This window comes from Coenobita brevimanus, chromosome 95 (genome assembly GCF_032717465.1).
Source record: "Coenobita brevimanus isolate Jiangsu-jjx chromosome 95, ASM3271746v2, whole genome shotgun sequence".
Classification (NCBI taxonomy): Eukaryota; Metazoa; Arthropoda; class Malacostraca; order Decapoda; family Coenobitidae; genus Coenobita; species Coenobita brevimanus.
In genome coordinates this window covers 27994386-28055906 of record NC_137048.1, presented here as the reverse complement: position 1 = coordinate 28055906, position 61521 = coordinate 27994386, and the positions used below count along the sequence as shown (strand labels likewise).

Here is a 61521-nt window from a genome sequence, read left to right as displayed (position 1 = left end):
ACACTGTATACATATACATACATCTAGACATAATGAGTTAATGGATCATTATGTGCACATGACATACATATGTAACAAGTTAATGGATCATTATGTGCACATGTCATACATACTTATGTAACAAGTTAATGGATCATTATTTGCACATGATCATTATGTGCACATTTATCATTGTGTACATGAATATGTGCACCACACACACACACACACACACACACACACACACACACACACACAGTGTCCATCCAAAAGGATCCAAGCTGTGCTTCTGTATGTCACAGTGGGGTTCACAATATTGTTATGTAGTGACTTTTTTTTTTTTTTTTTTCCCCACTGTGCCTTATAACTTGTTTCAGTGAACTGACAACCTTTTTACCATGCTATACGTGTTCAAGCGCTTTCCTCCCAAACTTCCATCCTTACTCGTCACACCACTCAGGTGCTTAGATGCACACTCATTCTCCCTATCCTCACCAGCCAGTCTTACTATGTATGCTGCAACTTAATTACTCTCACACAAAGACCATAACTGTACTCTTGTCTCTGTTCCCTTTATTATTCTGCTTCATACATACACTCCCAAACCCAATTTCTCTCACACAAAGACCATAACTTTACACTTGTTTCTGTTCCCTTTCATATTCCGATTCTTATATACACCTAAATCCAATTTCTCTTATACAAAGACCATTGCTTTACTCTTATCGCCATTCACATTTATATTCCGTTTCTTACATACACTGCCAAACCCATTTGCCAAGTCCCTGCAGTTCATTCTCATCCTCACCTAATTCAGTACAGTATGATCTGCAAACAACCGTACAGGAAGTTTCCACACCGTTCCCTTTTGCCTTAGACACACTAACATCCACTACCTTACCTATTGCTCTTTAATAACCCCATCCTTATGCAATTTGAACAACCACAGAGATATGACACATAGAGACTAAAGTTTTTGTCCTTGTGCAGATTTATTTCCCATACTTCATTGGCAGAATTAGATAACACTTGCTTAACATCCTTTCCATAGAATTTCTTCATGACAAGCTCCATATTTCAGTATTGTTTCAACTCAGCATTTACGAAGGAAAGATGGTAATTTAATGCCCAGTTAAATTGAACAGAACATAGATAAATAGCTGCTAAAGTCAAAATACCTGCGTTCCCCATAAATAGCTGCCAAAGTCAAACTACTTGCGTTCCCCACCCCAACAGACTGAGACGTTCCCACAACACACCTGATTTATATGGGCAGCCCTGTTTATCGGTTCAGCAAATTGTGGGTTACTGTTGCTGTGGTCCCAGGTGTCAGAAGTAGTGCTGTAACCAAACCACATCTCTGAACTGATATTCTGTACAGTATCGTCAATTTCAGCATGTATGTTGATACAGTATTTGATCCCTAAGTAAGCATAACAATTTCAGTTGTTTTGTAGCTCGTTAGTGTGTGGACATTATCACTGATTTTTATACATGAATAGCTTGTTGAATGATGTGTTGCCAATTAGCGGCTAATCGATGGTGTAAGGATAATGGTGCTTAGCTTGTATTTCCTTTTTCATTGAATTTCAGTATTTAGTTTCTGCACCATTCAATGTGATTCTTGGGAATAGGTAAGATGAACCTGGGACCACAACAACAGATGTTAATAAAACTAAGGAAATCGCAGCCCAGAAGCTCCTAAATGTATATGTCCTATTCAAGACTTACTGGTAAATCCCACAGTACTTTTATTTTTATAACAAGCAAGAAATATAGGTGTTTTGTTCATTGAATCCTACCTGAAATATTTGTATCTGTTACATTTTTATGCCAATTCTCTTGTAATGATTATATTATGCATATTATAGCCATGTCCTAGTGATGTACTGCACAGTCTGCCACAAAAAAAAAATATATAAAAAAACAGTAGTCCTTGTGGAAGATTTTAATATGCAGCAGGTCAGTTCTGGAATGGCCCTCCTCACTTTCTACTGTATTTCCCTATGTCTGTGACCTCCAGTCTTTTTAATGCTATGTTTGCAGGAATCACAATATTGATGCATCGATATTGGTTCTTTTGTTTTATTGTTATTGCAGTCTTCCAGGCTTTGGTTCATTGATCACTGCATTCAAGGAAAAGATTGCCTTGAATGGCACCAAGAAATGAAAGAATACTGTATTGAGCATCCATAGTTAATGTCCCTTCATTTATGTCAAAGATTATGAGCAACTTGAGTTTGCTTCCCTTCGATTATATCCGAGATTAACAAGCATCGAGTTGCTTCCCTTCATTTATGTCAGATATTGACAAACGTTCTGAGCTGTCTCCATGTATGTCAGATTGACGAGCATCTTGTGTCTCTTGACTTATGGGAAACATTAATGAACATCCTGAGTTGCCTCCATTTATAAAAACATTTTTTAATATGGCTTGTGTTTTTTTATTAATACTTTTTTTCTGTGGCCAACTGTACATTTTTCTGCATAGTGGTATGGGTAGGTTCGTTTTATGCATATTTGTTTCTGTTGATTAAACTAGTCAGTTTATTTTGACCTGACAGAGATTCATAACCTCTTTTAGCTTGGTTCCTTGGGTCCCAGTCCTTGGCCCTACTAATTTTGCTTGGTCATTTTTCTTCTCTTCTCTTCTTTTATTTTCTTTCTTCTCACCTTCCTAAGGTGTGAGAGCCGTGCTGATGGGATGTAAGGCTGTCTCTTCTGTGTCAGTCGCTAACGGCCTCGGGGAACCATGGGTACGGTAGCCCTTGTATTTTTCGCCCTTACTCCTGACCGGGCTCTCAGGAGTGGACCAGTTTAATTCCTGTTATTTACAATTAGGCTCACCATGGCCAATAATGATACATTAATAAATTCACAAGGAGCAACGGGAGATGCTCCTTCAAAACCTTCTCCTGGACAGGCGGATCCCCTATTCCCTACTTTTCCGCCTCTTTCCTCTTCCTATCCTTCTGTTTCTTCTTCTCCCCCCCCCCTCTCCTTCCTCCCCCCCTCTTTCCAAACCCACCCTCAATAACATCAATTTTTGGTCGCCAGACGTGGCCCAAGTTCTTCAACATCCAGCCGACAACAAATGACCTCACTCTCCATCTCTCTCTCCTTCGACAGATAGGTTCCGACATAACATTTACATCACGACCAAATGGAGACCGCCTTTTGACTGTCCAGACTGCTGCGCAGGCTGAGAAGGTGATGTCGCTTACTGATCTTTCTGGTCATCCCATTGCAGCAGTACCAGATACCCACCTAAACTCCAGCACGGGAACTGTTCTAATCCCTTCATATATATCTATAGGAGATCGCAGTTTCTCAGAATGCTCCACAGATATACAAGCCATCTTGTCAGCCCAACACCTAGCAGTACTGTCCGTTCAGTGTTACACGCTTCCACCTCAGGGGCGCCGGAAATACTCCTCCAACATTGCTAAGATCAGTTTTAAGGGCCGCGATCTTCCCACTTTTGTCATTATTGGTGGCACACGACTCAGTGTCAAAGAAGACATACCTCGTCCACGACAGTGCTCTTCATGTTGGTGCTATGGACATCTTGCCAAATACTGTAGATCAGAATCAATATGCCCTACCTGCGCCCAACCCGGCCACACCTTCTCAGCCTGCACAGCAAAGACCCAGGTCTGCCCGAACTGCCAAGGCTCTCATGCTGCCTCGTCCCGGAACTGCCTGGTGTATACCTTCGAATCCGAAGTCTCCAGGATTCGCTGGAAAGAAGGTCTTTCCCTCCGTGCAGCTCGTCAACGTGCCCGTGATCTAGGATTCTTTACCAATACTACATATGCTCGAGTGGCCCGTCCTGTCCCCACTACCTCCCCCATTTCCCAGTCCCACCACTCTACCACCATTACAACCTCTAACTCCTTTTCTGCCGTCACCTCCCAATCTTACACACTTACTCCCTTGGTATCACCAGTCTCCTGCTCCCCTACTGTCCCAACCTCTTTTCCAGTCTCTATTCATACCTCCTCCTCATCTTCTTCTCCGACTGTCAGTGTTGTCTCCTTCCCCCCTGTCTCTGTTCTTCCCTCTTCCACCTCCCCTTCTCTCTCTTCTTGTTCCACTTCACACTCTCAAACCCCTCTGGTTACTCTTTCCAACTCTTTCTCTGTTCTAGACTCTTCCACTCCAATTTCCTCCCTATCGCCTCTATTGTCTACTCCTATCACTTCTCCTCAACACCCTTCCTGTTCTGCTGCTACCCCTCGCCCTCTTCGTCTCTCCACCAACAATTACTCCCTCTGCCACAGCGTGATGCCCGCCGCCCGCCTCCCTCTGGCAAACGTGGACTTCCTCCCACCACTTCAGATGCCAAGGGTTTCACAAAACCCACACATTCCCCCCCAACCCGTAAAATGCGTACCTCCCACCCCTTGCCCTCCACGATAACTACTCCATCAAAGATCCCTATCTCGACTTCACGAACAAGTCCCAACTCTATCCCAACCCCACAAACTACTCCACAACCTGTATCAACTCCATTGCCGACACCACAGATGACACTCCCAGCAAGTGTCGAGAGTGAAACCCTCACAGACATCATGGAGTTTCTGGCAACTCCATTGCAGGAACCCATGAGTCCACAAAAAATAATCCATACAGCCGAACCATTCTGTTCCTTCTGATCTCCCTCCCACTCCCACAGCTCCTTCCCCTTCTGCCCCCCTTCCTTCTTATTCTAATCCCTCTCCTCTATCCCTTCCGATGCCACCAGGCTATACTGACCGTCCCGCTCATCCACCTCCTCCACGTTCTGCTCCTATTCCAACTATCGAACCAACCCGGTGATATATAAATACCAGTCCGCTATAAATTCGTTTTTATTATATTTTATCCATTGTAAAAAAATTTTCTTAAGCTTTCACTTCCCTTGGTTTTACTTTTTTAGTTTTTTAAATTTTAACATGTCTATTTTACAATGGAATCTTAGAAGTTTTACGGCCCATCGTAATGACCTTCGTTATCTTCTCGCAGTTCATCGTCCTACATTAGTCTGCATACAAGAACCCCGTTTGTCTGCCCCCCCAGTACCCATACCTGACTATAGTTTCTTATTTTCTCCTGCTTCTCTTCCTGTTTCCGCCATTTTAGTTCATCACACAGTTCCGCTAGAACGTCTATCCATTCACACTACGGTTCTGTGTCATTTTGTTCGTGTCTTCCTCGAACGATGGATTACGGTGGTGTCCATATATTTTACTCCCTCCCAACCTATCGATCTCCCTGCCTTATCTCTTTTATTAACACAATTACCCACCCCAATTTTATTGTTAGATTTTAACTGTAGACTTTGCTTTATGGGGCGACACCATTACCAGTTCGAGTGGCCGCCAACTTGAGACTTTTATTTTTAATAATGATTTATCCCTTCTAAATACAGGAACTTCAGCACATATTGACGACAAAACTCGTACTTTTTCCTGTCTGGATCTCTCCTTGTGCTCCTCTTCTATTTCTATACATTTCCATTGGTCCGTTCTTTCGGACACTGTATATAGTGATCACTTTCCTATAAGGCTTACTTTTACTACATATTGCCCCATACTCAGGCCCCCTCGATGGAGTTTTCCGAAAGCTGACTGGCCGTTATTTACTTCTTTAACTGTGCCTTCTATACACTCTTCTTCCTTACCCACTGTTTTAGATATACTCACCTATTTTAATGTGTTAGTTCTAAATGCAGCTTTGACAGCGATTCCTAGGTCGTCCCGTCCTTTTACTTTGAAGTGTGTACCTTGGTGGGATTCAGACTGTACTGTAGCACTCCGCGTTAAACGTGCACGTTGGAAGTTTCCTACAAACGCAACACTCCGGATGAACAGAGTGCATTTCTGCTGTTTAAAAAGGCCCGAGCGGTTCTTCGTAAGACTGTTAAACAGGCTAGACGTCGCAGCTGGAAATTATACGTTTCCACCATTACTGCCAATACACCCATTGCATCCGTCTGGAAACGTATACGCAAAATAGCAGGTAAACATCTTCCCATGCCCTCCCCTGTCCTACATTTGGATGGGGAGTCAGTTGCAGATGCGCATCTAGTTGCTAACGGCTTCGGTCTTCATTTTAGTAATGTTAGTAGCGGTTCTCATCTCTCACCTGAATTCCATACCCTTAAAACTGCTGCTGAATGTACGCCAGTTGTCTTCAAGCTGTCGTCTAGTCAGTCATATAACGCGCCATTCACGCTCCATGAATTGTCCTCTGCCCTTCGTCTTTGTAAGAACACTTGTGAGGGTCCTGATGGCATACACTATAATATGCTCCGTCACCTTTCCCCCCAGGCCATGGCCTTATTATTAACTATAATCGTATCTGGACAGAGGGTATTTTTCCTCCCTCTTTTCGTAGTGCCACCATCCTTCCATTTCTTAAACCGGGAAAGCAAGGCCATGCCCCTCAAGATTATCGCCCCATTGCTCTTACCAGCTGTCTTTGCAAATTATTCGAGCATATGATAAATCATCGTCTTATGTGGCTCCTAGAATCCAAGCAACTTTTGTCATCTTCACAGTTTGGTTTTCGAAAAGCTCGCGGCACCTTAACTCCCCTCCTAAATCTAGAGACTTATATCCGTTCAGCCTTTGCCACTCGACAATCTGTTATCGCAGTATTCTTCGACCTTGAGAAGGCTTATGACAGCCTGGCGCTACCATATTTTACGCACAGTTCGTTCTTGTGGTATTGATGGTAACCTTGGTGTCTTCTTAAAGAATTTTCTATCAGCTCGTTTCTTTAGAGTCCGTGTCCAGCATACTTATTAGGACTCATTTCCACAATACGAAGGTGTTCCCCAAGGCAGCACTACTCTGTTTTTATTGACAATTAATGGGATTGTTTCTTGTCTCCCAGTTGGCGTCCACTCTTCTTTATATGTTGATGATTTTACAATATATGCCTCAAATTCTGACATCTGTGCCCTTGGTGCTCTTATTCAACGTGCGGTTTCTGCTGCCTCAGAATGGGCCACTTCTCATGGCTTTCGGTTCTCTTCTCTTAAGTCTCATGCTATTACCTTTGCTCGTTCTCATCATATTCCTCAACCACCTCATTTTCTTTATGGCTTTCCTCTCCCATACAAAACCTCCACTTCCTTTCTTGGCCTTCTTTTCGACTCCTGTCTTACTTGGAAAGATCATATTGCCTTCTTGAAAACCTCAGCCTTGCAACGCCTCCGTCTCTTACAAACTTTGTCTCATGTGTCATGGGGTGCTGATCGAACTACTCTCCTTCACCTCCATATTGTTCTTGTTCTCTCCAAACTTGATTATGGTTGCCAAGTTTATTCTTCTGCTTCAGACACCGTCCTCCAACAACTTGATTCTGTACATCATCACGGTTTGCGTCTGGCTCTTGGTGCTTTTAAGTCATCCCCAGTTGAGAGTCTGTATACTGAATCAGGAGTTCCATCACTCTTCCGCCGTCGTGCTCTTCTTTCTCTTCCTACCTATGCTAAGTTGCACTGTTGTCCTCATACCCCTTCTCTACTTCCTCCCAGTCCTGCCTCAGGCATATTTTCCACTCCTAGGACCAAGCCACCATTTGCAGTTCGAGCCCGTACTCCTCTCGCGCTCCTCTCTTACTGTTAGTAATGTTTTTCCTTTCCACACATGTCTCCTCCGTGGCTACTTCCGCGACCCCACATTTGTTCTTCCATTTTCCCTAATTCCAAGTCCAATTCTCCTCCATTCATTCTCCGTTCTCAGTTTTCAGACCATCTCTCCCAACATTCCTCTGCAGTCCCTATATACACTGATGGTTCAAAAACTCCTGCTGGCGTTGGATTCGCGATACTCTTTCCTGACACTTTTTATCATTTTAGCCTTCCTACCTATGCAAGTGTTCTAACAGCAGAGTTATATGCCCTCGTGTTTGCGTTACGGTATATTTGTCGTGCCTCCTCCTCCTCATTTGTGATATTCTCTGATTCATATAGTGCTCTATCCCTTCTTCAGTCACCTTCAGCTTCTCACCCTCTAGTTCTTTGTATCTTGGAATGGTTGTTCCGTATCTCCTCTCGTCGTAAAAGAGTCCAGTTCTGTTGGGTCCTGGGACGTGGGCGTCGCGGGCAATGAACGTGCTGATCAGTTGGCTCGTATGGCAGTTACCAGGGATGTCTCTCCTTCCTTCCTCATTTCAGTCTCTGACCTTCCTGCTCTGTCATCCTTCCTTCAGCACCGGTGGCTGTCTTGTTGGGACTCTATCACTAATAACAAACTACGTGTTGTTAAACCGTTTATTTCTCCTTGGTCGACCCCTTGCCACCGTAATAGGAGGTGGGAGACGGCTTTAGCTCGCCTTAGAATTGATCATACTCGACTTACCCACTCTTATTTGATGTCTGGTGGTCGCCCTCCCTCTTGTACTCGTAGCAGTACCATTCTCTCTCTACGCCATATTTTCCTTGATTGTCCACTCTACAGTACACACTACAGCGACATGTTGCATTTCCATTTTTGTCTCGCCTCCAACGTCCCCCCCTTCTTGCAGACTTTCTCCGAGTCATCGTACTTCCATAATATCATGTCCTTCCTTACCTCTGTTGGTCTTCTTTCCGACATCTAATTCCGTTCCTCATTTCAATAGCCCCATCTGTGATATGATATACTCCTTCCATTGACCCATTTCTTCCGGCCCACCTAACGTACACAACTTGTAGCCGATGATCCGGCTTTGTGCTGGATTTTGGCACTAGGTTCCTATTGTTCTTCTTCTTTCTGCATAGATTTGTGTTATAAAAAATTATTTTTTTTTTTTTTTGTCAAAAAAAGCCATAATCATATGGATAACTCATTTGTAAAAAAAAACAAAAGGAAATGTTTGAGATACATTTTGGACAGGCTGTACAAAGAGTTTGTTCTTATCTCTGAATTACAACGTTGTGAGTGTATTATTATTTCCTTGTGTACCGCCCCACCACTCCTTACCTCCACTTAACTTGCATCCCACCTTCATTATTTCCTCTCCCTACCTCCTCCTCCTTCCTTTTTCCACCCATCCTCCCCTCTTTTCTCTAGCCTCATTCCTCTTCTATCCATTCTCCTCCTACTTCACTCCATCTACCTCTTTCTCCCTCCTCCTTTCTCTTTTTTCCACCTACCCTCCCTCTTCACCCTACCTTCCTCATTCTCTTGCCTCGTTGCTGTCCTCTCCATCTACCTATTCCCTCGTGCTACTTTCTCCCTCTTTACTCCATACTCTCTGTACATTCCTATTGCTTCCCTTTCTGTTTCTTTTTCCTCCTACTTCCTTCCTAACCCTCTCTCCTCCTTCCACATTTCGATTACCCTCCCTCTTCCTCCGTTCTCCCTCCACCTACCTCCTCCTCTGTCTTTACCATCTGTTTCTATGTCGCCTTGTTCTGCCTCTTCGTCCTCCCTCCCACCTTTTCTCCTCCTCCCTGGTCATCCTCTCCTCCTGCTCCATCCTCTTTTTCCTCCTTCTCTTCCTACCCCCTCATCCCCTATCCCACACCCATACCCTTATCCCATACCCATACCCACACCCCACCCTACCCCCTGTCCGACACCCATATCCTCACCCACCCCCTATCCCACACCCATACACTCACTATCTCGCACCTTCACCCTCAGCCAATATCACACATCCTGAACCTGTAGCCAACACAACCTTTGTTCCACACCTACACCCTCAACCCCTTTCCCACACTTACTCTCTCAACCCCTCCCATACCTACACCATCACCTATCTCATGTCCATGACCTTATGCTTTAGCCCACACGCACACCTTCACTCATTATTCCACTCATCCTCCCCCCCCCCACTTATCCTACAACCTCATACCCTATCCATCACTTACCTTCGCCAGTACGCAATCCCACACCCTCACAAACTATTGCACACCCATACCTGCATCCCGTATCTCACACGCCCCCCCCCCCTCTCTCTCTCTCTCACACACACACACACACACACACACACACACACACACACACATATATATATATATATATATATATATATATATTACCAACAACCCCAAACCCATATCCTCTATCCCACACCATACTTCTGTACCCTACACCTAGCATCACTACCCCAGAACCGTATCCACAGCCACTGTTTCATACCCACACTCCCTTCAGTTATCCCACAGTCACTCCCTGTTCCTCACCCCCATCCCCTAGTCCTATACCCACACCCTCACCCCACACTCGTGCCTTCTCCACCCATACACCTTTAATCTCTACACTTACCCACTATCCCGCACACTCTCGCCCACTGTTCTAAACCTGCACCCACTATCCCCCACCCCCTGGTTTACACCCACCCCCTCATCCATATCCTGTACTCTCAGCCTTCTATCCCACACCCTCAGCCCTCCTGTCTTATATCCTCAGCCCCATATCTCACACCTACACCTATTCCTCTCCCCTCGCCCCATCCCACACCTACACTCATTCCTCTGCCCTTACCCCATCCCACACCCTCACCCTCACCCCTTATTCCACAACCTTTTCCCACATCCTACATCATGCCCTCACTCCCTATCCCACTCTGTCACCACCTGTCCCGTACTTTCCCACTTACCACTCCTTATACACCCTCATTCTCTCACCCCCCCCCCCCACAACTCTCACCCAGTCCCATAAGCCTTTCATCCCCTATCTCACCTCCCCATTGACCACTTTTCCTCTACCCTCACCCCCCATCCCACACTACCAATTATTCCATGACCACATCTTCACCTACTCCCAGAACCATACCCACACCCTTACCCAGTATCTAACACCCTCATGTTCAACCCCCTATCCTCCACCCACACCCATTTTCACCAATCCTTCACTGCCAGTTCCACACCACCAACTGTCCCACACCCTAAAGCCCTAATCTCACACCTTGGACCTCACCCCTTATCCCCCATCGACACCAACACCGTACCTAACCATTACTCATTCTTTCCCACATACACCTCTCATCCATTTCTCCCTCCTTCCTTGCTTTTACACCCAGTCCTCCTCTTCCACTCCTATCTATGAATACGTTCACTCCTCCCTACCTGTCTTTCCTGGACCTATAACCCCCCTCTCCTCACCCCCATCAGTACGCCCCTTCATCCTCACCTATACACCTCTTACCCCCACCTATACGTCCTCCTTCCCCCACCCACACCCTTTAAAAAAGGCTAACAAGGTGTCTTCAATAATGGTTGAGTATTTTACATGTCCCAAATTGTATTAGTAACCACTCTTCTTACACTTGTGACATAATTATAAATAGATTATCTGAATGCAGTAATTTGATTTTGCAGTTGCATGTCTAGATTCATAAGAGTTTATAAATAAGTCATAAAGATTCCGAAGTTGAAAAATGTGAATACACTACAGTATCTGTGAAACAAATACAACCATGTAATAAAATACTTAAAATTTCTTTGGGAAGTGAGGAAGCTCAGTGGTAGTGTGCTTAATTGCGAGGTCAAGAGTTCACTCCTGGCCCTAGTAGCTTCCTCACTGAGAGGGGTATCGCCCTCCCCGTTACCCTTGCAGGGCTGCTATCAAGGTCTAGCTCGATGGACTAATCCCTTTAGCAAAGTAATTTAGAATGTTTCACATTTTTCAACTTTGGCATCTTTATGAATATGACTATGTAAAAGGCATTGAGTAATTATAAATAAACGTTAATAAAGTACTGTATATTTTGATAAGGTATTTATGAACCTTCTATAGGACACCCCGTACATATTTAAGTCAAACTTACAGGGTGGAATGCATAAGGATGGTTCATTTTTTCCAATTTAAAAAAAAAAAAAAATCCATATTCATAAAGATTTTTAAGCCCGTATTTATAAAGATTCTTAAGTCTTTAAGAATCTTTTATAAATATGGCTTAAGTCATAAATATCAACTGGGGATATTTATGAAGATACTTAGGAACATTTATAAGTATGACTTAAGCCATATTTATAAAGATTAAGAATATATAAATATGGGCTTAAAAATCTTTATAAATACGAAATTTTTGATTGAAAAAAAAATACACCATTCTTGTGCATTCCACCCGGTAAATTCCACTTAAGTATGTTGGGGGTGTCATATAGAAGGTCCATAAATACAACCCTATCATAATATACAGTACTTTATTAACATTTATTTACAATTACAATGCCGTTTACAATTAGTCACATTCATAAAGATGCCTTAATTGAAAAATGTGAAACATTCTAAATTACTGTTAAAGGGATTAGTCCATCGAGCTAGACCTTCAGAGCTCATGCAGCGCTGCTTGGGTGACGGGAGGGCACTACCCCTCCCAGTTAGGCACCTAATAAGGCTCGCAATTAAGCACTTGACCACTGAGCTTCCTCACTCCCCAAAGACATTTTAAGTTTTTTATGATATAGTTGTACTCGTTTCACAGATATTGTATATTGACATTTTTCAACTTGGGAATCTTTGACAAAAATTCTTAAATCTACAGATTCAACTTAAAAATCAAATTACTGCATTCAGATTATATATAATTATGTCAAGTATAAGAAGATTGGTTGCTAATATAATTTGGGACATGTAGGAATACTCAACCTTTATTAAAGACATCTTGATAGCCTTTTCTAAAGGATGTGGGTGGGGGAAGAGGTGTATAGGTGAGGATGAAGAGGCGTACTAATGGGGGTGAGGGGAGGGGGGGTTATAGGTACAGAAAAGACAGGTGGGGAGGAGTGAATGTATTCAAAGATAGGGGGGGAAGAGGAGGACGGGGTGTAAAAGCAAGGACGAAGGGAGAAATGGGTGAGGGGTATATGTGGGAAAGAATGAGTAATGGTTAGGTACGGTGTGGGTGTCGATGGGGGATAAGGGGTGAGGTCCAAGGTGTGAGATTAGGGCTTTAGGGTGTGGGACAGTGGGTGGTGTGGGATTGGCAGTGAGGGATGGGTGAAAGGGGGTGTCGGTGGGGGATAGGGGGTTGAACATGAGTGCTGGATACTGGGTAAGGGTGTGGGTATGGTTCTGGAAGGTGAAGATGTGGTCATGGAATAATTGGTAGTGTGGGATAAGGGATAGGGGTGAGGGCAAAGGAAAAGTGGTAAATGGGGAGGTGAGAGATAGGGGATGAAGGGCATATGGGACTGGGTGAGAGATGTGGGGGGGCGGGTAGGGAATGAGGGTGTATAATGGGTCGTATGTGGTAAAGTATGGGACAGTTGGTGACAGTGGGATAGAAAGAGAGGGTGTGATGTAGGATGTGGGAAGAGGTTGTTGAATAATGGGTAAGGGCAGAGGAATGAGTGCAGGTGTGGGATGGGGCAAGGGCAGAGGAATAGGTGAGTGTGGGATGGGGTGAGGGCAAAGGAATAGGTGTAGTTGTGGGACAGGGAATGTGGGTGTGGGATCAAAGGCCGAAGGTGTGAGATAAGGGGCTGAGGATGTGGGATAGAAGGCCGAGGGTATGGGATATGGATGAGGGTGTGGGATAGTGGGTGAGGGTGTAGGACAGTGGCCGAGAGTGCGGGATAGTGGTTGAGTGTACAGATTTAAAGGTTTATAGGTGTACAAGGCGCGAGTGTGGAATTGGGGTAAGGGTGTGTGTTCAGGATTGGGGGTGAGGAACAGGGAGTGACTGTGGGAACAAGGGAGAGTGGGGATGAAACAGTGGCGCGGGTACAGTTCTGGGGTAGTGATGTTAGATGTGGGATAGGGGATGATGGTTTGGGGTTGTTGGTAAGGTGTGTGTGTGTGTGTGTGTGTGAGAGAGAGATAGTGATACAAGATGCAGATATGGGTGCGAGATAGATTGTGAGGGTGTGGTACTGGTACTGTCGATGGTAAGTGATGGATAGGGTATTGAGGATGTAGGATGGGGGGGGGGAGGATAAGTGAAATAGTGAGTGAAGGTGTGGGTGTGGGCTAAAGTATAGGGTTATGGATATGAAATAGGTGAGGGATAGGAGATGATGGTGTAGGTATGGGAGGGGTTGAGAGAGTAAGTGTGGGGAAGGGGTTAAGGGTGTGCACTACAGGTTCAGGGTGTGGGATATTAGCTGAGAGTGAAGAAGCGAGATAGTGTATGGGTGTGAAGTGAGGGTATGCATGCGAATGTATGGGTATGGGTGTGAGATAGGGGGTGGGGTGAGGATATGGATGTGGGACGGGGTAGGGTGGGGTGTGGGATAGGGAATAAGGGGGGAGAAGGAAGAGGATGGAGCAGGAGAGGATGAGCAGACAGGAGGAGAAAAGGAGGGAGGGAGGACGAAGAGGCAGGACGAGGCGAGAGAGATACAGATGGTAGAGACAGAGAAAGGGGTAGGGGAAGGGAGGAGGAGGGAAAAAACAAAACAAATAGAAGCAACAGTAATGTAAAGAGAGTATGGAGGAAAGAGGGAGAATGTAGCAGGATGGAAGAGGTAAATAGAGAGAAGAGGTACGAGGCTAGAGAATGAGGATGGTAGGGAGAAAGGAGGAAGAATGAGGAAGGCCATCGTTACATTTCTGTTTTTACAACTGTTATCCATATGATTATGGCTTTTTTGACATCATAAAAATAATTTTTTGTAACAGATCTATGCAGAAAAATCTGGCTAAAAAATAAAAAAGTGCACTGCAACAATACTCTGTGAAACCATCAAATCACTTGGCTGACAATAATTTTTGGAAAGAGCGTACATTGATGCAAAACGTCAGGTAGTGGTATTGCTCCACGTTTTTATATTTCAGAAACTCTTACCTAATGTTCTGAGGGTATTATTTGCCTGTAAAAATCGCAATACTAGGTTTCAAAAGACCCTGCTTACCATGTCAATATTGATCATAATGATCTGCATCAATTCAAATGTATTTTAAGCTGATATTTTTAACAAATCTTATTAACATGAAGCATCTAGACAGATCAAGTAAATATGTTTTGCAGTAATGGAAGGTGTGAACCAAGAGTTCATTTAGACCAGTGTGGTACCCATACCCCCTCCCACCTACAAACTCTTATATCCTTTCCACCATCCTGTTTCCACAAATTCTCATCATATGACCACACCATCTAAGCACATTCTCGTCAACCATAGCAACTCGCTTCCTCACTGCACATTTAACGAATCACAGTATTTTTCAACCTAGGCAATCAATGCACTCTGAACACATTCTTCTAAGGCATAGGCAGTGTGGGGGTGAGGAAGGAAAGCAGGAAGGTTGTGAGACAGGAAGGTGCATGGGGATATGAAAGGTAGCAGGGAGATGAGGTAGGTACCAGGAAGGAAGTGTGGGAGGAATAGGCGAGGCATGTAAGGAGGGTGAGGAGGTAAGCATGAGACATGAAACGGTGGAGATGAGACAGGTAGGTAGATAAGAATGAGGCAGGGAGAGGGTGAGGCAGGTAGGCAGATAAGCATGAGGCAGGGAGGGGGCAAGACAGGATGGCAAGGAGGGGATGAGGCAAGATGGCAGAAGGGAGTGAGCAGGAAGGCATGGGGGGTTGAGGCAGGATGACAGGGGGGGGATGAGGCAGGATGGCAGGGAGGGTTGAGGCAGAATGGTAGGAAAGGGGTGAGGCAGGACAGTAGGAAGGGGGTGAGGCAGGACGATAGGAAGGGGGTGAGGCAGGATGGTGGGAAGGGAAGTGAAGCAGGGTAGTATGTGGGGGAAGGGGGTGAGGCAGGTGAACAGGATGGGGGAGTGGCAGGTAAGCAGAAAGAGGCACAGGAAGGGGAGGAGGGCAGGTAAGAAGAGAGGGGATAAGGTAGGTAAGAAGGGAGGGGGTGAGGCAGGTAGGGAAAGAGGAGTAAGAAAAGGAGAAAGAACTGAAAGGAGGAATAGAAGAAGGCATGGAAGGAAGGTGTTAGGCAGGAAGGGGGGTCAGACAGGCACATATGAAGGGAGGGAGGAAAGCAGGGGAGGCAGGAATCTGAGAAGGGAGGGGTGAGGCATGAAGGCAAAGAGAAGGAAAGGCAGCTAGACAGGGAGGGGGCGAGACAGCCAGAATAGATTGGAAGGAAGAAGTGGGGCAGGCAAGGCGGGAGGAGGTGAGGCAAGAAGGCAAGCAGGGAGAGGGTGGGGGCAGGCAAGGAAGGGGAACAACATGGTAGGGGCAAAGGATCAGGATAATACTGCACTAACAACGTGAACACCAGCAACAAAATGATCATCATCATGACCTCTGTCTCCCACCTAAGAATGGCATGATGCAGAGTCTAGAAAGTAAGAAAACACAAAACATGTTAGAGGGTGCACTAATCAACAGTATAACCAGTGAAATGACCCAATCAGTCAGTTGTCATGCATGCCTCTGGTATCAATCACCATTCATGCCTCTGGAATCCTGACAACACATGCCTAACCAACTGCACATTTTTTGCATTGATTTGCTTTATATTACCTACGAGATAATAAATCCAATGCCTATTGTGAAAAAAAAGGGAGGGGGGTACAAACCCTTGTCACGTCCTTTTCCATACACACTTCATCTAACGATCTCTAACCCCTATCAATTATAGAATCAACCTTCCGTAACTTGTAACTTGCTTTATTATACACAGAATGACCACATACATCCACCTTTATGGCATACCATGCCTCCTGCCATCTTCAATTCATGCCGAACTTTGTATGATCCATCAGTCTTACACCTTGTAAAAAAATAAATAAAAAAAAAGGCACGCGAGTTCTTCAAATTCTCCACCTAGATATATGGTCAAATTGAGTGTGACATCAAATACATCAATCCACAATTTCCTAACTCAAGTCCAGACAGGAGGTTAAAATTACAAGAAAGACATCCACTATGAAGTTTCTGAGATATGACTTCAGACATGAATGCACTAAGTCCAGAAAGGATGCCAAAATCAAGTGAAAAATGTCCGATACGAGGTCATTATAAGGAATATCAAAATTCTGACTAACCGGGGCAATATCCCTGGGTAATGGGCTTTCCGTGTGTACAATATAAAAAAAAATTCATCCAGTAGTTTTTGACTCCGGATGCACACATACACAGACGGACAGACAGACACGAGCAGTTTTAAGGTTTCTCTTATGAGTCATACAACCGAGGTGGGGAAAAAGTCCCAGCTGTGGAGCCAGAGATGAGGCACAAGAAAAATTTTCATACACTGTCTAGATGGCTTCCATAAAGGTGTTATTCATCCTGCCAATCATAATATTAAAGAGTACAGTATTGCTGCTGAAATATTAACCCTAAACTCAGGTACGTATTACACTGCATGTTTAAGCTGTTCACGGTCGATTTCCTCAGCAAAACTCTAACCTTCTCTTCTGGGAAACTAATCTGGTACTACCGACAAGATAGGCCAACTGTAGATAATGTCCACATTATTACCTTTAAGCATACATTTATGAAGTAATGCTCAAAATACAAAAGACCCTCGATTCAACATACCTCAATTAACCTGATATCATAGTTAATGGAAACTATGATGCCACTAAACCTCTGCTGGCTAAAATGAACGATGTCCGTTAAATGCAGCACAATGGGTCACAATGCATGTACTTCCTACCTTTTTACTCCAACGAGGATGTGAAATAAACTGCAACAGGGAGAAATTAAGGGCAAAGTTAATACTGTATAACAAGTGTATAGCTTTCACTTTTAGTACTAGAATATGCTTTGTGCTTCAAATTCCACCTCAGAGGAGAAGCACTGGATATAATGAAATTTTAAATCAGATTTACCCCAATTAGTCTGTTATAGGGAGGGTTTATGTTCAAAAGTGAAATGGGTAACCTGTTCATAAAACTTTCCTTCTGATGCTAAACTGGAAATACTACATTTCCACACAGTTATGTGTATCACCATTTGTACATCACTGACTGAACTAATTTTTACATTTCCTGAGGTTGCTTTCTATGTAGTAATATCAATACGGCATCATTTATGGTACAACACTGCACAATTCCTATTTAATGAATATTAAATATGTCCATGGTGGCAGCCTCAGACATACAGCAGGATCAGGACGGGATGAATTGTCTCCCAGCACTGAATGGCTCCAGCTGCAGAGTTCAACCCACCTTTGAGGAGAGGCTTCTGACAGTTTTGTATGATATTGTTTGAAACTATTACTGTATATTGTATGAAACTGTATGACCACGATGTGACTGTACAAAATGCAGCATCAGTGACATATACCTTTTTCATTACCCTATTTATTTACATTTTCTCCATACAACCAACAACACCATCCATGCACAACACACCCTTCATTTTTACTGCCTGTAGATTTCCTTACTTCATATCTTTCACAAATCACATTATTTCTTCTTCTATCCTTACTACAAACTTCACACACACATTCCTCTCTTACCCCATTTCCACATCTCTCACTTCCAAATTTCTGCTCATGCCAACCTAAATAATTATAACAATACTACTACTGTAATAATAATTTTCCTGTACACCAGGAAACATTTACTATGCTGGGTGGTAACCATATAACCAAATTATGGTGCATGCTGGTTTAGAGATTAATTAAGGTGCTCCAATCGGATTCAGCCGATGAAGGTGTATATCCAAGGAATGGTTGAGGTTTATTGCTCAAGCAATGCCACTCAGGGATGAGTGAGGCTGGTCACTCATCTTAAATGTCAGGACCAACTTACCTAGACCCGGGCTCCTACGCTACTCATGGAGCAACATAGGACTGGATGATGGATGGATAATAATAATAAAAATAATCCATCCATGCATCATCCAATCTTATGCCGCTCCATGAGGAGTGTAGGAGCCCAAGGCTAGGCAAGTTGGTTCTGACATCATCATAATTATAATAATAATAATAACAATAATGAGGGAGGAGGTTGGTGACTTGAAAGTGCAAAGGGAAGCCAGAGAAGATTTATAAAAGGGGTATTACTCAGAACACTAAGTAAAGTAGTTTACAAATTTCCCTTATTGTTTTCATTGTAGTACAGTCAACCAAAAAATTATCACACACCTGGGGATCGATGGTTGTGAAAATATATAGAATTTTGCAGACACACATGAATATATTAACACACTGCCTCAAAAAACATACCAACTAAATTGAGACGACTTGAGTGATTTCGAGTCATAATAATGACCAAGGACCATACTTCCACTTATAATTACAGGGTGCCCCATATATCTCAATGCATTGTCCATGTTTGTGAATGATATGTGCAGTAAGATGGCCGATACGTTTTTTTTTGATTGACTGTACTTACAAATGTACAGTATCAACATGAGACAGAAGAGTATTGATGTCCTTCGTCTGGAACATTAGGTGTTTACTCCATAATTTCCTTTTTCAAGTCTTCTCCTCTACTGTCTTCGGCCTGCAGCTCCAAGCCCGCCATTTACATCTGAAGTTTACCCTGTTAGGGAGGTCAGGAAGTGGTGAATACTTACTAGCACACTTGAACTTACATGAAAATTATGAAATACTGTAACAAACATTATCTCTTTAAGATTTCATTTTCAGCATCTAAACCACAACATTAACATGTTTTGTTCCACCTACTTTAAATGTACTCAGGGATTTTGATATCTGGCAAAACATATGGCCATTTTCAAGGTGGCACAGGAAGCTTTGAAGCACTTTATAGGCCTTGACAATATCCCAAATCAATTCATAATGCACCCAACTATAAACAAAAACAAGCCTTCAACACAACCCCTTTAGTCTGATGACAATTTACATTTCATTCTTGCTATTACCAGATTTTAATCAGCTTAGGGCAGACCTCTACTAGTGCAGAGACTAATGGAGGCTAACTCCTCCACCTTTGAAAGTCCCCTTATAAGGTGAATAAGACTGTCTGGTAGAAGCAACAATAATAAAGTATAAAAAACATCACCAGACTGAAAAGTTTAACCCTACATAATGGTAGCTGGCAGTCCTAAATGCTCTATTCTAGTTCGAAGTTGCCATACTACCCTCGAAAGAACCAGCAGAGGCTAGTATTTTAAGTAGCATGAAATGCTTCTTGGCATCTTTGACTTGGTGAATCTTTCTGCATTTTAAATCATAACATTATTGTGTATATCATTTTAATATTGACATGCAGCAGGAGAGGGACACCATGTGGTGACACTGAAAGATCAGGTTGGCTCCAGTGCCTGCTTACTAACATCCCTCTATTCCTCTTATTAACCAAAAAGGAGACAGGTTAACTCCAGGAAAAAGGTATTTTCTACCTGTAGTTCACTGTGTTCACATTAAGCTAATCCTGGGGCTGCAATGAAGCTACTACTACTAGTGACCTCTCCAATTATGCGGGTTCCATTTGCCATTTTCACCACTTACGCAGAGATAAACCCAACCCTGATTCCTGTTACGCGGAAAAGAAGCTGGTTTGTATAGTAAAATCCCAGAAATCAGCCCGTCCAAAACATGCCCTATCAGATACTGACAGTTGAAAGTCCCACTCGGTGACATGTCAACATAAGCGCCGAGCACGGCCGCTAGGAAGGTGCATTCTGCATCCTCTTCCTACTCACTCTCTTCCCCTCTGTAGAGGGAGAGACATCCCTCAGCCTTCGGTACACCCCTCTCTGACACCCAAGCATTGCTCCATCCTGTTAGGGTAACTGATCCCCACTTATTTACCACTCTGTACACCCTAATTAACCCTTTTTTTTATGCCCAGTGATGTTCCTAGAGCTTATATGTTTACTATAAGAAATTTTAGATATTACCTGGAGGAGAGTCAAATATTTTCAAGGACAAACGAGGGACTATGGGAAAATCTTGGATTTCACCATACCAATTAGCCTTACAACACGGGTTTCTACGGTACCATTTGTGACTATTTCCATGAAAAATTCAGTTATACATTAGCTGCCTAACTGAAGGGATCACTGTACTACTGTGTCTGACCACCTCTCTTCCTGCTTCTTCTATTCCTTCCTGTCAATCTTTATTACTCTTCTTGCCACTTCACATGGTTCTACATCGAGTGACAAACCTAATATTTTCCTGCAACTCAGGACACCATTTACAATGCTGGGTGGTAACCATATAACCAGATAATGGTATGATGTTGAGCCTGCTACGATGCCTCTACTAACTGGGTGGAGAGTTGGTGACTATATGCTATAACCAGATAATGGTATGATGTGGAGCCTGCTAAGATGCCTCTGCTAACTGGATGGAGAGATGCAAATGCAGTGTCCATCCAGAAACTAAACCTCCATACTTTTCCCCAGCCTCACTGTTGCGGGGCATTGTCAACTGCAGATCAGTTCACTGCATGGTATGACCATGGAGGGGCAGCTACTTCCCTATGGTGGTGGTAGTAGTAGTAGTAGTAGTTGTTCCCTAGGCAGTCTGGCCAAACAGTTCCGAGTCCCTTAGGAAGGCCATGGCCGAGACCGGGTTTTCCCACAGAGCTCTCAAAGAGTGTATGTTGTGTTGTTGGCGTAGATTATTGTGTGCAATGCAGTCTTCCATAATGTGCTTAATAGTATGGGGTGCTGTGTTGCATCCTGGACAGGCATCAGCGACAGAGTCATCCAGCCTCTTCTGGTAACTTAAGAGGGCTGGATGGTGCACATATCTCAGCCTGGTTGATGGGTCTGCTCTGCCAGACAGACCAGAGTTGATCAAATACAACTACTACTACCACTACTAGCTATCAACTTTAAATGGTGTAACACGCAGAATAAAGCACTAAGGAGGAGACATCCTCAAATCTCCAAAGCCACTTAGAGTATGACCCTAACCTTCAACCACATCAATCCTACTTCATATCCACTCATAAACCTTCTGTCCTGTATACTCAAGCTGATGTAGAAATGTTTTGTAAGATGTAAATGTAAATGAGGCATGTTAGAGACTGTCTTCTATCGATTCTATTATCATAGCTTAATATACATAGAAGGCATTGGGTTGAAAATGGCAGACCATCGAGACAGGTTCTGCTCACCCTTCTTATACCCTGGGATGGGCCTGGTACGGTACCTGTTCATCTACTATTTCCTGCCACGTCTAAGTACTCCTTTCTGCTCCAAGTGAAATGTCAGCTATACAAGAGTACAAAAACTCAGGAATGCAATAGGTGAGCAGGGCTAAATATCAAATATGCACTGCTAATACAAACACCACCAATGCATATTAGATATCTTACCAGTACTTTAACTTTCAACCAAAAATGACTGCCATACAGAAAACCATCACTGGGTGGAAAAAATTTTATATTAAATATTTTAGTGTTATATTTCACTTATTTCCCAGTTAACTGGTCTCATCAATGCAGTAATTTTTGCTTACAAATTTTAACTCCCAAAATTAAGACACTGTACTTACAAGTAACCACCAATTACATTTTACTTAAAACTGCATGCTAATTACTTCAGGTTAAGTGATGGCTATTGTTACATATTTAAGCCTTCAAAATTACCATTACTATGTCAAAAATCTGGAAAGCATGTAATTCACCTTCAATTAATTCCTTCTTGTCATCACTACATTCTACTTATAACGCACTAGGAACAGTTAAATACGACTACCTGTGTCAATTCATGACAGCGAGATTGAAGTCTGTAACAAAGGCTTTAACTACTGTAAACAATATTCACACGGGACAAGGCAGTATTTTCATGCAAACTGATAAAACTGATTAAGATTCATGTCTGACATCTACTGAAACATTACTTTCTATTGTAATATTTCAGTTAAGCCCAGCAAACTCTAAAATCAGAAATTTCCAAGTACTGTACCTCCTACTTACTAGTATTTCTTCATGCAATACTGGGATCTTATATCCCTTGTCCTCACACAATGCATTATAATACTGAACTTGTGTGGACCTGTGATAAATTACTGTTAACCCTTAAACTGAAGCATTATGAAGGTAAGTTTTTAGCATGAAATTATGTAGTGAGCATTTGTGCCAATTTTTAGGTTTTTCTGCAGTAGTACATGGGAGTAAAATCCAGTTTTCAAAAAGGACTGCACCAATAATTACATCGGGTGGGAAAGGGAGAGGAAAGAGACCTCAAGTTGGGAGAGTGACCAACAAAAACCAGTTCCATTAATTAAAGTGATTTAGTCATCCACACAAAAGCAAAGAACTGAAGACTGATTGACTAAGTCACAGTTCCCAGGCTAATAGTACTATACACTGTTGTATTTCCATAGTTATACATTCAAAACTTGGTTTTCCGTTAATCCTTTAGGTCCAAGCATTTTGGATTTCAGAGGATGTATGGTACAGTCATTTATCAAAACTTAATTTCCTGTTAAGCCTTTAGATCCAAGCATTTTGGATTTCAGAGTATGTATTGTACAGCCATTTATCAAAACTTAATTTTCTGTTAATTCTTTAGACCTTTGCATTTCGGATATCAAAGTATGTACATCAGTCATTTATCAAAACTTAATTATCCACCAATCCCTAAGATCCAAGCATTTCGGATTTCTGAGTATATATTGTATTGTCATTTACTGCGAGTTTACCAATGTACATCCGAGTATCTTTGTGTGACAATACCTTGCCTTTTTTATGGGGGGGGGGGGGAAGCCATAATAGTGAAACTGAGAAGGCAAAGATGGACAAGCATCAAAATTATTACAACTGGAGTCAGAAGCCATATGTGGTGTACAGTGCGTCCTTGATAAATGACAACTCGAAGTATGAATTTTCAATGTTACAAATGCGATGAATACAGGGCAAATTCCACAATACGAAAGTATGTCTCGATGATACTAAAAGCGATACGAAAGGAAATACGAAAAATTCAAAATGGGCGCTCGCTTGCGGCGATGAAACAAACTAACCCCTCTCTGGTAAATTATTTTTTGCGCGCTTCTCAATTCGGTCCACAGTTTCAGATCAATTCGCCGTAAGGTCAGTTTGCTGTCACAACAATAACAAGACAATTTGCCATCAGGACTTTTTGCCATCAATTATTTACATATCAGTTTACTTAGCAAGTATATTAGTTTTCAAGTTACATGAGTTATAAAGGTGGTGGTGGTTTATTCTTTTTATAATAAATGTAAAATATGGCATCAAATAGTTGGTATTAACGGAAAAAATTATATATACCTGTACAGTATATTGAAACGTGAATCAGGTGACTTACGATGTTTCACTTCATCGTTTAACATGAGGCTACATATGAGATTGGCATTTATTTAAATGCCTAATACTCTCAAGTGAACGACTGACATACTCTAAAATTATACGAATAATCTTCATATTACATCTACATTCTCAGCTAATCAGCTAGTTATTATAGTATTAATCAATTAATATTAAGTATATTTATGGAATGACAGGGAATCGCCTTGGGAGCGAATTGTCCTGACGGGGAATCATCCATGTTTTGATGGCAGATTGTCCCGGGACCAAGTCCACATCACTCCTTGCAGCTTTGCTGTACTTGAGGATGCTTTCACAGCTCAACACTTTTTTGTACTGTTTAGACATGCCTCCCAAGAGTCCTGCATCATCTCCAGCACTGTGGAGACCGCTGCAAAAGAAGCAGCACCATACTCTAACTCTGGAGAGGAAATGGGAACTTATAAGATGCCACGAGGAGGGGAAGGGAGTCTCGGAGATTGGTGTGCTTTAGGCCCTGCAGCTTCCACCATTGGGACTGTGACCAAGAAAAAGATGTACAAGAAAATGGCCACCACGTTCTCTACATCTACAGGTATTACTTACTTTTACAGGTATTACTTCAAAATAGGAGGGGTAAAATTTAGGTGGGGGGTCCAAGGGGGTTCTGGGACGCATCCCCCCCACTTCTACGTATATTTTAATGGGGAAAATTGTTCCGATATACGAAATTTCAAATTACGAAAGTTTTTTTTGGTCCCTATCCCATTCATTTATCGAGGACTCATTGTACTGTATTACCTCTGTCTCATTTGACTAACAAGGAGCAATATCAAATTCACCCTCAATTAAATGACCATCTTCACTCACTCAGATGTATTAATACAGCCATGAGCAGGTTACAGAAGCAACCATATTTCTCGCCTTGGTGGCGACCACCATCCACACACTTGATGTAGCGCTGCCTACTTCTTCCTTAGCCTTCATCATTCTTTTTCTGTGCCTGCCCTCCTCTCTTCCTATTTCTCCCATCTATCCTGTCACTTCTTATTGCTTTTCTTTCCTTTACAGGTGGCTTTACATTGAGTGACAAGCCAAATAGATTCTTGTCAGCCATGAAACCATTTACAACGCTGGGTGGTAACCATACAACCAAACCATACGTGCTCCCTACGTGTCAAATGGGTTGGTGGAAGGTTAGTGCCCCTCCCCTTTAAACAAATAACTAAAAGTCAAATGGCCACCTCTAACGGGATTATGGCGTCTGGCAATAGACAGATATATAGAAGGCTTTCCATTATACACCTCGACTCTTCAAAGTGAAGAGTTTATGAAAGCTCTTAAAAACATCCATGTACAAAATAATTCCCATCAAGTTATCCATTTATTCAATTTAGGCATTTTTAGCAACGACATTAAGTAAAAAATTTAATGAGATTAAAAGACTGACTTTAGTAATCAACACATTTCGATCACACTAAAATAATTTAAGATGACTATATAAAAATTAAGATTTCAAAATCATTTTCCACATTGCAGTGGCATTTTAACAACTATTGTGAACATTGTTTTACTGGGAATTCTACTATGACTAGCTTTCAAAATTCAGCCAATTCTTCCAAAATATAGCATTCATGACCAAGGAGAGGCATGCATGCATGTTGAAGTCTGTACACTGTAAAAGATGCAAGATAAGAGGATTCCTAAAATCAATTATTGATCAATCAAATTTAACAAGTCCATTAAAAAGCAAGATTTAATTATTTACCAATGATAAGCACTGACTTTCCAAAAATCAAGCAATCCTTCATGAAACTGTCTCAAGGTGAAAAATATAGCACCCCGTCTGGGATACATGGCGTCTGGCAATGAATGAATGAAAATTCTGTACCACAGTATAAGCAATGTATTATTCAAATACAACTGCATAATCAAAGTATTTATTGGAAAAATTCAATTGTTAAAGCTCATAAAGAAAATATTACACGTACAGCCTGTCCTCTTATCTTTAAAAGTCCTACATCCTAAAAGACTCTTTTTGACTAGCATCAATTCATAGTACTGTACTACAGCCGAGCAAAGTTGAGATTTGGCTATTCTATGTTGCCAAATTGAAAAAACTTACGTATAACATCAACATTCTTGATGTAACTTGTTTTCGCCTTCACATATGGGCCAATCCTGAACCAAATTTGACATGGAAACTCAACACCTGAAAAAGAAGAAAAAAATTAGTTTCCAGGAAGGAGGGCTACAGTATGGAATTTCTATGGGTAGGAGGGTTACAAATGCTAAAAACTGTGGGAGAAGGGTTAGTCAAGTAGTAATCTCTTTGGATAGGACGGTTACAGTAAAAGAAACCGAACAATATGCTTTGGGGTGGGATGGTGATTACAGTTTAGACATGCACCTCGTGATTCCTGAGACTAGTTTATTCTTGCTGTCTCCATATTGTACTGTATCCAGCTATAAAAAAAAAAAAAAAAAAAAAAAAAAAAAAAAAAAAAAACATACTTGAATGGTTTTATATACACACTACTGTAAGTATCTGATATACGGTAGATGCCAAGGAGGTGTTGGAAGGTGACATACTGACAGATAGTGATGTATCCCAAAACCCCTCCAACTGGGGATTAACCCCCCATAAAACCCTATACCTGTGATGTATAAATTTCAAATAGAAAAATATCCTTAAATACTGTAATAAGCATGATCGTCATTGTACTGTAAAGCTGCTAGGAAACTGTGTTGGCAAATTTCTATTTTTTAATTAGCTAAGCATAATTCTGCCATTATCTGTAACTTAATGACATGCTGGAATATGCGGCAACAGATAACTGAGAATTTACTATATCCAAGTCCTTCCATACTCGTCAGGTAAGTAAAATTATAGGTGGCAAGAATGAAACCAAAGTCATTGGTCTGAAGAAGTTCACTTCACTACAAGACAGCATGCAATGACTTTCAGATCCCAGTTACGAAATTTTAATTATAATTGGAGGTACGGTTGGCAGCACACTCCAGTCAGATCATCATGGCCTAAGCACTATGGATAAAGAGCAAGAGGTTACAGGAGGTTAGGTTATGTAAATGCTATCCAGTAATGTACTAGATCTAATACTGACTTCAGAAACCGACAGTACTGGTGAAACCTGTGTACAGTACTTTCCCCATTCCCTCATTGTGGTCACTGTCCAGTTATTATATACAAATTATATCTTTCAGGACCAAATTTCCCATAAGGATGTACCCAGCATCACCTATGGCACAGAGGTAATCATTCTGAGATTAATGACTCCCTTGAGCATGTTGATTGGGATTTTGAATTTGCTTATTTAGACCCTGACCACAGATGTTTGCCAGCTTTTGTAGCATTCTTCTCCCACTAATTGATAGATTCATCCCCTCCAGATGCTTGACCAATTTTTGCTCACCCTCCCTGGCCTGTTAAACTTCCCAATTTACTCACCAACATCAGGAAAATACTCTAGAATAATTATAAAATGCTATGCGGGACCCATGGAAGAAACTCCCTGGAGGCTCAAGAAACTCTCTACCTGTTTCTGGACATTAACCACCAATAAAGGAACTTTGCTATAACTAGTCAGTCGAGATATGAGACCTCCCTAGTAGAACTCCTCTCAACCAACTCTAAGGTTTTCCATTCTTACATTCGGAGAAAGAAGGTCTGTAATCCTAGCACTGGACCTCTGAAGACACCCTCTGGGCAGATTGTTCATGATGCTGAGGCAATGTCAGAAATATCTGCAACCTCCTTTGCCTCAGTTTATACCGTAACTTCTCCTCCGTCCCAAGCCCCCTACCAAGCCTTCGATGGTCACATTCCAGATCTTGCCATCAGACTTAATGACGTTACAAATGCCTTGAGCAAACTGGACGCCTCCTCCTCCATGGGTCCTGATGGCATCCACCCTCACCTTCTTAAGTACCGTAGTCCATTGCAGGCACATCCCCTGCTACTGATCTGTAAATCTTACAGCCAAGAAACTCTGCCACAAATTTGGAAAATGTCTGATGTTACACCTATTTTCAAAACAGGTTCTATATATGACCCTCTTATGTACAGACCTATTTCTCTTACATCGGTTTGTGTCAAAACATTGGAGGGTATCATCACCAAACTCATTTATGAGTGCATTGAATCCAACGACCTTCTGATCAAGGATCAGTTAGGCTTCAGACCTGGACAATCAGCAGAGGATCAACTTATCATTGCATATAATGAAGTTACCAACTGGCTAGATATTGGCTACAATGTGGACATAATCTACTCTGACTTTTCTAAGGCATTCGACGTTGTATACCATGATATCCTGACTGCCAAACTGCGAAACCTCGGTATCAGGGGACGTTTATTAGAATGGATTAGGGACTTCTTACTAGATCGCAAAATGAGAGTTATTGTCAACCACCATCATAGCAACGCCAGGAGGGTACTAAGCAGTGTCCCCCTGGGCTCAGTCCTTGGACCCCTCTTGTTTCTGTTGTGTGTCAATTTTCTTTACAATGAAGTGAACTCACCCACGAAAATATATGCAGATGATCTCAAATTGTATGTAAACATCACACTAGATACAAAACTGAATACTGTCGATTATGTGACTACCTGTCAAGCAGACATCAACACTCTCACTAGGGTTTCAAAATCTTGGGGTTTATCCATGAATACTGACAATTGTGTACACCTGAGATTTACCCATAAAAATAACCCATGGGAAGAACTTGGCCCCTCTGGCATGTACTACCTGAATGATCTACCTGTTCCTCATAGGAACTCTGTATCTGACCTAGGAGTACTGATTGACTCTTCACTTAAATTTCATCAATGTATTTCAAACTTGCTTTTTTTTTGGAGCTCTGTTGAACAGTATTTTGAAGCCCACAGTAAATCGCAATGCCTCATTCATGATCACCCTATATGTCTCCCACATCCGTCCATTGCTGGATTACTCCTTGTCATTGTGGAATCTGGGGTACATAGGCGACCTTGGGCTGATGGAATCAGTCCAGCGACGTTGGACAAAGTCTATACAGGGGCTTGAAAACCTTGACTATGCAAGTAAACTGAGGGCTTTGAACTCATTCTCCATTCGACATCTATCTATCTATCTATTGCCAGACGCCTCAATCCCGTTCGGGGTGGCCACAAACAAATCGCCTCCAAGTCACCCTGTCCCCCGCCATTTCACTGCCCTGCTCCCAACTCACACCCCCCCTCTCTCATATACCTCTCCACCCCATCTCGCCATCTCATCCTCGGCCTCCCCCTCCCTCTTTCCCCCTCCACCTCACTCACACACTCTCTTCGTCAGTCTTTCGACTGACATTATCAAATAGTGGCAAATATTTCATGGAAACCCTCACTGACCCCAGATGATCTGTTTGCCCGTCCTCTTTACCCTACTACTCGGGGCCACCAGTTCAGGATTGCCCACTCCAGATGTCACCTTGAAGTGCGTAAGAGATTCTTCAATACCAAATGTGATCTCTATGGAATTCCCTGTCCGACTCTTGTTTCTATTCAAGACCTAGCTTCTTTTAAAGCAGATCTCACGTCCCATCTTGGCGACTCCATGTTCCAATTCCATCAACTATTGTGATGATATTGTTTTTCTCTTGCTCTATTGCTATCTGCCCCCCCCCCCCCACTTCAATCTTCTGCAAGTAGTTACTTTTTAGCTGCATATGGTGCACCTTCTCCCCTATACCTCTGCTTTGCTCTTTCTTACTTATTTCCTATTTTCTGTGGGCTGGCGCATAAGCAATGTGTGGCTTCCGCGGGCCCTTCCTTTGGGCAGGCTCAGGGCCCAGGAAGCCCACCAGGTAAGATAACCAGGTAAGAGCATACATCTTTACCCTTAAATAATGTTCTAGCCTCTGGCACCTACGCTCAGAAGGAGAAACAAAATGGGATTTGGCTGTTACTGCAGCTATGGAGTAAAGACAGTATACTTATATCACAGGTGGCTATTGACCTTGGCAATTTTGAAACAAGACAATGAAAAATATTTTAAAACTGCCATACATCTCCATCCAGACACCATCTTGCAAGGTTTGACCACATAACCTGCAGGAATGAACGTCGTCTCCACTTGAACCACTCACTTCCAGTTTAGAAGCTATTCTATCTAGATCATTACACTCTACCCTAAAAACCGCTCAAAACTATTTTAACACCACAGACACTGCTATTATCAACCATTTATAAATGGCAAAATAACATCTTTTACGACAAACTAAAATTACATATTACAAAGAACAGGGCAGACCTGACACCATGAAAACCAGGAAAAAACTTAGACACCTTTGCCAGACAGCGAATTACACTTTTACAACAAACCAGTGTTCAGATTTATAAACACAGAAAAATGTACCTTTTACAACCAGGGCAAAATTTACCTGAGACCAAAACAGACCTTTATGACAGACCAAAACTAACCTTTACAAACAGGGCAGTAGTTACCTATATGGACATGGAAAAATCAATCTCTTGATAAGCAGAGCAACACTGACCTTTATGAACGGCAAAACTGACCTCTTTATTATAGCAAATATTACTAAAGCTCAGTATAAAGATGGAGATTGTAATTCTAGGCCAAGTTACAATGAGTAGGGCAGAGTAGAATAATCACTGCCAGTTCAAAAGACCTATGGTCCTTCAACCATGGCTGGTGAAGCTCCCCGTCACAAACTGGCCAATTACTGGTAGTCTAAGGTTAAGACTAATATAAAACTCGTTTCAGAAAACTTCAAAAGTAAAAATACACACAAGATACCCCTCCCCATGTATGTGTAACTTTCAAAAACGGTAAACCTTCAGCCAGAAATCGAGAAACAGAAGTAAGGAAATATTTCAACCTGATTTTGATTACACTGGTACTGTACTTTTTGTTCCAGTGTAACTTGAAAGCACCCTTTAAAGTCACAGGTCCTCAGCTGAGTAATCACAGTATTTCATGGGATGAAGCTAGGCTTATCAATTTAGCTTTGATTAATTAAGTCCTGATGCAGTGTAAGCCTCTAACAGACCACATACACTTAATCTATCTTTTTTTAGTAGAAATTAATTTTGTAGTTTGCTTAACACCTTTTGAGGCAAGTTTTGTCTCTGGTAGCATGTGGGAGGACCTAAAAAGGGCAAGATTCAAGAGAAAACTAAAAGAGAACTCACCATTTTAGTAGCCAGTCAACCGCCTCCCTGGAACAAAGACAACAGTTATGGTAGTTGTGGTGGTCGTGACTGATGGTTGTGGTCTTGGAGAGCTGGAATATGACAAATCATTGTTAGCCACCTATGTCTGTGCTATCAAATATACAAAACTTAGTTTCCGAACCATTACCAACATTACTCAAAATGTTAAATGCAAAGCACATTAGGCCTAACCTAATTGCCTGAATACTATTCCATGTGTCTGCCCTGATCTCCTCCTATCCTTCCTGTCATATTACTCTTTACCACTTCAAGTGGATCTACATCGAATGTAGAAGCCTAATAGTTTCCTTTAACCCACGAAATACTTGACAACGATGGGTGGTAACCATATAACCAAATTATGAGGTTAAGTGGAACCTCTTATGGTTCCCCTGTTAACTGGATAGAGACAAAGGTGGCATCCATCCAGGAACTAAACCACACTTTTCCCCATGTCTCTGTAACAAGGCGCTTACAACTGCAAAGGAACATCAGCTAACTGCATGGGCAGTATAGCTGACATTTTCTTCTAAGGCACCATTTGCAAATTATTGCATAGCCTATCTTCAATAACACATCACCCCTTTCTAAGAGCAGGGGCTAGGCTACTCCTATTCTGATACAGTATTCAGAGGGTGACCATCTGCTTGTACACATTTCCTCATGCCCTACATCCACTTAACTAAGCATCTTAATTGGGTATACTTGCCTTTAGGTTCAAAGTTTTCAGTCAAGCAATTTAATTTGAGTTGGTGGGGGGTGACATACTCCCCCACTAGAAATTCATAAGTACTGACTACTGATAGGTAAGCATATCCCAAGTACTTATAATGATACCGGACCAATGATACCTTGTTCCTCTTATGGATTCCCAACACTGGATGAAATGAGACAGCTGTTTTCTATGGACTGGAGGTAAAGCTTGTGCCAAAACCAAACAACTTCACCAGTTGCTAACACTTGAGAAAACTCTGAAGATATACTGAAGATTTCTAACTGAGAGTCAATGTATCTGTACTTTATCAAGGTAACTTCCCTATTCAAGGTAGCAAACCAATGTGAACATGTCATTTAAAGCATACTATTTAGAGTTTCTTCCTTAACCCCTTTAATCCCATGACATTTTCAGTCACTCTTAGGCCTCTAATTCTTGTCTGGAAAAGGTCCCTAATACCTTTTCCTTACCAATGTTTTCTAAATGGCTAGTTAGTACTTTTTTTCACATTTAAGCAAAGCATGGCTACAGGAAAGATTTATATAACAAGTGGACAGTACAAAATAATCATACAAATTACAGTACTGTACTTACAAAAAGGTGTTCGGGTGCATCCTTAACTGACAATAATACAGGCCTTGCTATTAATCAAGATTTATACAGCTATTTCTTGTAGTGAAGGGTTTAAAACTAACCTATCCAGTTTGAAGTCTCCTACGCTAAATAAAAAGCATTAGTCCAAGGGCAGGAATAGTTTCAAATGCCACAATACTCCCTGCATTCCCCATTCCTGGCTAAATTTAAAAAAATTTGTACAGTACATCACAGTATCTGAAAAACAACCACTGAACCTCTTATTTTAGTTAACTTTTTATTAAGGTCTGAGATTAGAGATTCTACACACAGGCAAAATTTCAGGTGAACCCAGTGGACTGAAGGCTGGCTTCCCTTCACCATCCTCCTTTTACAGGATTGAGAGCACAACTATTAGAACCATTCCCTCACTAGTCATTTTTATTTTGTTTTACTGAGGCGAAGATGTACTTGACAGGTTGGTAATGGATGGCGGATTGCAACATGTCCGAATAAACTTACAACCCAATTCCCCCCCCCCCAGATATTATGTTGTCAATAAGGCAAACGAGTAGAGATATGAGGAAATGTTGCATTCTGCCAATTCTCACCAACCTGTCAAGAGCATCTTCGCCTCGATAAAAAGAAAAATGAATATTGTTTATCTCTTATCTATACTATCCATTAAATACTTAAAGCACATGAAATACATCAAAGCCCATAACAAAATTGCCGGTATTACTTTAGAGGTAACCAGCGTTATCGATTTTCAATGAACCAACGTTACCGATTTTCAATGAACCTGCTAGTTTGATTTTTTTTTTTTTTTTTTTACTGACATTTGTGGTAGCCTGAAAGTAGAGCCTAAAGTTAAGTCTCATTATTTACTATTACAATATTTCCCTCTTTATCTAGGATACTATCTTTGTCATACTCGCCAGTCTCCAAATAAATGCAACAGGAAATGTCTAATATAGGGTCTCGTTGGTTGCTAATCAAGACCCTTCCATTTCCAAACACTGCAGTCAACCGTGCTGAAAGGCTGTTAAAACACACACACACACACACTAATACTTATCTGAAAAGCTTTGTCGCTTGTATCCAAACACACGTCTTCGTCGTTTGACTCCAAACACGTCTTGGTCGCTCGAAATTCCTTAGCACTGAAAAGCAAGCAAATAAAAATAAAAAAGAATACAAGAGGCTAGAGGTCTTAATCGTTTGTTAGTTAACCCATGGAAATGCAGCAAATTTACAGATGAAAACCTAACCCCCCAAAACATAAAAAATATGCAATCCCACGTTTTCAGTTCTCTAATACGGTACGGTACTACTTTATACAAATACTAGGGGAAAACTATTAACTTTGTCTTGAATATTGAAATTTGGTGGAAAATATAAAAAAAAATGAAAATAAGCATAATTTCACAAAATCTCCAGCTGTACCGTACCTTGAACACTAAATATGCTGCTGGTCACGAAAAGGTGCTATAGCAAATATGAAGGACCAAACTACTGTCATTCTGGGGCCGGATGCTCAAAACTGGTCATATCTCAGTCCCGCCGTCGGTGGTCGCTCCTCTAGTCCCGTCTTAAGTTATTCCTGCCTTATGACTGACCGCCTCCACCAATGTTCGAACGAGAAGCGGTCAGTCGTAGGGCGGGTATAAGTGTTAGTCCCATCACGCAGCAGAGGGCAGGCAGTTCGCCAGCTGATCTGATAGCAACCAATGAGAATCAATAACAAAAAAGGCAGCCAATTAGAATCAAGGAGGTTGTTTCTAAACAGACAACACGTGCATGCCGGTAACAACAAAAATCACCGCCACAGGTACTCGCCACATGCCTCTCTGTCTGCTAATACTAGCCTACTGCACAATGGAAGGTGAACCTAAAGCCAAGAGACCTCGAAGCCCAAACCCTCACTGATGCAAAGCTGCCTGCTATGGCAACAAGTGTTGCAGAGAAGCAAGACATTATATTGGGAAAATTTTCATTTGACAGTGCCGCAACAGAAGTCAGGACGAAGGCGGCAGCTTGGCAGTATGTTACTGATCCTGTCAATGCTGTCAGTAGAATTCAACGTGATGTTTCGGATGTAAAAACAAAATTCAAGCATTCAGTTTAGTCAATAAACTGGAATTTTTTTCCTTAACACATGTTTTGCAATGTTTTTCTTTTCTAATTTATAATCTTTGACATTTTATATTTTGTAATAACCATTAGGCCTATCTAACAATGTTTTTGTCCCAATCTAACCTAATCTACCTAAATTAACTAACCTAACCTAAACCCCAAACCTGCATGGAGGTTGTCAAGCCAAGACCTCATGATTACGGCGATAATTAAATTGTTTTTAGGTCAGTGGGGTGCAGTTAAGTAATGTTAGGTTAGGGTTCTGAGTAGACTAGGGTAGGTTAGGTTAGGTTTTAAGCTAAGTGCAAAGTGGTGGTGGGTTTTTGTTAATATCTCAAAGGCTATTATTTTGCCATGGATGAATTAGAATAATTTGACGCAAACATCAAGATGTACCTATTGAGCTATATCAAATTCATTACCAGAAGGCAGGTGCACTTGTAAACATTTACCCTATCCTTACCTAAAGACCCTAACCTATCACTTCACAGCCCATACTGGTCATAGTAAAATTGTGAGTTTTAATGAAAGGTCCCTAAAGGAAAAAAAGAAAATAAATTAACTGTTTAGGACACCTCTGGAATTCAATATGCATACTCTAGAGAATGGAGGATAAAATGTGAAATTCCAGAAGTGTCTATCTATCTATCTATCTATTGCCAGACGCCTCAATCCCGTTTGGGGTGGCCACAAACAAATCGCCTCCAAGTCGCCCTGTCCCCCGCCATTTCACTGCCCTGCTCCCAACTCACACCCCCCTCTCTCATATACCTCTCCACCCCATCCCTCCATCTCATCCTCGGCCTCCCCCTCCCTCTTCCCCCCTCCACCTCACTCACATACACTCTCTTTGTCAGTCTTTCACCCTCCATCCTCTCCACATGGCCAAACCACCTCAGTATATTCCTCATAACGCTTCCTATCACATCCACACCACAACGCTCCTTTATATCCTCATTCGTCAGCCTGTCTCTCCATGTGACTCCACAGGCTCCTCTTAAATAACTCATTTCCACTGCTCTCACTCTTGACTTGTGTCCTTCCAACAATGTCCAAGCTTCACTTCCGTACGTTAGAGTTGGTATCACAATACTGTCATGTAGTAACTTTTTCACTTCCATGCTCACTTCCCTGTTTCTTATCACTGCTTTCAAGGAACCAGCAACCTTTCTTCCCTGCTGTACCCTTTCAAGCACTTCACCGTCCAAACCTCCATCCTTACTCATCACACTCCCCAAATACTTAAACGTACTCACATTTTCCAATTCCTCACCATCCAACCTCGCTGTACATTCACTAACTTCACCTCTCTCAAAGACCATCACTTTACTCTTCCCTACATTCACCTTTAGGTTCCGTTTCTTACACACACTCTCAAACTCATCCACCAAGCCTTGCAACTCCCCTTCGTCTTCACTCAACAACACAGTATCATCTGCAAACAACAGTACAGGGAGTTTCCAAACACTATCCTCTCTCACCAGGGCCACTCCAACATCCACTACCCTACCTTGTACCTCTTTTATTACCCCATCCATGTACAGATTGAACAACCATGGAGACATGACACATCCCTGTTTCAAACCAACTTTCAAAGGGAAAAATTCACTTAGTTCACCATCCACACGCACTGCAGCCTTCGCACCATCGTACATACTCCTCACAGCATTCAACAACTTCCCATCTACTCCATATATTCTTAACACTTTCCACAATCCTTGTCTATCCACCCTGTCATATGCTTTCTCCAAATCCATGAAAGCCGCATACAACTTCTTTCCCTTCTCTAGAAACTTTTCCACTAAAGATCTAAGAATGAATATCTGATCTACACAACCTCTTCCCTTCCTAAAGCCTCCCTGTTCTTCTCCAACTAATTTCTCTGTTCTTTCTCTAACTCTGTCTATAAGTATCCTACCATACACTTTTCCTATTATACTAAGAAGACAAATGCCCCTATGATTACCACACACTTCTTTTTCCCCTTTTCCTTTGTACAAGGGAATAATTATACCTGACTTCCAATCCTCCGGGACTCTACCTTCCTCCCAGGCCAATCTGCACATCTTCCACATCCATTCTACTACCATCTCTCCCCCATGCTTCAGCATTTCACCACACACTCCATCAATTCCTGGGGCTTTCCCCGATTTAACTTTCTTCATTGCTTCCACAACTTCTATCCTACTGATTTCTTCCTGTCTTCTCACCTCCCTCCTTCTCCCAGCCATTCCCCAGCCACTTATACTCGCATTACTTCCATCCTCCACGTTCAACAATTCCTTAAAGTGCTCTCTCCATCTGCTCACTTTTTCTCCCTTCTCCACTAGTAATCTACCATTTTTATCTTTCACTCCCCTGCTAACTTCACTTCCACCCTGTCTTACTCTTTTCACATTTTCTTACAGTCCCTCCACTTTACTCTCAAATTCCTTCCAAATTCCTCATCCACTCTCTTCTTACTCTCTCTTACTAATCTTTTCACCTCTCTCCTCCTTTCCACATATAACTCTCTCTTCCGCCTCTCAACTTCTTCCACGCCCCTATTTCTCATCCATTCATTGTATGCTTTCTTCTTTTGTGCCACAGCCTGTTTCACCTCTTCAGTCCACCACGCTGTTCCTTGCACCCCCCTCCGTCTTCTCTTCCTTCCACACACCACATCACATGCTGCACATATTTCTTCTGTAAATATCTTACACATACCTTCCACGTCTCCCATCTGCTCCAGTTCATATTTGCCCAATCGTTCCTCCACTTCTCTCTTATACTCTGCCTTTTTCTCATCCTCTTGTAACCTTTCCACTCTCCTTGCAACTACTCCTTCCTCTCGTCTTTCCCTTCTTCTATTCCTCCATCTTACTTGCATCCTAATTCTGGCCACCACCAAGTAGTAGTCAGAAAGTCCACTCCCCCAACCTCTATACACTCTTGCATCCTTTACACATCTTCGCATCCTTTCATCCACACACACACAATCAATCATTGCCTTCCTTTCATTCAGTTCACCACCCACCCTTCTCATCACTCGCCATGTATACCTGTGGATCATTTTATGCCTGAAGAGGGTATTGGCTATCACCAACCCCCTCCCAGCACAAATGTCCTAAACTGTAATATACCAGAAAAAATACCAATTCTGCCCACATCTAACTTTGAACGAGGGTTTGTAGAAGCAAAACAGCTCACATGCCATACCTAATGAAAATATATGAGTAGCCTACATTTTACAGCAAATATGTGGCATCATAGGGAGGCTTTCACAGTCTCATGAGATAAAATTATGCTGCACAACTACAATTCATAAGAGGCCTCAATAGCTTGTCACTTAAAACTCTATAACCAAGCTCAAATCATGCATGAGAGTTCCCTGTGATCCTTGCCATAATAAAATACCGCTATATGCTTGTATGTATTACAAACACTTGCCTTAACTAATGTTTTGAGCGGCAGATAGCGCTGATGAGAGGCTCAAAGCTTCCTTACGACCGTGCTGAATGGGCTTTAGGACTGCTCGGAACCAGTCGTAAATATTGATGGAGTTGCGACCAGAGATAGTCCCGCTGACGTCACAACATGGCGCCCAAACTGTTTTGAACATCGCAGACGGCAGCCATTGTGAACATAGCTGATGACAGTCCCGCGCTGGCGAGCAACGACCGGGACTAAAGTTTTGAGCATCCGCACCCTGGAACTTGGTACGGAAAATAGTTGCAAAAAGGTACAAATCATAAGTGAAACCATATGGGACCAGGGCCTTCTAAACAACCAAACAACGTGACGGTTAAATATTACAAAAAATTCCTATTTAAAAGGCTTATTAAATTCACATAGTCATAACTCAAAGTGTTCAATAGTATCAATGCCAGATCAAAGATTATAAGATACTAAAGGGGTCAGAAAAAGGAAACGATGCTTACTCAAAGCGGCTGCAACCCTCCCCTCTGCTCAGCCCAACTCCAACTGAGTCGGCGTGCACTTCTGAAATGTTTCCTCTACCCCCCCAACCCTACCCCCCCTCCCTCTCTCCCTCCCACATCCTCTTCTCTCCATTCCCTCCAGCTCTCCCCCCCCCTCACCGTCTTCTTCCGTACACGTCATCATGCAGTTTTCTTTATATATATATATATATATATATATATATATATATATATATATATATATATATATATATATATATATATAAGGATGCATGTACGGAATGTGTTCATGTATGTGTTTGTGTAGGTTGGTATGTACTGTATGTTTCCACTGCCGGTACCTTCGCCCTTTTGAGCTATAAAAGTACGTAATATTTATGAACAATAGGGTGTGTATCTGCATGTAAAAGGTTACTTCAATCCGAATCTCACTCCAATGGAAGTCGGTAGTGACCCCCAAACCCCCTCCTTCTTTCCCTACTCCTCCCCTCCGTCCTCTCCTCCTCCTCCTTCTCTCTGACCCCCACCTTCCCTCTATCTTGCTTCCTCCTTCCCGCACCTCCTTCTCTTCATCTCCCGCCTCTTTCCTTCCATCCTCCTTCCCCCTCCTCCACCCTTGATTCCATCCTTCCCCCCTTTATTCCTCCACTCCTCCCTCCCTCCCTCGTACCTCTTTCCTCCACAAAAATCCGGCAGAAATTCATTTACTCCCCATTGAACCATTCTTCCCTCCCTCCTTCTCCACCCCCCACCCAGCCATCCCTCCACTTGCTATCACAGAGTTTTAGGACATTTTAAAAACATAACTTTTTTTTTCTTGTACTTCTTTTAAGTTAACCCCCGTTACGAGTGACGTACATTTAGGCAAGGCCCATAAAACCATTTGCATTAGGTTCATTCTCCTTCCTACCAGACGATTATATTCAACTCGGGAAGGATTTATTTAGGTGAACGCGTTCGAAAATTCAGTAACTGAATAAAATTGTATGGAGTTTGTTCAAATGAAATGGAAATTACGTAATGGGCCTTACTACTACTACTACTGCTGCTGCTGCTGCTACTACTACTATTACTGCTACTACTACTACTGCTGCTGCTGCTACTACTACTATTACTGCTACTATTACTACTGCTGCTGCTTCTGCCGCTGTTGCTGTTTCTACTGCTGTTGCAGCTGCTACTGCTGTTTACACTACTACTGCAAGTACTTCCTCTTCTACTACTACTACTACTACTGCTGCTACTGCTGCTTGTGCTACCACTTCTGCTGCTGCTGCTGTTTCCACTACTTCTGCTGCTTCTACTACTACTACTGCTGTCGTTGTTGCTGCTGCTGGTTATGATACTACTTCTGCTGCTGCTGCTGCTGCTCCTCCTCCTCCTCCTCCTCCTCCTCCTCTTCCTACTACTACTGCTACTACTATTACTACTACTACTACTACTACAACTGCTGCTGTTGTTGTTGTTGCTGCTGCTGCTGCTGCTCCTCCTCCTCCTCCTCCTCCTCCTCCTTCTACTACTACTACTGCTGCTACTTCTGCTACTATTACAACTGCTACTACTACAACTGCTACTACTACTACTACTACTTGTTACTGCTTCTCCTGCTCCTCCTCCTTCTCCTCCTCCTCCTCCTCCTCCTTCTACTACTACTGCTGCTGCTTCTGCTATTACTTCAGCTACTACTGCTGCTGCTGCTGCTACTGCTACTACCACTACTACTAGTACTACTACTACTACTACTACTATACTACTTGTTACTGCTGCTCCTGCTCCTCCTCCTGCTTCTAATACTTCTGCTGCTGCTGCTGATGATGATGATGATGATGATGATGCTACCACTACTACTGCTACAATACTAACAGTAATAATGCTACTGCTACTACTCTTACTTCTACTGCTGTTCCTGCTACTACTACTACTACTACTACTACTACCACTACTACTACTACTACTACTTGAGTTGATCCCACAGCTAATCCAATTTCACTCCAGATGCCCAGTTAAAGTTCTCTACAGGAACTGTCCATCTTCCCTCTTTTTTGTCCTTTGGTAAACTAAAATTTTGTTGACTGTTCTGATGATAATTATTCACCTCATTTTTCCTGAACAACATTGACCAGTTATTTCTGTACATTGTTATACTCTCCCTCCCCGTGCACGCCTCCAGCAGCTGACTAACACTGCTAAATAAATGACTTGTTATCTTCCCTCTGTCATCACTGGGGGCATTGTTCTCCCTGTTAAATAAGGTGTTCCTCCCTCTCGTCAATGCACCTCCAGCTGGCGTTCTGGCCATCCAACCAAGTATTGCCTGTCACAGGCTGTCTGCCCCAGTTGTGTGCAAGCTTTACACTCATCTTCCACCTATACTTATAGCATCCAGTCTGTGGAGGGCACCATGCAGCCTCCTATAGAAACTGCCCCATTTAAATTTTTGAAGCAGAAGTGTCATGTATTTGCTGGAAAACTGGTCTTGCTCTTGGGGAAGCAATTGCTTGGGTCACTCCCCAGCCATCTCATTTGCACGCATGGTCTACCCTACTCCTATGACACAGGTTTTCAGCTCTTCCAGTGTCTCCATATCTGTACCTCTCCAATTCCTTTGCTGGTCCTGTCTCCCTTCCTAATTCTCTTTTTCCTCTCATTAGTTCTGCTCCCTCTACCTCACCTCCTTCCCGTTCAAAATGCTCCCATTCTTCTCCCTCACCTTCTCCCCATGCTAGCAAATGTAAATGTGCGGTTATATCTTCTCCATCTCATATTCCTGGTCTCTTCTGCTCTCCCTCTACTGCTCAGCCTACTCAATGCTCCCCCTCCTCCACAGTGCTCTATTGCCAGTTCACACTCAGCCTTTATCTTCTCCTGTGGAGGCAGAATCCTTATAAAGCATCAACTACCTTCACTGCACCTCTTCCTTGTATACCCTTGTCACTGTGGAGATACATTCCTACCCCTTCCTCACTCCCTTCTACTCTCATAACCCCCACCACTCCTGAGCCTCCACCTCCCATTCCTTCTAGATCTCCTGGGCCTCCTTCTCCCCCAACTTGTTACTGTCTGTTCCTCTTTCCAGCCACCCGCCTCCTCCACGATCAATCTCTGTCTTCCCCAATCTCTTCAATTCTTGATTTACCCATGCCTCCTGGATACTTTCTCCTTCAACATCATAAATAATCCCTCAGATGTAGTCCTTTATGGGCCACATCCTGTTGGAGTGCCTGAGGTTACTAGACTACAAAGCATCTATTTGGTTATATGGTAACCACTCAGCATTGTAAATGGCTTCCTGGGCTGTAAGAAACCATTTGGCCTGTCACTAATTGTGGAGTCACCTGAAGGTAGCACTACATCCAGTGAGTGGATGGTGGGTGCCCCCACCTATCACAATGATGGAATAATAGTTGCTGAGATACTTGTTGCAATATCAAGCATCGTGACCTGCAAAGGGTGGCTTAAAAGTAGCAAATGCATACTGAATGCATGATGCCCATTAATCCAATATTTTTATTTTTAATATCTGTGTTTATAGAATTCAGCCAGCAATAGTTGGGGTTACATACAGAACCCAAGTTGTGCTGCTGGGTGAACAAGGGCAACAAGGAAGCAAACTCTGTCTAAAAGTTTTGACCAGTCTGAGAACTGAACTTGACTTCTTTCAGTTGCTAGCTGGACACATAAATTTATCATTACCAGACCAGATCCCCCCTTACCTGGAGAGTTTGTATCAACGTGAAAATTAGATGGTGAGCCAGAAGACTCTGTCATCTCTATCTCAGTTGCTGAATCTTTACTGTGAGCTACTACAGAGTGCAAGTGTACTCTATCATGGTATAACTTAAGATTTCAGTATGGTATCCATACTGAAATGAACCCCACATAAAGTCTGTTGGAAACATATTTATTTCTGTACAAACACTTACAGGAAGTTCATATTTTAATTTTGATTTGGTAATTTTTTATTCAAAGTTATCAGAATCTTATTTATACATACAATATACTGAAACAAAATACAGTAGTTACAGGCAACATCTGAAACATTATTTCAATATATTCACCATAAAGGCCCATTTTATAAAGACACAGCAAGCATTCAGTGGTTAAGTTCCTATCCTCAAGTTCGTAAGAATATTACAAATGGCTGGAAATGCTGAAGGTATACACCATTCACCTACACACATCCCAGTCATGTGGGCATAAGATGAGGATAGTTATGTCATTCAATGACTAATTTATTCTTGCTATCTCCAGATGATTTTATTCATCACAATATAAATGTTTCACCCTGGCAGGTTTAGGAATAACCTTCATTAACTATTTCTGTGCCAAGGGGGTCTTGTAAATTGAAAAGAATCATTTGGTAGTGGCAAACAGAAAATTAAGAAAAAATGCCATTGTAGTAAAGAGGTTAATATCTCTTGGATTTTTGGAAACAAGTAAAGCTAATTACAAGTCATGCCAAAATTAAAACAACTCGATGACACAGATGATTCAATATTCAAGCTCTTCAGGCAAATAAATTTTTGTAAAATGTTTGGTATTACATGGCAAAAGGACATGTAATTAGACTAAAGTTGTACTTTAAACTGTCACAGCAAGTACAGCACTGTATTAATATATAAAAACAGCAAATTACATTTTATGTTGCACTGAAGTTGTTCTAATTTATTTGTACAAGGAGATACAAACTTTGTTTCCACCCATACAGCCTAAATGCACTATGTGTCACTTAACAGAGATGGGTGAGATGATTCATGATTTCTATATCGCATCCCTGCATGCCTGTTCTTTTCCAAGCTTTAACTATATTTGACTCAACACATGGTTTCATGCATAACTTATTACATACCCAAGTTCTCCCTCCAAATATTTATCATTGAGAACCAACTTGAATCCTGTCCCATCCCTGTAAACTTTCCCCTTTTGTAATCTTGTCAGGATTGGAAGTTGATAACTCTGTCAGCAAAAGGATGCAGATCATTAACAAGGCAGAAAAGTGTACAGTAAAGTGATGTACTGGACAGACAGATTAACACATAATACTTACTGTATTTACTATAAACTACTGTGCATCAATAAATGAGGCAAATCACTATACAGAAACATGAAAAATAAGAGTAACAGGTCTATTCAGACAATTTTCAAAACCACTATGATATGGTATATTCTCTTGATAAACAAAATTTATTCACTCTTTCTGAGAGCACGATATCCACATCAAAATTCAAGTCTTGCTAATGCCAAATAGTTTATTAAATTTTCAGTTAGTGGTTGTTATTCAACCTCAATCTGTCTGGCTATGCAGGCCCATCAACCAAAGGTAAGCAACTGTTTCTGTGGGGCCATCATACATGTACAGCACAATACAGTACATACATCACATAGGAATCTATCACCCTCTTGTGGCTGACAGTGCTTCACCAGGGCTGGACCAGGGTACCATCCATGGTGAGATGTATGGAAATATGAGGTTTGGTCTCTGGATGAACACGGCAGTTGCCCCACTCAGGATGCAATGCGCTACCGCATGTAGGCTCTCAATAGTATCTTTTCAATTAGTATAATTCACTGATTTTATTACATACCAACCTGCTGACAAATGTGGTTTACATTTCTGAATATTTCTGTAACTGTACTCAAACATTTTATTTCTAGCATCAAATATACAGTAGTCAATATTCATCAACAGTAAATACTATATACTCTTGTATTTAGTGTGGCGGTTGAAGGCAGCTGTAGCTCTTCTTCCTGCAATGCCTACAGGACCTCCTAATGGAGGCAGATAGATAGACAGAGATAGTTGGATAGACAGACAGACAGACAGACAGAGATATAGATAGATAGATACATACATACATATAGATAGATACAGACAGACAGATAGATATAGACAGACAGATAGACTGATACCGACAGAGATAGATATATAGACAGATAGGTAGATAGATGGAAGGATAGATGGACAGATAGATGGACACAGATACAGTATAAGGTATGAACAATCTACAGTGCTGCATTCTTCTTACAAATCGTGTTACTGAAATGGATAATGACAAATTACATAAGAGTAATTATACAGGTTACAGTAAGTCACGTAAGGTATTTTCTATCATACAACATCAGGCAGTTTTGCAACTTGTGTTGTTTACTGATAATTCAGCACAGACCATCAAGAAAGTCTAAGTAAGAGCTAGGAAGTCCAGTGCAGTTACAAAATGGGCCTTTACACTCACTGTGAAATCTGTAGGGTCAAATAAGGCTGGAGTGAGCTTGTGTAACCAAGAATACCTGATGCACTCATGTGATGATTCTCTTGATCAGCACTGGTCCACCACAGAGTAAGTGCTTACGATTGTTATTCTCAAATACAATTTTCTTTATAAAAAAAAAAAAAAAAAAAAAAAAAATCCTTAATTCTGCAAACTTGTGACATACAAATACCAGTGAGTTACAGAATAATGACTAGGATTAAAACACAAGACATTTATATACATAAAGAAATGCATATTGATGCAACTATCTATTCCTACTACAATGACATATTGTACACACATACATGAATAAGACTTGTAATTATGAATATTTTAAACTCCATTATGCATGAAATGAAGAGGCTGACTTGTGTTGGATAGTATTTTTGTATAATGATTTCTATTTACTTAATTTTATACCTGTATTACACAAACTGAAAAGACACTATGACCAAATTTGCTTACAATGTTTTTTTTTTAATTTAAATACTGTACTTTAGTGCACAAAATCTAAAATAATGTTATTCATGTATCAAAGTTCAGTAAATAATGTTTACACTAAATGCAGCTAGTGTTTTTCTATGAAGTTGGGGCATACCTGTGATGAGAGTCACGTCAGCTAGGGTGAGGTCTGTGAGCAAGTTGTACCATGGTGTGGGTGAGAGCATGAGGAGCATTTGTCAAAGCCCACTCTAAAGGTGACAGGCTTACTAGGAATACAATACCTTAAATTAGAAAAATACAGTAGAGTTCCACTTATCCATATACTGTACATGGTTCCCCAGCATCTGGGAATCTTAGAGTTCATTTGACAACAATTTCTCCCATACTGTTTATAATTTCATATGAAACTACTTTACACCATGGTATACATCTTATTGATAATCACTGTTATTGTTTTTAGTATCCCTGTAATTTCTTTTTAAATTCAGTATATTACAGTCACTGTTTTCTGTTCTATATGTTGCCAATGCATCTACAGTAATAAGTGCAGGATGTGGAGAAGCAAAGTACAGGGCAAGAATGTCAGAAACTACCTAATTCAAGTGATGTGACTGGCCTAGAAACAGTGGTATTTGGATAAATGGAATTCTACTTATTTGTACAGTACATTCCGTTATACTAGGCAGCTTTACTTAAGCTGTATGACACTTGACATAGAGGATCTCTTCTCTCATACAGACAGAAAGGACACTCATCAGGCAAGAAAGGCAAGTCTAGTTGTGAATTTTGAAGAAGCAGTTATTACAGGTTGCCAAAAACTGGTTGGAAAACTTGCATATTAGTTTTACTATTATGTAACTGAAGTTTTGAAAACCAGTAATTTGTATTTAATTTTTTCATTAAAATTATTCAACGAATCTCTTGATAAATTATCTCACATTTTTTAGTTAAAACAGTTACCAAACCAAATGATACCTAGTATCTTTTTTCTGTATTTAGTGTCACTACTCGTATTTCTTAGTATCAACAAATGTCACTACTCGTATTTTTTAGTATCAACAAATGTCACTACTCATATTTCTTAGTATCAACAAATATAACACTAATTTCCTGAAAATTCAAAGAACTTATGAATAAAGGATTTCACACAGTATGAAGAGATTTTTAACCCCTGTAACTGCACAGTATAATATAGATCATATAAACTGATCTACTATGTCATGAAAAAGTGCAGTCTTCTGGAGCCACAATACCACAAGATTCAACCCTCTGATCTTGCAGTACAGTACACTGAACCAATGAACACAATACAGTACTGTACAGTACATGAATATCACCCATAACACCACTGACTAAACATACCTAAGCTTACATTTAAAGAACACATACTGGAAATGGATTAGCAAATAAATAAATATACAAATGTATCTTATGCAGTAACTACAATGAAAATGTACACCAATTTCATCCTTATGAAAATGAGCATCCTGCTATACAATGAAGTGCCACAAAATTTTAAAACAAGTATCTTTATATCTCAACCACACAACCTGTTCTGAAAACACACATTAATGCTTAACACCCTCCACTTTCAAAACCTGAAATGTGCTCAATATCAATAATTACGTACAGTACTCTAAGAGAAAAGTACTACTATCATGGTTTCCTTACCTTCTATGTACCCTTGTATAAAAATAACATTATTCCTATGCATAAAATCTCTCACCTATCAGGTATTAAGTTACAAGGTTGGCCTAGCCAAATGTAAGACCCCTTTTATGGTAAACAGTATTAAAAAATTTACAGTGTTAAGCCAAAAACATACTCTGGCAAACTTCACAAGTATTTTTTCAGAAAACATACAAGTCTTTAAAACTACCATTGCACTTTTGAAGTCTATAGATATATGAGCACCAAATGTTTTGTGATTGTGCTTGTGTTCACTTCACAGGGACTATAGCTGTGCCTTTTCAACCTTCTGTTTTAATAAACTGGATATGTAATGCTTTGCAGTTATAAATTTTTTCAGTATTATATTCACAGAGGACATATTATTCATTTCTGTAAATCATATCATTAATCATCTTAATTATATCCAGTAGGCTATCCTGACTGGAACACGTCACTTCCTAAAGGAAGCCAATGTCTGTAATCATCTTGCAAAACTGGGACTAATTTGCTTGAATATCAATTTTTTACTACTGTATTGTACTGCTCTCTACAGCACGTCCATGAAAATCAGTGTTTCAGTGGGGATTCCCATAAAAAATTCAAATATCATATCACAAAATGTTCTGTGGATCATTTATTTTCTTAATGTCAGGTTTACAAGCAACAGTTCAGTCCCTTTACCTGGCACACAATTCAATTTGACAATAAATATGCACTGACCAGTTTAACTGATATAATTTTTCCACTGGAAACTGATCACATTATTTTTCACTTAACTAATACACTGTCTTCATTTTTTCTTACTTCCCTTGGTTCTTTATAATATAAGTAACTGAACCTGAGAATATGCTGACAAGCACTACATGTTAGCCCGTCGTGACTGATTTGTCAACACCAGTTCCTACATCTCGACTGTTGTTGTTGTTGTTTTTGTGATTATTGTTGTTGTTTGCTGGTTGATCCTTATTAGCATCATTTGCAAGGGACTGCCATTGTCGTCTGTTTTCACGGACCCCTTCTAGTAAGGGTAACAATTCTGGATTTAGGTCAGCAAAGGCCTGAAATCAATAGAGATAAAATTCCATTATTCCAACATGAACATTCCATATACAACTGTGTTTACATAAGTCTATCCTCATTACAAGACAGAGATGTGCTCAAAAATATTACAACTTATCACAGCGACTGTTACTATAAACTGGATGAAACTGACAATGAGCATTACAACTAGCAATGGAGGGTTGATAAGACAATTTTTATTACTTTACCATGAAATAAATACTGTTTAGCAAAAAAGTGTATAAAAAAAAGGCAACACATACAGAACACACTGTAAGGATGATTGGGGTAAGCTCCATAACAGTTAAGGATTGGATCTATGTTGATACAATATAATTAAGCCAATGATAACCTGAGATTTCTCACATAATTTCCAGAACACCCTATATAGACCTCTATATTCTGCTGTCAATAGCCTAAGATTTCTCACACAACTTTCAGAACACCCTATACAGACCCCTATATTCTACTGTCTCATGCAAAGCCTGTATTGGAAAAAAAATGTTTATGTTTTAAGCTACAGTAGATACAGAGGTATACATCCTGCTGGTGGTAGTGGTCAGAGTGCCCCTGCTGGAGTGACTGTCTAGACATGCACATGGGCTTGATCCCCAAGAGGTGACTGGAGGGTATCCATCCATCCATCCATCCATCCATCATCCAATCCAACATTGCCCCATGAGGAGCGTAGAAGTCCGGAGCTAGGCAGTTGGTCCCAACATTTAAGATGAGAGTGACCAGCCTCACTCATCCCTGAGTGGCACATCATAAGCAATCAACCCCAACCATCCCTTGGATATAAACCTTCACCGGCTCAATCCGACTGGAGTACAATAATTACTCACTAAACCACCAGGTGCCAAAATTTGGTTATATGGTTACCACCCAGCACAGTAAATGGTTTCCTGGTGTACAGGAAACCATTTGGCTTGTCACTCAGTGTACAGCAGAGTCACCCACAGGGAGAAGGAAGAGGAAAGAATGAAGGAAAGAAAGACAGAAAAGGGAGTGTAAAGTTACCCATAGGCAGAAGGACAAGGAAAGAATGAAGGAAAGGAAGACAGAAGAGGATGGAAGGAAAGAAGGATGGAGGAGAGGAAAGGGCAGACACCTGACAGCCGCACTACATCGAGTGAGTGGATGGTGAGCACCCCCAACTACCACAAACTGGAGGTTATCAATTATGTAATAACATTAAGAGAAGTGGGTTGGTCATCTACCCTTACATCTACTGGACTAAGGTTAGGCCATCCCTAGGGCCCTAAACCTCATAGGGGGTAATATGGGCTTGGAATTTACTTTTTTAAAATCTTATACTCTGTTGTCTCATGCAAACACTGTATTGGTAAAACTGTTTTTGACCTATGCCTATTTTGTTCTTGGGTCATTTGAAACTGTTTTAACAGAGAAATGCTCACATCATCATACCACTAGGCAAAAAGAATGTGTAAAGCAAGAATACTGAACAGTACATTGTTTGAAAAGATTTACTTTGCACATGGTTACTAAAGAGAACCTAACCATTCTTTAGCAATGATACTGCTTAACCCCTTTAGTCTGATGACATACTTTATATCCGATGACTGTTACCATACATAGTTTCATTCAGCTATGAAAAAACTTTTAAAACTGGAACTACTGTGTACTGCCTTTATTAATCCCTTCACTACTAGAGACTACCCAAAGATGCATAAAGTCATCAGAAGCTATAAAGAAAGTAAGAATAAACTAACAAATGTTATCAAACTGAAGTGTTAATAATTAGTACAGTACTTTGCTGCAGTCTCACCTCATAGACTGGCATGCAGATGGAGTCAATGAAGCACACCTGCATTATGGGTAATTTGTCCTTCTTCTCACGATTCATCATATCCTGAAAAATGATTATGACTTTAGTAACAATTTCATATATAGTGTTGTCATCAAGGTCCAAGCAGTTGACATAGTGTACTTTAAAACAATGCAAGTCTGTTAACTCATCACTGGGAATGCTGACAGTTCTTCCTCTTATGTACAGTACGTACAGTACTTTCTGTTTCCCTGTTTTCTGGGTCCTGTTTCACCTCATTCTTAGGTGTGAAAAAGACATGATGATGATGATGATGATGATGATCTTAATCCATGAGCCAATAGCAGTAATTTCTAAACAGCACATTTAGGAAATAAGTGAATGGCTACCAGTGATTCTGGGTGGCTTTACATAGCTCTGCACAGCTACCCACTTGCTACGTACAGCTGCCACACAAACATTATTCTATTTAATGTTAAAGACAGACACTGTACATTTATTAACAACTTACAATTGGAGTAATTTTCAGCTCTTCTTTCTCAATATCCCCTTGCTCAAAGAATTCACCAGCCACAAGTTCAGCAACCTGAAATCAATACACAATGTTAACCCTCTCATGATCACATAATTTTATTCAGCTACAGAGAGAGCCATAGGAACTTGAAAAAATTAATCCTGTCACCACTAACCTCTCACAATAATATCAACTCATGCATTTTATTCCAGCTTATGCAACATTATTTTATTCAGCTTAGGCTAAGGCATAAGAACCTGAGAGACAAATGACTACAATGTTCCCACATATAATGGCACAGTAGGCAAAATAAGCATCAGTCAAAGGTTTGGTGACAACATCATGCAGTTGAGCCATCCATGTAGCTATTAACCCTTCAGCACACGAAGATGCGATCTGCCTTCTTTGGATTTGTCCTGGTCAAAACATGAAGACAAGAAGATGTGAATCGCGTTCTAAAGCAGAAAAATATTCGCCAAAAAATAAATACTTGGCCGATTAGCATCAAATGTACGTCCTTGCAGGCCAGTCTAACATCCAAAGTAAGCACTTAGCAACCCTGGTGGCCCTGGTGTGGGGCAGAACGAATAGGTATTCCACAGTCTCTCATCCCAGCCAGAAGGAAGGGTTGGGCTCCGTCCCTTATCCCTTTCAACTTCCTTCATTTTCCCTGTCCTGCCCGAGGCAGAAGCCACAAGTGAAATATCATTATTGCATAGTGTTTGTGAATCTATTGTGAAGTGACTGTGTCTATGGAACATATACATATATATATATTGATCGTAAAGCACTTGGGCCCGTTATCAGCCATTAGGCCATGGCAGGAGTCGTGTTTGCTATAGCGGGGTTTGCTACTCTGCATCACCCTGCCCCAAATGATGAAAGTATTTTACCTGTATAGTGGAGCATGTGTTTATATAGTGTGATAGATATAGTACCTGGAATCATTGTGATAGTGGTATATGGTGTATGGTTTAGTGTGAAATGTACGTTCGTACAGAAATATACTGTGTGCATTGTCTTGGTTACCGTAAATACAGCAGAAGAATGAGAGGCATCAAATACGCCAAACGGCCACATAGTTGAATTAAATGCATTGCACCATGCTCAGACAGTGATAGATTATGCACGGTTTTGTGTGAAATATAAGTAAACAGTGCAGTGAGTGTTCGCAGAGAAATGTATTGTGTGCATTGCCTGAGTTCGAGCAAACATAGCGGAAGGATAAGAGGCATCAATACGCCACACAGCCACATACTTGAAGGAATGTACTGCACTGTTCTCAGACAGTGATAGATTACATATGGTTCTGTGTGAAATATACGTATACAGTGAAACAAATGTTCGTAAAGAAATATATTGAGTGCACTGCCTGAGCTAGCACAAACAGTGGAGGGATGAGAGGCATCAAATATGCCACACAGCCACATACATTGAATGAAATGTATTGAACCATTCTCAGGCAGTGATAGATTATGTATAGTTTTGTGTGAAATATTACGTATGGTTCTGTGTGAAATATACGTATACAGTGAAGCAAATGTCCGTAAAGAAATATATTGAGTGCATTGCCTGAGCTAGCGCAAACAGCGGAGGGATGAGAGGCATCAAATATGCCACACAGCCACATACATTGAATGAAATGTATTGCACCATGCTCAGGCAGTGATAGATTATGTATAGTTTTGTGTGAAATACTGTACATGTATATAATGTAGCGAATGTTTGTAGAGAAATGTATTGAATCATTTGCATAGTGTTGGTCTCGATAAAAGGTGTTGCGTGACAGTGAATGAAATGAGTTTTATGCAATTTACTTGGAAACTATGAGGCACATGAAAAATCTGAAAACACCATAAGAAAGCTCATGAAACCCTTCATAAGCTGATGAAATAAAAATATAACATCTGCGAGAAAACCTCTTTGCTACAGCACTGTGAACAAAAAATCACTTCCCTGTAGGTATGTACTATAGTTTTAGTTTTTGGCTATTCTCTAAAAAACTAAATATTGTAGCAAGAAGCCACTAACACTTTCAGAAAGCTGATGAAATTCTCTTTCTAAACATATAATAACAATCAGAGGTATGTGGGAAAACATTCTAGCTATGATGTCGGGAAATGAGACTGATGTTCCAGAATGTTTATTCACACCAGCCTTATGTACTTCTATTTGTGCTTTTCTGTATTCTTTTTCTGCTTATCTGCTAGAACAAACATCGGAAAATAAGATGATATAGTTTTTACAGCAATATATTTATCTTTGGGTGGCAATAATAAGGCGAGAATACATGTTCTCACAGGCATGTGAAGGGGCTGGCAGGGGGGGGGGGGAATAAAATCGTGATCCAGAAAATTATCAAAACTTACCATGCGTGGAAGGGTTAAGAAAACACTCTAGTTAAATTTCACTGCCAGTAGTATAGAATCTTCAGAATTAATTGGAAAGGCAGCTGTTCCTCTGATTACAATATAATACGACAAGCAAATGTTTGCCAACTATCACCTGCCCAGCATTTAATCCTGTAGTCCACATTCCTATCTGAGAGGTTACGTTCTCTTAAGTAAAATGCCAGCCTCCTTACTCACTGCATCTACAATGTTACAATAAAAGATAATTAATTCCTTTAATTCAATGCCATCTTTTATAACTTCATTTCTGCTACCTTTCAATGACTATACTGTACTGTACTAAAAACTATGGGAGACCTCCTGCAGTGGTCAAGAAATTAATGAATACAATATTTTTTTATGATAAGTCCACAGACAACTATATTAAAAAAAATCATTGTACTGTTCCACTTAAAAAGGTGCCAATAAAGCTGATTTTACCAGTTCACAGTACCAACTGCAAGAAGATGCAGTGATATTTTGCAACACAATCCTGGCTCCTGATACGCCTAAGGAATACCTGTACTGTATTCTGGAACATAATGGTATAATCATCAATCCTCTGAGGTACTACAATGACAGTAAAGTGTGGCTACAAGCTTTGTAACTAGCCACATAATCATCACTCTTACTTAGGAAACTCAGCCGCAAGAAATAGAATCAAAATCCAAGCTGAAATTCACTTTCTGCTACAATACTTATTATATACCTCAGATTTCTTTTTTCCAAACAGTTTTTAGCAATAACTAGGAAGTAATAAACAAGTTTTGGCAGTTGGTTCCAGTCCAAAGAAACCATCAGAAGTAATAAGGCAACCTTAATAGGGGATTCCTTAAGAGGAGGCACAGGATCATTTTTATATGTATGTATGTAAAGATAATGGTAGGTGGGGGCGCTCACCATCCACTCACTCGATGTAGTGCTGCTCTCGTGTGTCTGCCCTATCCTCTCTTCCCTCCTCTTTTCCCTCCTTCCTCTTCTGTCTTTCTTTCCCTCATTCTTTCCTCCTCCTTCTGTCTATGGGTAACTTGACACCAAGTGACAAGGCAAATGGTTTCCTGTACACCAGGACATCATTTACTATGCTGGGTGGTAACTATATAACCAAATTATGTTGCTTGGTGGTTTAGTGGGTAATTAAGGCACTCCAGTCACACTGAGCCAGTGTAGGTTTATATCCAAGGGATGGTTGGGGTTAATTATTCACATAATGCCACTCAGGGATGGGTGAGGTTAGTCACTCTCATCTTAAATGTCAGGATCCACTTGCCTAGCCCCAGGCTCCTACAAACCTCAGGAGGCAACACTGGATTAGGTGATGACTGAATGATGTATGTACTGTACATGTGTAGGTATGTATGTTTGTATATATGTATATATGACTGTAAGTATGTATGTATGAATCATAACAGGGACTTATTAAACTCCACTGACCTTTTTCTGTGTTGGCCAAGGCTTGGTGATGGCTGCTATGTCACAAATAGTCATCATCATTCCTCGGAGCTGTTCTCGCATCTCCTCCTTGTTCAGGTCATGATCTTTGGACTTCACCAATGAAAAGAATCCACCACGTTTTCTGCATGAGGGATATTGTGAAGTAAGTACCACAGTACGTGACAGTCTGTCAGGCATATTATATTTCATTATTTTTACTTCTATTGTTAAGTAAGGTTAGATAATGATGATGATGATGATGATGACGAAGATGATGATGATGATGATGATGATGATGATGATGATGATGATGACGATGACGATGACGATGACGACGATGATGATGATGATGTTGATATAGCCTTCATTTGTCCTTTCAGTACTAGAGGTTTTGTATGAATACAATTACCTGTTGGCAGCATGAAAAAATATATAGGTACAAAATGTCATCAGACTGAACAGAATTATAAAAATACATTACATTACTAAAAATTACAATTCTGGTGTGCTTTATGATTATTTTCAGTTCTTCCTTAAGGTCATTTCCACATGACTCAGTGCCACACATCACCAGAGATGTCAAACTGATTCTATATTTTCTTGTGTGCTTGAGACATAGACTGTATGATTTGTAAACCAGGGAACATTTACTTCATTGAGTGGTAACCATATAACATGAATGCATGCCTGGTGGTCTAGTGATTTAAAGTACTCAAGCTGGATGAGACCCACAAGGAATTAATGTCTGAGCAGTGATTGGGGTTTACTGTTAATAATGCTATTCAGTGATGGGCAACTGATTACTCTTGCCTTTACTGTCTGGACTACATAGGACAACTCTGGGCCTACATCATTCAACTCTCCAAATCTTGGCTCCATCTCACAGGCTTAACTATCTATGGATATTTTGGAAGGCTATTTTTCTTCTGAAATGCATTATACCCACCTGAAATACACTGCCAAGTCTGTAGCAAGGATTGCATCTTCAAGGACTGAGATAACCCTAGAATACTCATCAGGAGTGCAGTTGCTGAGGATCTGGTTGCCTGCAGAGTTGAGAATCATCACACTCTGGTCAAAGTGATGATGCTCCATGGTTGAAGTTGTGTACAGCTGGGCTAAAGGTGATGATGCCCTGAGAGTGAGGAATGCACATGGATACAATAAGGTACACCATAAATTAATGTTAAAATGCAAGCCTGTAACGGAGTACTTGATTTACTAGGTATTTTTCTTGTTCTAGGTACTTTTCTTGTTCTTTGAATTAGAGTGAGAGAGAGAGAGAGAGAGAGAGAATCAATAACTATGTTGGAAACAGTCTTGCATTAGTGCTGATAGTGGCTACAAAAACGTATATCGAGTCTTGGTATGTTTGGGGGATACTAACCCATTCAGTAACATGACATATTCACTTCATTCAGCCTAGGAAGGACCTCTCAAATTGCTGGATTTAGAAACAATCTTCACTAACCTCTTCAAAACAATAATGTTTCACAAATTTCACTTCAGCTACTGCCAGATTATTTTGACTGATTTAAGGCTGACCCTTTAAATAAAGAAGTAAAAGGAGACAAAAGAATTATTGTATATGGCACTGACTCTTATGAAAACATACTGTCAAATATGAAAATGGAAAAATCTTAAAATTTTCTGTCAGAAACCACTAGTTTCTACCAAATGTAATAATTTTGTTCTCTTGGTATTCATGACAACTTAGTCATGTTACTGTGACAGTTCTGCTATTTTTTACACCTCATATAGCATACATCAGGAAAGTTATCGCAGTACTGTATGTGGATATAATCATGGGTGCCACTTCAATGAGAAATACTGTATGGATTCATATTAACAAGAATGCATGACTCAACTTCATATTCATATAACTGAACGTATTTATCACTCACTTGATTTGGAAAGAGTTGTTAGTGCCTCTGTGGTCAAGGTCATGGCAAAGGCAGGCCACCAAAAGTGCCAGACACTCTAGCTCCCCGAGGACCTTCCACCACTGGGTTGTCTGTTGGTATATGTCCATACATTAAAAGAAACTGTTCATTCTTCACAGACATCACTCTTTGTCACCACACTCAGCCATATGTAAAAAGAAACAAAGTTTAAGCTAAGATTCACATTATTATCAGCACTGTATTATTAAACCCCTGTGATTTTTCTTCCCAGGAGTAATTAACTAAGTTTGGTGCTTGCTTAAATTTCTACTCTATACTATGGATTTGATGATTTGGTTTGCTTACTGCTTCTGTTCCACCTCCGAACTGTGTTTTCAACACTTCTACCTTTCCTTCTGCCCAATATGCAGTACTGCAATTAACTAACAGGCTGTTCCAAATGATCTCCGCTACTGCTGTATTAGCATGATGACATACTGCCTATATTAATGGTACAAGAGATGAAAAATAATTTGAAAGGTCAGAGAACTATTAAAAAAAAAATCAATGACACACAAAAGAGGGAAACCTATAAAAGAATCAGAAATTAAAATGCCTCCAGAAGGAAAGGTGGCTGGTGCTATGAAAGCCTTGATTAGGAGTAACTAAATTACTAGAGAGCTTGCAAGAGGACAACAATTGGTGCATTAGTATCATCACTGTATGGAAGAAGACACTGATATGGCAGGCATACATATATAAAGGGTCATGCAAGAGAGCAGAGGAAACAAATAAAATGAAGAATATATGCAGATTCAATAAAGTAAATACTGTAGACTACAAATACTGGTATACTTAAAAAGACGTACAATACTGTATGTTCAAAGACCAGAGGGCAGAAGTAAGAGCTCTTAAGTAGTATGGCCATATAGAAAAAAAGATATATCTGTGATAAGGAAAAAGTTTATGTAATTGATTAAAAAGGTATGAGATGAAAGAATCTGCCTCAGGGAATCACAAAGCAAGCTACCTTCTAAAGTAGATTATATAACGACATGATTACCGTAATGATTGCAAACATCATTTGTGCAACATTGAATGCATGCCGCCAGTTGTGGTAGGTAACATTGCGGTAGTTTTTCTTGACACTCAGAAGCCACCGACACAAAACTTCATACTCTATGTGGAATCGCCCAATCAGATCCAAGTCCAGGAACATCCTCAGACAAGCCTGCAACACAGTACAAAACTTTACAATTCAGGGAGGTATTTCAAATCATCATAACTTTTTCCACATAGGCTTACTGGTACTAAAATTGTGGAAGAACATTAAATTAGCTTTGCAAGTAGCAATGTACTTTAGCAGCATTTGTAACAACTGCTTGGGATTGAACAGTGAAATGAAAGCAGGGGAAAATGACATACTGGGGACTTCCTGTACTATCATCATTCATAATAGAGAAATCATAACAGAAGTGTGATACATAATTACTGTATAATGTTGCATACCATGTAAAGTACCAAAAAAGACTCGCATTTTAATGCCTGTAATATGAAGTCCACAATAATTTCTCCTAGTTGCTAGTGTATTTACATTATAAATTTTGTACAATATCTGAAAAGAACATTACTATTGACACGTGAATAAACTATTACCTTTAAGCTTCCATCATCATCAAGACTGAAGTCATCAAACTTGAAGTCATATAATCTGAATGCCTGTGCTGAAGGTATTTTCATTTTCTGAAAGCGAAATGAAATTTTTGTAAGCTAAACTCTTAATCCACATTAAACAGCTAGTACATTAACATGTGTCAAGCACTAATTATTATTCACATATTACTGATAGATTATTGACATTTCAAAGATGGGCTTCAGAAGTAAAATAGGTATCCAACTGCCCATTACAGCTACAGTATAAACATCAATTTTATTAACACTATGCCAAAGCTTAAATCAAACAGAGCTTCAATACCATTAGTCTAACAGCCTCTTCCTTTGGTGCTGCGGCATGGTAACTCAGCACCTCCAGTGTCACCTTCTGCTTGGCCATGGCTGTCACTGCCTTCTCATACCTGGTCAACATCATTACACTATTAGTAAGTAGAGTACTTGATAACAAGTCTATCAAATGTCTGGCATGTCATGAATATTTGCATTCTTTAAATCTGTGAATCATTAACATTTTGATCTTATCCCCCTCCCACCTAAGGATGGGGGTAGTTTTCGTTTCTGTTTCATTTTTGTTTTCGTTTTTGAAGGCTCCTACATGCTTGCATGCATCAGCCTTGGTCTTGTAATGACAGCTCTCCATGCTGCTCAATCTCTGGCAGCTTCCCTGTTTAGTCTCTTAATCCTGAGGTCACACTCAATGACATCATCCCAGGTCTTTTTTCGGTCTACCTCTCACTACCCTACCCCCAACATTAACTCTTCTCACTTTCTTCGCCCAATTATCATCCCCCATTCTCTCTACATGCCCAAACCACCTTAATCTACCTCTTCTCATCACAACAATACTCTCCAGCCCCATCCTACCTCTCAACTCTTCCATCATAAACCTAGCCCCCCCCCAGACCTTGCACTCAAGGACGTACTGCACATTCGCCTAATCATTGCCATTTTTGTACTTCCATGCCTGTGAATATCCTCTTTCTTTACTGCCCAGGTCTCAGTGCCATATTATTACAGTCCTAACACATGTCGCATACCAAGATCCCTTAGCACGGAGGGAGAGCCCTCTCAATGTCTGGAGAAGACACAGCTCTCTGAACTTCTTCCAACCACTCTTCACTCTAGCCACAGAGCTAGCTCCTGCCCCACCTCCAGCTAGTAACATGTCTCCCAAATAACAAAGCTCTTCCACACACTCAAGAGACTCACTAGAAAGTTCAATTCTCTCATGTCTGGCAATATCTCCCCAACACAATGCACACATGAAATCAACATTATCTCAGTCTACCTCTAATTCCACTATATTTTTATGCACCCATTTATCACGAACACTGTGCAAGATGGAATTACAGTACTTCCCATGCCCTTGTGAAAAATTGCACATGGTCACTCTCCCTCTTCTTTGACAGTACTGCCACCAGCCCTAGATACTATCACTCTAGTTTTATCTGCATTTACTCTTATGCACTTGTGCCCCATACCAGCTCTCCACTTCCTAAATCTTTTCTCCGCTTCCCTTTCTTTCTCTGCAACCAACACAAATCATCAGTATACAACATCTCCCACGGGAGTCCATTTCTCATGTCATGTGAGAGGGCTTCAAGTACCATGATAAACATCAAGGTGATCAAGACTGACCTTTGATGCACACCAACATTCATGGAAAACTCATCACTCAAATCTCTGTTCACCTTTACATGGGTGTGAGCACTCACATACATGGCCGTAATGACCCTCACCAGTCACTCCTCGATCCCAAGCTTTCTCGTTGCCCACCTCACCACCTCTCTAGGGACTCTGTTAGCTTATTAAACAATCCATCCATCCATCCATCATCCAATCCTACTTCGCTCCATGAGAAGCGTAGAAGCCCAGGGCTAGGCAAGATGGTCCTGACATTTAAGATGAGAGTGACCAGCCTCACTCATCCCTGAATGGCATCACATGAGCAATAATCCCCAACCATCCCTTGGATATAAACCTTCACCGGCTCAATCCGATTGGAGCGCCTTAATTACCCACTAAACCAACAGGCACCATAATTTGGTTATATGGTTACCACCCAGCATAGTAAATGGTTTCCTGGTGTACAGGAAACCATTTGGCTTGTCACTCAGGGTAGAGTCACCCACAGGCAGAAGGAAGAGGAAAGAATGAAGGAACGAATGACAGAAGGGGGAGTGTAGAGTCACCCGTACGCAGCAGGAAGAGGAAAGAATGAAGGAAAGAAAGACAGAAGAGGATGGAAGGAAAGAAGGACGGAGGAGAGGAAAGGGCAGACATCTGAGAGCGGCACTACATCAAGTGAGTGGGGACTCTATTAGCTTATTAAACAATATCACTGCTAATTTTGTTCAATTGACAGCTATGATCATGATGGACAAGTATATATATATATATGAATGCAGTTCATGGAAAGAGGCCAGATCACTCACTCCAGACCAGGACTTGACCCTGTGATTATCTGAGATGTCTTTAAGTGGCTGATGGGGTGGCCACCTTCGACTCACTTGCTGTAGTGCTACCATAAAGTTACTCTACACTTAGCGATTAGCCAAATGTTTTCCTGAAGGGGCATGGGCTATATTTTGGGTGAGTATAAAAAGTACTGACCAATTTTCATGAAAATTTAATACAACACAAAACGGAAACCATAAATTTTATTTGTATATGAGCATATTTAGCACTGGTAGTTTAAAAATGATCATACTGCTGAATACTTCTTAGCTTTGGCAATTTAAGTTTAGGTAAAAATTTCATGTGATTTTACCCATTAATTTTTTTCCGATCTTTCTTTTTCATATATCAACTTCAAACTTTCTACATACGTAAATAGGTTTCTTAAATGTGTTGTATTAAATTTTCATGAAAATTGGTCAGTAATTTTTATACTTACCCAAAATATAACCCACTGCCCCACACAATTTATTATGTTGGGTGGTAACCACATTAACAAATGGATCCCAGATGGAATACTGGGCTACGCCACTTCACCTGGATGTGTCTTTTGTGAGTCTAAATCCTAGGGGTGGCTGGGGCTAACTGCTAATGTAATGCCACTCAACCCTACGTGTCAAGTGGGGTTGGTGGAGGATTAGTGCCCCTCCCCGTAAAACAATTAACTCTAAGCCCTTGGCCACCCCGTCTGGGATACATGGCATCTGGCAATGAATGAATGAATGAAAATCCTAGGGGTGGCTGGGGCTAACTGCTAATGTAATGCCACTCAAGAGCAAGTGAAGAGTGACCCCACCTCCAAATTTTTGGACTAAGCAACCTATCCCTGGGTCCCTATGCTTCTGATGAGGCAATAAGGACTGGACAACACGTGGATGCACGGCATTTCATGCTGTTACTGAAGTTTAGATTTTTATCCACTGGCCTGATTATAAATCTCCTGTCTCATAAGATACTTACATGATAGTGCCCTCTATATCACTTCTCCATTTTATGCCAGGTCCATTTAAGTTTAACTGACTTATGACAACATTTTACAATGCTCAGCAATGCATAGCACTTTTACAGAAATCAAGTATGAATGTAATTTTACTTACATGTGGGTATTGTGGATTCCCATTCCACAAAAGATGGCAAATGCTTCAAGGAAGTTCTCATCATTGGTTGTGAATGGAAGGTTGTCAAACTTATTGATAAGCTGTACAACACCAACAATCTTCCCTGCAGTGTTTTTAATTGGCATACACAGGATAGATTTGTGGCAGAATCCTGTAAGCTCATCCACTGACTTGTCAAACTTAGGGTCTTGATAAGCATCGACAATACACACAGTCTGTCGGAAAATATTTACCAAAATATAGAAAAATACTCAGCAACTTGGAAAATATTTTTTGAC

The 61521-nt window shown here is 40.9% G+C and overlaps 1 protein-coding gene and 1 long non-coding RNA gene across 2 annotated transcripts in view; both read right to left on the bottom strand.

Moving 5' to 3' along the window:
- Window positions 1-18717: 18717 nt before the first annotated feature.
- LOC145413197 (uncharacterized) lies at window positions 18718-31415 on the bottom strand. Its single transcript, XR_013899696.1, has 3 exons — window positions 31195-31415; window positions 26128-26214; window positions 18718-19310 (listed from the first exon to the last, which is right to left on the bottom strand). It is a non-coding gene; the product is annotated as an uncharacterized LOC145413197 (long non-coding RNA).
- A 16300-nt stretch (window positions 31416-47715) lies between these two features.
- The window catches only part of LOC145413161 (dual 3',5'-cyclic-AMP and -GMP phosphodiesterase 11-like), a 58945-nt gene continuing 45139 nt past the window's right edge, over window positions 47716-61521 (bottom strand). Inside the window, exons 11-20 of the mRNA XM_080282886.1 lie at window positions 61223-61458; window positions 57970-58069; window positions 57651-57737; window positions 57058-57225; window positions 56016-56125; window positions 55058-55246; window positions 54112-54253; window positions 50285-50359; window positions 49774-49857; window positions 47716-47983 (exon numbers count right to left, since the gene is read on the bottom strand). Coding sequence (XP_080139012.1) covers window positions 47792-47983; window positions 49774-49857; window positions 50285-50359; window positions 54112-54253; window positions 55058-55246; window positions 56016-56125; window positions 57058-57225; window positions 57651-57737; window positions 57970-58069; window positions 61223-61458 — 1383 coding nt within the window. The 3' untranslated portion in view covers window positions 47716-47791. The remainder of the gene's footprint in view (window positions 47984-49773; window positions 49858-50284; window positions 50360-54111; window positions 54254-55057; window positions 55247-56015; window positions 56126-57057; window positions 57226-57650; window positions 57738-57969; window positions 58070-61222; window positions 61459-61521) is intronic.